The sequence below is a fragment of the Schistocerca cancellata genome, chromosome 5 (genome assembly GCF_023864275.1).
Source record: "Schistocerca cancellata isolate TAMUIC-IGC-003103 chromosome 5, iqSchCanc2.1, whole genome shotgun sequence".
Taxonomy (NCBI): domain Eukaryota; kingdom Metazoa; phylum Arthropoda; class Insecta; order Orthoptera; family Acrididae; genus Schistocerca; species Schistocerca cancellata.
The window spans coordinates 23,826,615-23,898,703 of NC_064630.1; the positions used below are offsets into that span (position 1 = coordinate 23,826,615).

Below are 72,089 nucleotides of genomic sequence, written 5' to 3' on the forward strand. Positions count from 1 at the left end.
CAGTGATACCTCCAATTTGACAGCTGCCACCTGTTCCATATGAAGAAGTCCCTTCCATACAGCCTAGTCACTCCTGGATATTGCATCTGTTGTGACAAGCAGTCCTCAAAATATAGCAAGTGTCTCACTGAGGCCTTCACAGACCAAAATTACCCTCCCAACCTTGTGTAGAAAAAGTCTCCTATGCCATATCTCTCCAGTCACCAACCAACTCCCAGAGTTACATCGTCCAGCCAGAAAGGAGCATTCTCCTTGTGACTCAGCATCTCCCAGGACTGGAGCAACTGAATCACATTCTCCGTCAGGGTTTCAACTAGTTCTTGTCATGCCCTGAAATGAGGAATATCCTACCCAGTAGCCTTCCCACCCCTCCAACAGTGGTATTCCATTGCCCACCAAAATTACACAATGTCCGTATCCATTCCTAGTGCACTGCGGCTGCCAACCCCTTGCCCTCTGGCTCAATATCCCTGTAATTGATCTAGATGCAAGACTTGTTCCATACATCCTCCCACCACCACCTACTGCAGCCCGGTCATAAGCATCACATGTCCCATCACAGGCAGGGCTACGTGTGTAATCATTCATATGATCTACAAGCTAAACTGCAACCACTGTGCTGTATTCTGCACGAGAATGATGACCAACGAGCTTTCTCTCCACATGAATGTCCACCAACAAACTGAAGCCAAGAGACAGTTGGATCACCCAGTTGCTGAAAACATTGTCCAACAAACTTTCTTCACTTCAATAACAGCTTCATGGCCTGTGCCATATGGATCCTTACTGCCATCAGCTTTTCTAAACTGTGCAGGTGGGAACTCTTCCTGCAATATATCCCATGTTCCCATAACTACATGTACATCTACCATTTACATCTACCATCTACACAGATACTCCGCAAGCCACCATATGGTCCATGGCGGGGGTACCTTGTGCCACTACTTGTCATTTCCCTTCCTGTTCCACTCACAAATAGAGTGAGGGAAAAACAATTGTCTGTACACAGGAGGGCATAGTTTCATGGTGATATGTACTAATAAAAATTTCTCAGGCTTCCAGCTGTGTCAAGTGGTTTAAAATCCACGAGCTTTTGGCTGAGTACTCCTCGGTCATTGTCAAGTGGTGACTGTCTTCTGGTTGCTGCTGCCATCCTTATATAGCCGCGCTTCCTTCTGTGATGCCACTGGTACCCGCTCTGGCACCATATATGGTAATGTTTGCATTGTGCAGCCCCCGTGCCCACTTCAACCTTCCGATGGCCGGGTCCCACACTGTGCTTAGCTGCAGGCTGCCACCTTTATTGAGCCTGTTGTCACAAATTTTTATTTCGATCACTTCTTTTATTATGATATCCCAAAAACTGTTAGTCCATGTGATAATAGGTGTCTCTTTGAATGCAATATGATGACGATTTTCTAATGCATGCTCTGCTACTGCTGATTTCTCTGGGTACCGTAGACAAAAACATCTCTCGTGTTCTACACAGCACTGTTCAACGGTACCCACAGTCTGTCCAATATAGAACTGTCCACACCTACATGGTATTTTATATACTCCTGGAATTTTGACGCCTGTGTTGTCTTTCACAGGCCTCAAGAGCTGTCAAATTTTTGCTACAGCCCTGAAGACCGAATCAATTTTATGCCTCTTTAGGAGCAGGCTTATCTTTCCTGTTATTGAGCCACAGAATGGCAAAAACACAATCTTCTTTGAGGTGTCCTCCTTGTTGTCTTCCTGCTTACGTATTTTCGGAAAGATAGCTTGTAAAATCTGGCAGTTGTTGTAGCTATTTTCCTTGAATACTTTCCATAAGTGGCTCAGTTCCTTCAGCAAGTTTTCAGAATCTGAGATGGTTTCGGCTCAATGCACTAAGGTCCTCAGAACAGAAAGTTTCTGAGACGGATGGTGATAGCTGTTATTGTGCAGATACCAGTCTTTGTGGGTGGGTTTCCGGTAAACGCTGTGGCTCCGAGGCCCATTTGTTTTGCGGCGGACAAGGACATCAAGGAACGGCAGGGCACCATCTGTCTCTATCTCCACTGTGAACTTGATGTTGTCATGGATGTTGCTGATGTCGTCCAAGAATTCTCCCAGCTTTCCACGTCCATGTTTTCAAAGTACCCCATGAACAGATTGGCTGCAGAAGGAGCTAATGAGCTTCCCATCACAACGCTGTCCATACGGTTGAAATATTCTCCATCATACAAGAAATACTGATGGCAGAGTATGCTTGAATAAATTCACAACACTGTAGCTGCAAGGTCTATGATATTTCCATTGCATGTGGGCTGCCAAGCTAGCTGCTCAAGACAGTTTACAGAAAACATGTTCAAAAGTATTTTGTATGACTGTCTGTCTGTAACACCCCCCCCCCCCCCCCCCGCCGCCCCGCGGCTTGTGTCTGCTTGTGTCTGTGTATATGCAGATGGATATGTGTGTGTGTGCGAGTGTATACCCGTCCTTTTTCCCCCCAAAGGTAAGTCTTTCCGCTCCCGGGACTGGAATGACTCCTTGCCCTCTCCCTTAAAACCCACATCCTTTCGTCTTTCCCTCTCCTTCGATCTTTCCTGATGAGGCAACAGTTTGTTGCAAAAGCTTGAATTTTGTGTGTATGTTTGTGTTTGTTTGTGTGTCTATCGACCTGCCAGCGCTTTTGTTTGGTAAGTCTCATCATCTTTCTTCTTAAATTGACTACTCAATGAGTTACTAATGCATGGTTACTTCCTCTCTTTGTGCTAATTGTAGGAGTATTAATTTTTGGGACCTGTGCAAGTGAAGCAGAGACAAGTCCTTTCTGCAGAGTATGCCGAACATTCTTTATCCTCTGGTGTCTTGGTGAAGAACCCATCAGGATGGGGATCCTGGTGTGCAGAGTTCTGTCTGCAGGGCTCTTCTCTCTTCAATCCTAGCAAACCAGTTCATAAATTTCCTTTCTTGTTTCTCTCACAAGAGCACCTGTTCTGTCATCCCTTTTTCTACATCATAAGTTTCTAAAACTGAAATGCTTCTCTTCTGCAGCCCAGTTGTAATTACAACCTGCTAATGTATGACAGTGGGGCAAAGTAGCACATGTATGATGATGAGATATGAATGCTGTTAAGTGAGGCAAACAATATATACATTTGTTTAATTTTTTGACAAATGGCTGATGTTAAAATGCATGTTAAGCATATCACAAGAAGGAAGTGAAGATGCAGGAAAGGAAACCTTGACTACAGAGAATATCTTGATGTGCTTGCATGTTTAGGTAGCATCACAAAGAGGTACTTCAATTGTTTAACAGCTGATGTGCAGAAATAATAGAAAAAGGCTTGCATTATCTCTGATGAGAGTGCACCAATGAGTAAACAACTTAAGTAAATTAAATAAAAATGCTTTAGGTCTTAACATATTACACCAAGAGGAATAAAATCAAAGGGCTGGTGAGCTGTTATGAAGACGTGTTTTACCTTATAAATACTGGAAAGATTAAGAGCAAACTTAGAATTATTTTCACTAGACCTCGAGATGCTATCTTTTAGTATACAGGGTGATAGGAAGAACAGATTTCAGTTGTTATTACAGGCAAACCATAAAATATAGAACCACATTGTGCATCTCACTGGATAGCAGAAAGTTCAAAGTTTTATCACAGCTGTGCTGTTGTCTGTTTGTAGCAACATGGCAACTACACCACAAGAGAAATCATTCTGTGTGTTGGGATTCGCACACAGTAATCCATTGTTCAAGTGCAACATGCAACCTGTCATTGATTCTGCAAGAAGCCACTTCTGCACAAGCTGATTTATGGCTAGCATAAAATATTCTTTGAAGTTGGTTGCAAGTGCACAGGGAAGAGCGCTGGTTGGCCATACAAGTCTGATGTAAATGGTGAGAGTATCCATGATACATTCAAACAGAAGCCCTTGGAAGTCCACAAAATAGGCAGGTCAGGAACTCCAGCCTCCTCAAACAATAGGGTGAAGTGTTCTGAAATGATGCCTGCATATAAAGCTTAGAGGTTTCAGTTACTGCAGCAGTTGTGTCCTGCCGACCATAATGGGAGATAGCAATATTGCATTTTAATTCTTCAGGATATGGCAGAGGACACTTTCTGGGTCACAAAATCCTGGCATTGTCATCAAATGTGAAAGAGACTTGCCAAAACTGATTGTGTTTTGTGCCATTTGTGTTCACAAACTTTATGGACCTCTCTTTTTTATGGAGGAAACTGTGATAGGAATGTCACAGGTGGACATGCTGTAAATTGGATGTTTCCTTGACTTCACCACAAAGATTCCAATGGTTTCATTTTTATGCATGCTGGTGCCCCACCTCACTTTCGTGTCGAGATTTGGCATTTGTTTAATAACACCATCCCACAATGTTGGATTGGAAGAGATGGACAACAAGATCTTGTTCGCTATTTTTGGCCTCTGGGGTCACCAGACGTCATACCTTGCAATTTTTTTCTGTGGCGGTTCATAAAAGACAGAATCTTCATTCCATTTATGGCAGCTACTCTTCAAGAGCAGAGAATTTGAATTGTTGAAGCTATTAATTCAATAAATAGGGACCTGCTGATTGATGTGTGGAATAAATGCCTGCCATTTAATTGTTTTTTGAGTAGTGCATGGTGCTCATGTTGAATGTATTATACAGTGTCCATGTGAACGTAAAACTTTGAACCTTCCTCTGTCCAGTAACATGCAGTGTGTTTCTATCTTTCATACTTTTTAATAAAGAGATGAAATCTGTTCTGTCTTTCTGAATCATCCTGTACATAGTGAGCATTTGCCCAAAGAAACGGAAAAAATGTACATGTAAATTAGGCAAACATCCATAGCACATTTTTGCATTTTTTTGTGTGAGCAGACTGTGACTGGTTTAGTAATAAAGATAACCCTTGTAACCTGGTAACAATGAATAGATCCCAGCAGGCAATCATTGGTACTTATTGGAAGGTGGAGACTTCTTGGAGAAACGTGCAGGGCAGTAAAATGAATGTAGGAGGAATAACATGAGAGAAGGCTCATTATCAGATAACATAATAGAGTATATGTAAGTTATGGTATTAGAAAAAATATAGGTAAAAAGAACAAAAGAAGGAGTCAGGAAATGTGTTTGAAGTAACCAAGTAGAGTTGGTATTCTACAGAGAAACTTTGTCATTGAGATGCACAGAAATAAGTATCAGAGGCTGGGCATACTGTTAAATATTTAATATGGGGCATACCAGATGGTTTGTAGGTATTGGAGAGGAGAAGGGCAGAAAAACCCAGGGAAGGGACAGTCTAATCTTTGGTCAGGTGAATCCATAGACGGTGACCTGAACCATTTTTGTATAGAGGCAATAACAAAGAGACACTAACACTGGAAAGGTGAAAAGATATTTACACTGTATCTGCCCATAAGAAAAGTTGTAAGCACAGCTCTTGCAGAAGTAGGAAGTTCTGCAGTGACTGTTAGTCACACTTTTGAAGTGTTCTCCAAATCATTTAAAGGCTAATACACTTATCCGGGCACTGATGATTCTTTGAATTTATGTTTACACATGTATCTGACTTACCACAGATCTGAGATATGAATCTGTGGAGTGTGGTGTAGGTTAAAATGTCAGCATTTGACTCCTTATGGTAAAGGTGAACTTAAAAACATTTTCTATCTCAATTAATTTGAGAAACTTATGAGGCTGTAATCTAGAAATGGAAAGAAAAGTAAATGCAATTACATTTGAGCAACAGTACTGTAATGTAATAATGATATAGACCTATCAAACAGGGTAAATATCCCTTATGTTTTTATTTATGCAAATGAAATAATGTATGTATAAAGTAGCTGGATGGTGATACAAGGGAAAGCCAATACAAATAAAGCAGTAAAATGTGTAATGGGAAAGTCATTTACTAGATTATAGCATGGAATGAACAACTGTATGGTTGAACAGACGTAGAGCCTACACTGTTATTTTGACAAGCTATGTTAAGTGTGAGACACTCTCTTTTATCTAAGCAAGCTGAATTACATAATAGATATTTTTCTTAAATGAAAATGAAATAGAGGGAGCTAAGCTCTCATAAATTCTAGAAAAAGAAATAATGTGTCACGATATATGTCACACTAAAAAATTGATAAATGTGATGGTGATTTTTGTAATGCATGATAAGTGTAAAGTTTATGCTCGAAACTAAATATTCATTAATTAAATGGACTGGACGAAAAAAAAAAAAATGCTCATACATTGCTTGAAGAATTAAAAATGGGTTTGGTCTTAAGTGACCTTACAGACAGATGACGATGATGATGATAGTAATAACAATAATAACTGAATAAAAGTTAAAATTATTTTGTTTGTCTGACATTTTTCAATGTTATGTGATGTTTGTAATTAGTCAAATAAGATGGGTTTCTAAACATCTATTGTGGCCATGGAGGAATGTGTGGTGTCACATGTCAATTCTGTGATATAATGTGTTCCACTTCAAACCACTCAGGCCAAGAAAAGATGTTTGTGGAGACTAGAAGATACAGGTAGTTGTTAAGTGTGGAACATCCCATTGTGTGGTGTAAAAGACATCAGCTCCGAACACTGACAAGGTGTAATGGCAAGTGGCTATCTCCACCTGCTGTGGCACAGCCCACACCATTATGGTGTCATCACCACCAGTGTGCACAGTGCCTTGTTGACAACTTGGATCCATGGCTTCATGGGGTCTGCACCACACTCGAACCCTACCATCAGCTGGGACACTTGTGACCAGGTCACAGTTTTCCTGTCTTCCAGCGTCCAACTGAAATTTTTATGAGCCCAGGAAAGGTGCTGCAGGCAAGGCTATGCAGTTAGCAAAGGCAGTTGTGTCAGTCATCTGCTGCCACAGTCCATTAATGCCAAATTTCACCACACTGTCGTAACGGACATGTTCATCATACATCCCACTTTCATTTCTGTGCTTATTTTATGCAGTGTTCCTTGTCTGTTAGTACTGGCAACTCTACACAAACGCCGCTGCTTTCAATCATTAAGTGAAAACTGTTGGCCACTGCATTGTTCATGGTGAGAGGTAATCCCTGAAATGTGTATCAGCACTGTTGAAACTGTGGATCACGAAATATTGAATTCCCTAATGATTTCCAAAATGGGATGTCCCATGCTTCTGGCTCCAACTATCATCTGTATTCAAGGGCTGTTAATTCATGTCATGGAGCCATACTCATGTTTGAAAGCTTTCCACATGACTCACCTGAGTACAAATGTCAGCTCTGGCATGCACTGCCTTCTGTATGCAATACTATCACCATCTGTGTATGTGCATATCACTATTCCATGACTTTTGTCACTGTAATTAGGGTTATCAAAATGGTTTTCACAGACAGAGATAGACGCTTTCAGACAGAGATATATCCACTACTAACAATATATTTGTAATTAGAAAAGTGAATGAGCAAGTATGGGAGTGTAAACAAAAAAAAAAGGCTTACTTATTCATCAATTTTATGAGAGCTTGTGACTTCATTCAGAGGCAAAGCCTTTGGAATGTAATGAAAAAATTTATATTTCCCATTAAACCTATAAGTCTTTGTAAAATAGCATGAATGATAATATAAGGAGGCTTTTTCTTAATGGAATAAAATATGGTAATTTTAGAAATAAACCTGGACTAAGACAAGGTCCCTTCTTTAATTAATGTAGCCGTCAAGAGAGTTGAGAGTAAACTCAAACTGATACCTGCTGGGATTCTCCTGAGAAATAAAGTTAAGATGTTAGTGTATGGAAATGATATAGTACTCCCAGGAAAAAATGAAACTGAGGTTAGACAGGTATTTGTGGAGCTCACAGAAAAAGCATAAAAACTTGTTGTTGTTGTGGTCTTCAGTCCTGAGACTGGTTTGATGCAGCTCTCCATGCTACTCTGTCCTGTGCAAGCTTCTTCATCTCCCAGTACCTACTGCAACCTACATCCTTCTGAATCTGCTTAGTGTATTCATCTCTTGGTCTCCTTCTATGATTTTTACCCTCCACGCTGCCCTCCAATACTACATTGGTGATCCCTTGATGCCTCAGAACATGCCCTACCAACCGATCCTTTCTTCTAGTCAAGTTGTGCCACAAACTTCTCTTCTCCCCAATCCTATTCAATACTTCCTCATTAGCTATGTGATCTACCCATCTAATCTTCAGCATTCTTCTGTAACACCACATTTCGAAAGCTTCTATTCTTTTCTTGTCCAAACTATTTATCGTCCATGTTTCACTTCCATACATGACTACACTCCATACAAATACTTTCAGAAATGACATCCTGACACTTAAATCTATACTCGATGTTAACAAATTTCTCTTCTTCTGAAACGCTTTCCTTGCCATTGCCAGTCTACATTTTATATCTTCTCTACTTTGACCATCATCAGTTATTTTGCTCCCCAAATAGCAAAACTCCTTTACTACTTTAAGTGTCTCATTTCCTAATCTAATTCCCTCAACATCGCCAGACATAATTCGACTACATTCCATTATCCTCGTTTTGCTTTTGTTGGTGTTCAACTTATATCCTCCTTTCAAGACACTATCCATTCCGTTCAACTGCTCTTCCAAGTCCTTTGCTGTCTCTGACAGAATTACAATGTCATCGGCGAACCTCAAAGTTTTTATTTCTTCTCCATGGATTTTAATACCTACTCCGAATTTTTCTTTTGTTTCCTTTACTGCTTGCTCAATATACAGATTGAATAACATTGGGGAGAGGCTACAACCCTGTCTTACTCATTTCCCAACCACTGCTTCCCTTTCATGCCCCTCGACTCTTATAACTGCCATCTGGTTTCTGTACAAATTGTAAACAGCCTTTCGCTCCTTGTATTTTACCCCTGCCACCTTCAGAATTTGAAAGAGAGTATTCCAGTCAACATTGTCAAAAACTTTCTCCAAGTCTACAAATGCTAGAAAGGTAGGTTTGCCCTTCCTTAATCTAGCTTCTAAGATGAATCGTAGGGTCAGTATTGCCTTACGTGTTCCAACATTTCTACGGAATCCAAACTGATCTTCCCCGAGGTCGGCTTCTACTAGTTTTTCCATCATCTGTAAAGAATTTGCGTTAGTATTTTGCAGCTGTGACTTATTAAACTGATAGTTCGGTAATTTTCACATCTGCCAACACCTGCTTTCTTTGGGATTGGAATTATTACATTCTTCTTGAAGTCTGAGGGTATTTCGTCTGTTTCATACATCTTGCTCACCAGATGGTAGAGTTTTGTCAGGACTGGCTCTCCCAAGGCCGTCAGTAGTTCCAATGGAATGTTGTCTACTCCGGGGGCCTTGTTTCAACTCAGATCTTTCAGTGCTCTGTCAAACTCTTCACGCAGTATCGTATCTCCCATTTCATATTCATCTACATCCTCTTCCATTTCCATAATATTGTCCTCAAGTACATCGCCCTTGTATAGACCTTCTATATACTCCTTCCACCTTTCTGCTTTCCCATCTTTGCTTAGAACTGGGTTTCCATCTGAGCTCTTGATGTTCATGCAAGTGGTTCTCTTGTCTCCAAACGTCTCTTTAATTTTCCTGTAGGCAGTATCTATCTTACCCCTAGTGAGATAAGCCTCTACATCCTTACATTTGTCCTCTAGCCATCCCTGCTTAGCCATTTTGCACTTCCTGTCAATATCATTTTTGAGATGTTTGTATTCCATTTTGCCTGCTTCATTTACTGCATTTTTATATTTTCTCCTTTCATCAATTAAATTCAGTATATCTTCTGTTACCCAAGGATTTCTACTAGCCCTCGTCTTTTTACCTACTTGATCCTCTGCAACCTTCACTATTTCATCCCTCAAAGCTATCCATTCTTCTTCTACTGTATTTCTTTCCCCCATTCCTGTCAATTGTTCCCTTATGCTCTCCCTCAAACTCTGTACAACCGCTGGTTCTTTCAGTTTATCCAGGTCCCATCTCTTTAGATTCCCACGTTTTTGCAGTTTCTTCAGTTTTAATCTACAGGTCATAACCTATAGATTGTGGTCAGAGTCCACATCTGCCCCTGGAAATGTCTTACAATTTAAAACCTGGTTCCTAAATCTCTGTCTTACCATTATATAATCTATCTGAAATCTGTCAGTATCTCCAGGCTTCTTCCATGTATACAGCCTTCTTTTATGATTCTTGAACCAAGTGTTAGCTATGATTAAGTTGTGCTCTGTGCAAAATTCTACCAGGCGGCTTCCTCGTTCATTTCTTAGCCCCAATCCATATTCACCTACTACATTTCCTTCTCTCCCTTTTCCTACTACCGAATTCCAGTCACCCATGACTATTAAATTTTCATCACCCTTCACTATCTGAATAATTTCTTTTATTTCATCATACATTTCTTCAATTTCTTCATCATCTGCAGAGCTAGTTGGCATATAATAAACTTGTACTACTGTAGTAGGCGTGGGCTTCGTATCTATCTTGGCCACAATAATGCGTTCACTATGCTGTTTGTAGTAGCTTACCCGCATTCCTATTTTCCTATTCATTATTAAACCTACTCCTGCATTACCCCTATTTGATTTTGTGTTTATAACCCTGTAGTCACCTGACCAGAAGTCTTGTTCCTCCTGCCACCGAACGTCACTAATTCCCACCATATCTAACTTTAACCTATCCATTTCCATTTTTAAATTTTCTAACCTACCTGCCCGATTAAGGGATCTGACATTCCATGCTCCGATCCGTAGAATGCCAGTTGTCTTTCTCCTGCTAACGACATCCTCTTGAGTAGTCCCCGCCTGGAGATCCGAATGGAGGACTATTTTACCTCCGAAATATTTTACCCGAGAGGACGCCATCATCATTTAACCATACAGTAAAGCTGCATGCCCTCGGGAAAAATTATGGCCGTAGTTTCCCCTTGCTTTCAGCCATTCGCAGTACCAGCACAGCAAGGCCGTTTTGGTTAGTGTTACAAGGCCAGATCAGTCAGTCATCCAGACTGTTGCCCCTGCAACTACCGAAAAGGCTGCTGCCCCTCTTCAGGAACCACACGTTTGTCTGGCCTCTCAACAGATACCCCTCCGTTGTGGTTGCACCTGCAGTACGGCTATCTGTATCGCTGAGGCACGCAAGCCTCCCTACCAACGGCAAGGTCTATGGTTCATGGGCGGGAGGCATACAAACTTGGCCTAAAATTAAACAATCTGAAAACAAAATACATGATAGTTCAAAGGTGTAGGAATGAACAAAAGACCAATCACATTTATTAAGAGGCAGACATAAATTCAGATGTACTGAACTGTTCTGGTTTCTGGGTGCACTGACAGACAAACAAAATCAGAGACAAGTAGACTTGAAATTGAGACTGAAAAGCACTAACAGAGGCTATCACTTCATATAAAAACTTGCACAGGATCTGATGTACTGAGAATAAAAACTAAACTGAAGCTGTATAATACTATCATCAATCCTAACCTATGTAGTGTAAATGTGGAGTTTAACTAAACATAATAATATAAGTTACAAGTTGTAATGGTCGCCTAGTCGTAGATATTGCTAATTGCTATAATTGCACTATTTCACTCCCATTTACGGAGCTTGTTAGCACTTGATGTTAGGTTGGCGCCATTAAAATGCATTGTGTTGTGGTAATCACTGGTACTTGCTGGATCGTTGCTGTGTCTCGATGCTGATGCTGGCTCTAAATCTGGTTGTCTAGGGTTAAAAACATGAGGTCCCGTGTTTTTTATGTGCTTTTTATGATAAAGAATGAGCGAAACCAACAAATATGTAAACATCAATTATTTATTACTCTGGTGGCCATCTTAATTCCACAGTCCACCAAAGACCATGACACAACACAAAGTAGTACTTCCTTTACATGTTCTCTGCATTGTTTATCCACCTCAAACAATAACACACAAACACACTTTACCAAAGTGACATTCCGACTGCCTCCTGACCCTTCTTGCTGCTTGTATTTATAACATTGTCAAAGAACTACTAAAAAGAGATATAGTTTATAAGTCACATGTACATCTGTTATCGTAATTTGTGCAGAAAAGTTATTAATTTGCATCGAGTGACATAATTTAACATGTAATTAAAATGACAGACAGATTTGTTGACTTGACAGAATAATTCTTTGTTACAAAAAGGCCGTTTTTTAGAAGTTTGTCAATTGACTTCTCTAATTTGCATAAATAAGTAAATAACATGAATTATTAAGAATGACATTGGTTTTCGTCTAAAATAGGATTGATTACATGAATACTGAGTAAAAATACTCCTAGTGAACAAATAGGTTTCACTGGGTGATTTTTATTTAAGAAGATCCAAAATACCTAAGTTGGCCACTATTTTTCGTACTTCATATTAATTATTTAAGATGGTCTTAGTGTTTTTACATGATGACATTTGCTGTATCAGTGATCAAGTGATATTAACTTTTGTGTGGGTCAGTTATTCAGTATAATTTAATGGGTTGACTGTTTATGGAGACATGTTATGCAGTCACTGTTAACATACACAATAACTTTTCTATAATCATAAATACTCATTAAATTGGTTGAATTTGGAGGGTATCGCATACTTCGGTACAGTAAAGCCTTTAATATGTTCTGTTACAAAGTTTCTGAAACAAAGTTTGTAGGAAAATATGTGGTCCATACTGTGATAATGAATCACAAAACTGGAAGAAAAGAGACAACATAGAAATCCAAATGCTATCACAAAATGCAAAAATAATGAGCATAATAAGTTGCTGAAGACTTCAGTGGTCTGGCCATCTGATCAGAGTGAAAGAGTAGTCAAGTAGTCAGTTGTTAAAAAGACCGAGGGGGGACCTAGTACTACATAGCTAAATGAAATTAAAACAACATGCAACAGGATTGGTGTAAATAATTGGTAAGAAGCATTACATGACAGAAGCAGTTGAAGGGAACATGTGAGAGTGGCATGGGATCTTTGAGTCCCTTAGAAGATCAGAAGAAGTAGATTGGAAGTCCAGGCCCTTAACTGCTTTAGTACCTCATGCTGTGTTACCACATTCTTGTACCAGCAACTTAATTGCATGGTGTCACTTCCTTTATGCAAATTATGTGGAAACCTGAATGTATTATGATATAGTATAATTGATGGAAGATTCATTTTGGTGTGTTCTGTTAGGTAGGAGATTCTATTTTTCTTGCACAATATTTTGACAATTTATCTAGTGTTTATCAACATCTATGAGCTGTGTTTCAGCATGCCACATGAGGGTACAGAATGTGGCTGAATTAAATTTGGGCATTTTTCCATAAACATTAAGAGATGTGGAATTTTCTGTACTCTCTTCATCTGTAAAAGAGCAAGTGTGTGTAAAATTAATTTTATTATAATTTTATGAGAATTATATAGTACATAAATATGTTATATGTAGATAATATCTTGTATATATTCAGATATTTGTTTTGTATTTGATTATTTTGTTTGCGGTACTTCCTGGATGGCGTGTGGCAGATGGATTTCATCAGCAGACACCCCAATGTCACAGCAGGTATTGCATGGATGTACCAATGCTGTACCATGTGCCAAAAAGGATCTCAGAGTACTCTGTGTCATGGACAGCAAAGATAACAATGTCAATCAATATGTAACATTTGAAATTATGGAAAAGGCTTGGTTTCAGTTTGAGTATAGTCTCTGTTTGAGACATGTTTGCACTTATATCTATAATAAACATTTATAGTCAGTTAAATCTGCTGAGAGCCATTTCATAGAAAAGAATAATGGAAGATAACTACAGTTTGAAGTAGAATATTATACACAGAATTGGTGGTAGCTTTTAGCCACTATCTGAAATCAAGACAACCAACACGTAATAAGGATTACCTAGGTTAGGTATATTGTAGTAGTTTATAACAAGTTTGTTCTTCCCAACGTAAAACAACATCCTTATAATCAGTGCACGTTTCTGCTCGGCTGCAGGAGTGCATTGATTTTGATGATACTATTTTGTAAACACATCAGCATTTCAAATATTGTCATTATATTGATCATTTAATAAGACTATTAGTATCTTTGTAGTATTCACGACCTTATTGGGTTGAGCTTCGCTGTATCTTTAATGCTTGTATTATTTCAAAAGTAGAATATTTTAGTAACAGGTTCGAGGTTTTTGATAGTAATGAGACTTTAAACTTAAAATTATTAATACAGTTATACCTCAAAAACCATAAGATTATCCTTTAATCACTTTGTATATAGCATAGTAGGATAAGTAATTCTGAAGTCATGGTAAAAAGGGAGGTAATAGACAGATATGGTAGGCTGTAAACATGTAGAGGACTGAGCTATTTCAAAATGCTAGTAATGTATGTTCATTTGCAGGACTCAGATAATGATCGAGAATTGAGTTTAAGACAAAGATTTCTGAAGGATAAATTGAGGGTATGTAACAATTATATCAGTTTTATGCTTTCAGTGTTAAAATAACAGTTGAAGTGTAGATGCAGATTAGGTCCATATACTAACAATTAAATTGTAAATGTTAATTATTTCTTAAATATTTTTATTCTAGCTTAACACTCTTGAATCAGAAAACAAAGACCTTCAAAATGAATTTGAAAAAGAAAGAAAGAATTATTTAGAAATTATAGGAACTTTATGTCGACAGATGAAACTTTTCAAACAAATAACTGAGAAAATAGTACCAAATCTACGCAAGGACTGTAGCTACAGGTAACAACATTCCATCACCAATTTTATGTATAAAATGACACAAAACAAGGAGAAAATACTAAGCAACATAACGCATGTTGTAATTGTGTACATGCATCTTGCTGGGGTTCATGTATTGTAATTTATGGAGCCCACTTGAAATGAGTTACTTGAATTGCAAAAAATACCAGTACTCATTTGTACAGTTTACCAGGAATTTATGTACAATTCAATATTACACTTGTTTTCATATATGTCTTGCTTATAGTCAAATTTTAATTTGATAGAAATATCTATTTTAGAGTCTTGCAGAAAAATGAGACACTAGTTTTCATTTTTTACACAATAACAATAACTGCAAGTATGGGGATCTATACTCATCAGCAGAAAATTTTGAAACATTGTCACTTTAAAGTTATTTTACTAGAAATTGATTTCTGTTTGTTAATTTGTTGTTCACTTGAGAATGCACAAGGTATTGGCCAGTAGGATGATAAATAATTCCAAAACTAAGGCCAAATAGGGGTATTGGTGAGTGTTATAGCTGCTTCTTTTTGTCTTCAAAATTTTTAAATTTTGTTGGATGCAACATTTTGTTTTTTAAGTTTTGAAGCTGTTTTCTAATACATTTGCCTTGCTGACTGGCCTGCACCACAGCTATCATCTTGTGCTTTTAATTCTTTCATACGATTCTCAAATCTTTCTTAAATTATTCACTTATTTCAAAGCTATCTAAATTTCAATTCTCCTTCATACATATTATTTATAAAACATGCTTGAAAACCTTCACCATTAAGCACTTTTATTTGCAGTTATTTACAGAGAAAAAGAGTTTTCATTATTTTTGCCTCCTTGAAAATAAATAAAAATTTTAAAAAGTTATAGTAACTGTCATTAAGCCTGTTCCTTTCCTTAAGAAAGCAATACAGACATGCTATTTCAAATCATAATGATCCAACTGCTATTAAGAATATAATACTAATAAATTATTCAGTTATTGTAATTTTAATTTTAGGTTAAGTTTGCAATAAAATAAATAAATCTTCAGTATTATAAGCAAGCAGTCACATAAAAAATTGTCATTCACTTAAATGGAAAGCCCTATCTCTCCAGAAAATTGTCAATTAAATTAATAACAATAACTTGTAAAATCTCAGTTTCCTATATTAAAAATGAACAGGGTATTAATTGCCATGAAATAAATATTAGAGCATTGGAAGCTTTAAGTCATATTTGTGAAGTAATAAAATATTTTTTGTACAGTTCTTTTGAAATTGAACAAAAAATAAATTGTTAATAACAGGGAAAACTGCACTAGCTGTAATTTCTAAATTCATAGCTGGCTCAGCTAAAAATCAGTACAGACAACTTATTACATTTCACAATTTGGGCAGTGGTTTTTAATATGAGATTTGCAAAAATGTTTTTCACAGAATGAGATTTTCACTTTGCGGTGGAGTGTGCACTGAAACTTCTTGGCACTTTAAAACTGTGTACCAGTCTGAGATTCAAATGCAATACCTTTACTTGTCAGTAGAGCTCTTGCCCATGAAAGGCAAAGGTCCCAACTTGGACTCTTGGTCCAGCAAACAGTTTTAATCTACCAGAAAGTTCCATGTTTTTACAGCTTTATGTCACAATTTGATGGTCAGAAATTGCATTTGGCACATTTGGAGTTTTCATTTCCGCAACTGGAACTTGGTGTTGAAGAATTTCCTGTTTCTATTCTTCTAACAATAGATGTTGAATGTTCATTTAGTGGCAGTTGTTTCCTAGCTTTAATATAAGAAGTTAATCAAGAAACCCTTGACTAATTAATATGGGTTCTTCTAGTATTTGATGTGTGATAAATGTCAGTGAGATTTATAGTTTAGTTCAAATGGCTCTGAGCACTATGGGACTCAACTGCTGAGGTCGTAAGTCCCTTAGAACTTAGAACTACTTAAACCTAACTAACCTAAGGACATCACACACATCCATGCCTGAGGCAGGATTCAAACCTGCGACCGTAGCAGTCGCGTGGTTCCAGACTGTAGCGCTTAGAACCGCTTGGCCATTCCGGCCAGCTGTATAGTTTAGATTTCACATTAAGCTGAATATGTTGCATAAGCTGTGATGATAAGTATAGTGAATAGGCTCAGAGTGGAGAGCAGTATCAAAAAAAAAGCACATCACAGTAGTTAAACTTATAGTTCAAGAATTACTTTGTTTTATTTCTTAAATAGCAAGCCATTGTGATCATGAATTTCTGCATTACGACAGGTATATTTCGTATCTTCTACAGTTAATACTATTGTTTCAAACATACACATTGAATAGATAGTCAGAATTTTAAATTCTATAAACAATTCCTTACATGATGTTCGAGCATCTTTTTTGCCTAATATTCTCAAAGCTCTTTTCTGGAGTTTAAATACTCGGTCTACATGAGTTTTGGAAGCACCACCCCACAGTGCCAGACCAAATGCTAGAAATGGATGTATTAAACCAAAATACATCATCCTCATTGTTTGGGTATTGACATATGGAGCTATTCTTCTTAAAACATACGGGCTAGATGATAGCCTTGCACATACGTTGTCAATTTTTTGTGTCCATAGTAGTTTGCTATTTATGCATATACCTAGGAATTTACACTCACTGCAGATTTGCCCTACGATATTGCTATCTTGAGAATCAATACAAGTTTGCAAATCACCAACATTGAAGGGGATTATATTTGTTTTTTGTAAGTTGACTTTTAGACTGTCATTTTCAAACTTTTCCTTTGCAATATCTATAAACTTTTTTACCTCTATGCCGCGATTAAGAATATCATTTCCCCAACAAAGGCCTGAAGTATCATCTGCATACATTGTAATCAAGGTATCATTTTTTACTATCTTTGGGAAGTCATTGACGTAACATATAAAGAGGAAGGGACCAATTATTGATCCCTATCTATGGATACCATCAACTTTTACTGTATATAAACATGGATGATGAAAACATCTACTGGATTGTCAACAATGTCTTGCATTTTGCATTTCCTCTGCTTGCGAATCTGAACACAACTGAAGTGGCAAGACTTTGGTCAACAGTAAAGTAGCTTGATAATTCTTGCTTTCATTTGTTTTTAATAGTAATCATCATGTGTTGTAATTGTTACTGACTTGAGAAATAATAAATAATATGTCTGTATATCAGTGAAAACCATACTGAAATCCCTACAGTGGTTCCTGAGATTAGCCCAAACATACAGACAGGAACCTTCCCAACCACTGCTTCCCTTTCATACCCCTCGACTCTTATAACTGCCACCTGCTTTTTGTACAAATTGTAAATAGCCTTTCGCTCCCTGTATTTTACCCCTGCCACCTTCAGAATTTGAAAGAGAGTATTCCAATCAACACTGTCAAAAGCTTTCTCTAAGTCTACAAATGCTGGAAACATAGGTTTGCCTTTCCTTAATCTTTCTTCTAAGATAAGTCGTAGGGTCAGTATTGCCTCACATGTTCCAACATTTCTACGGAATCCAAACTGATCTTCCCCGAGGTCGGCTTCTATCAGTTTTTCCTTTCGTCTGTAGAGAATTCGCGTTAATATTTTGCAGCTGTGACTTATTAAACTGATAGTTCGGTAATTTTTACATCTGTCAACACCTGCTTTCTTTGGGATTGGAATTATTATATTCTTCTTGAAGTCTGAGGGTATTTCGCCTCTCTCATACATCTTGCTCAGCAGATGGTAGAGTTTTGTCAGGACTGGCTCTCCCAAGGCTGTCAGTAGTTCTAATGGAATGTTGTCTACTCCGGGGGCCTTGTTTCAACTCAGGTCTTTCAGTGCTCTGTCAAACTCTTCACACAGTATCATATCTCCAATCTCATCATCATCTACATCCTCTTCCGTTTACATAATATTGTCCTCAAGAACATTGCCCTTGTATATACCCACTATATATATTCCTTCCACCTTTCTGCTTTCCCTTCTTTGCTTAGAACTGGGTTTCCATCTGAGCTCTTGATATTCATACAAGTGGTTCTCCTTTCTCCAAAGGTCTCTTTAATTTTCCTGTAGGCAGTATCTATTTTACCACTAGTGAGATAAGCCTCTACATCCTTACATTTGTCCTCTAGCCATACCTGCTTAGCCATTTTGCACTTCCTGTCGATACCATTTTTGAGATGTTTGTATTCCTTTTTGCCTGCTTCATTTACTGCATTTTTATATTTTCTCCTTTCATCAATTAAATTCAATATTTCTTCTGTCACCCAAGGGTTTCTACTAGCCCTCATCTTTTTACCTATTTGATCCTCTGCTGCCTTCAGTATTTCATCCCTGAAAGCTACCCATCCTTCTGCTACAGTATTTCTTTCCCCCATTCCTGTCAATTGTTCCCTACACCTACCTAAAGTACAATGGTGATCAGACATAGGTGCTCCAGGCTGCTCTTTGTTAACAAGATGCCTCTGCACACCACAGAAAAACAACACTGACACAGCATTTCCATGGGTAAATGGTTCCTGACTATTCATCCATGACAGGCAATTGCACACATATTACCTCATTAAACTGGGCCTTATTTGAGCATTCTGCAGCCTGCTCTCATGCCTGCCACTCTGTCACAATTGCTGCTGCAACTGACACTGTAATGCAGTTGCTGGAAACACACACATTATGCTCGACCTTAGCACAGGTATGCAAATACCTTGGACACTCTTAGTGGCAGGAACAGCTGAACCAGTCCTGGGAGCCAATTTCTTCTGGCAGATTTAAACTAAGCCCCTATTAAACCACATACAATCTGTGCCATGTGGGATGGTACAGTTGGTACAGTCCACCACATTACAATCACACCAGGTCCCACTGTCCATTGCTATCCCCATCATCTAGCTTCCAAAAAACTTAAAGTGACTAAAGCTGTGGTGGATGAACTTTTGTGAGCCATCAGACAATGCCCGCGCATCCCTGATCAAACTAGTTCCTAAAAAGAATGTTACTTGGCACATATGTGGTGACTACCACTACCTATATGGCCATACGATGATTGACAGCTACTTTGTTGAAAACTTGCATGATTTTTCTCACGTCTTGGCCAGGGCAAAAATTTTCAGCGTTGTCAGTTGCTAAACTACAGACCTGCAAATTCTGATGGCAGCCAAATACATACCAAAACAGCAATAATCATTCCATTCAGTCTCTTTTGAGTTCCTACAGATGCCTTATGGACAAAAAAAAGTGGCACAGAAATGGCAAAAATTTATCAATAGCATGCTGTTCAATTTGCCTTTTTGTTATGCCTGTCTAGATGACGACATAATCTTTTTGTAAATCAAAGAAGACCACGACAACCACTTGCATATCACCTTTGATAAGCTGACTTCTCACAGGGCCATAATAAACAATGAGAAATGCCAACTTCAGCACACAATGGTCCACATTTCACTGTGAACTACTAGCCATATATGAAGCAGTTTGTTGCTTTCAAGATGACATTGAGGGGAGACCCCTTATCACATATACAGACCACAGTCCACAGGAAGATGCATCTGCAAGCCATCAGCAGATTCTGTACCCAGGAGATTCTGCCATCTAGATTTAATGGCACAGTTCACTATCAACATGCAATATGTTAAAGGTACCAATAATATTGTGGCAGATTATCTTTTCCGTATCACAGCTACCTCCACTCAGCTGGACTTCGATAGGATCGTAGATGCACAAGCAACAGATGCCGATCTTCACAACTTGTCTAACAAACCATACACCAGACTCCAGTTGGAACAATGCATGCTATCTAGTGCAACCAATCAAGTTTGGTGTGATGTTTCGAATAAACGGGTATGACCAGTCACCCCAGAGCTGTATCACAGGTCAAATAATGACCTTCTCCACAACCTTGCACATATAGGCATGTGCCCCACCATATGCCTCATCATGGAATCATTTGTCTGGACTACCATTAAAATGGATTGTGGCATTTGGGCCAGGACTTGAATTCCACGCCAGCAGGCAAAAACAGGCCACCATGCACAGGCCCCCTTTGGTAAATTCCCGATTCCAAAGGGGCGGCTCCAACATGTCCACATTGACATTGTAGGACCACTTCCTGGATCGCAAGGTTACTGTTACATCCTGTCAATGATAGATCACATGATATGATGGACGGAGGCCATGCCCATTTCTGACATATCAGCAGAGATGGTAACAAAAACTTTCGTCAACAGTTGGATTGCCAGATTAGGTTGCCCAGCCTCCTTAACATTGGTATAGGGTTGGCATTTTGAATCCCAGATTTTCGATGACTTATGCTACCTATGCAGATGCCAACAGTTCCACACAACCACCTACCACCCCAATCCAATGGCTTCATGTAGTGGTGTGATCAGATGATAAAAGTTGCTATCATGTGCCACTCAAGAATTGTGGGTGGTGGTGCTCCCAGCACATAAAGATGATCTGGATGCATCACTCCCTGAAATACTATATGGTAAGCCCCTCACTCTACCTGCTGTATTTGTAGTGCATGAAACGGTCCCCACAGACTAGGATGTACCAGACTTAGTCCTGCATCTGTGCACCATCCCTCTCTCATCACATGACAGAATGAATTTTTATTCATAAAAGCCTGGCCACATGTACTCATATGATGCTACATACAGACACAGTGAAATCTGCCCAACAGCCACCATTTGCAGGACGATACCATGTGTTGAAATGTGATACAAACACAAGTTATTGGAAAACAAACAACAATGTCGGTGATCTGGCTTAAACCATAGGTGACTTTAGCAAACCTGTCACAACAGACACTACACACCCCACTGCCATTAGGCCATTTCCATGTGAATCTCTACAATTTTCTGCCCAATGACATATTTATCACGTTACACAATACCGAGCTTGTGATTACCGCTACCTAAACGGACAGGCACTTGAGTGCAAGCACTATCACGCACAGTTTTGTGCACACCACTCCTGTCGCACCAGAAGTTGACACAGCAGGACTCACTTCCCATTTTTCAGCAGATGGTACACTTACCATCACTGCCCCAGCTTACACTGCCACACGCCCTGCAATGCCTCCTGTGGATCCAACAACGCAAGGAAAACTGCCAACATGCCTCCTTCCTCAAGTACCACTGCCCAATTAAAGATGCCACCAAGACTGTGCCCTTAACTGCTAACACTGTCGGCATTAGTCACTCCACGGATGTTGTGCTTTGGGCGTGACCTGTGCCTCTTGGCGCACCTTGCTGACTATGATGTGTCTTCCGTTGCATCCACCATCACACTGCCACCTACATCACTTCTGACAGACAATGCCCTATCACAGCATCTCCTTACATGCTCTGCATTACGGGTGGGGAGCTTTGTGACAGCATAACATGTCTGACTAGGTAAAAAGAGGATCGGTGCCTTGTGAGGCAGTTGGAGTCAGTATGATCTGTATGCTCATAATGATTACACAAGAAATGTACATTGTGCTTACCCATAAATAGTGAGGAAATTGTATATCTATGCTGTGCCACTATTCTGCTGTCACACTGCTGGTATCCCATTTCCCACAAGCTCCCCACTCTTGAGCAATATACTAGGATGGGTCATACAAGTGTTCTCTATACAATACCCTTTTATTTACAAGCCATACAATAGTTTTCACAAAATTATATTATGATAAATATCTTTTGAACTTTTGAAGTTCCATTGTTGTACATTTATTCCTTCTCAATTAAGAAATGACTATTTTATTTTAATGAGCCTGTTCACTGTCATTATGTTTCTTTAATGTAAACTGCACCACAGAATTTAGCAAAAAATTAAAAACATAAATTATTGAAAACAAGATACATACATTTAATTTTTAGTGATCTGGAACGAGTGAAGGGCCAAGCAGTATGGAACGAAGAGGCTGAATGCTGGATTCTTCCAGAATTTGTTTATGAACAAATGAAACTTCCTTGCATTGGTAAAGTGTTTCATTTCCAATAAATTATTTTTCTTTGATATGTTACTAGATATTATTATTTTTGTGACTCAAATCAATGTTTAGAAATGCATTACATATTTTTGTTGTATTTTTTAGATCGTAAGCCTGATTTTATGACTTCACAAGAACTGAAGAAACCTTTATCACCTGATTACTGTGAAAGTCTGAGACAGAGCTCATTTTCTTCTCGTCTTAGTTCACCAAGAAGTAGTAATGATGAAGAAGATAGTATACTGCTAAAGGTATCTGTCGCTTTTAATCACGTGAACTGTTAGATGTGAAAAGATTTTGTATTCAAACTCAATCAATAGAATTATTTTAAGTGGGCGAGTAGATTCTACATGGGAAGACACTTTAAGAGTATTAATATCACAGTTGTATGTGCCTTCATACTAGTGTCTGAAACTGGTTATCTATAAAAGAGCACCCCACTGCAGAGATCCATCATTTTACCTCTGCATTAGACAGCAGTCATGGAAATGTATCTGAGAGAGAGATTTGCAAGTGATCTCCTACTCTCTCAGCTGTCTCACCTTTATCTTTGTTTCCGCTTGTACTCAGTACATGTGGGTCCTCGCATTTGGGGTTCTGAGTGATCTGCCTTTCCGTTTTAAACTTCTCCAACCTATCCCTCTTTCCTCCTCAAAGAAGGAATTAATAGCTCTGAAAGCTAGTACAGCTTCTTGTACTTTTATATGTGTTTATCGCCTGTACCTCGTGAAGGCAAGTCAAACAGCCTGTGAGTTGGGTCAACATGGTGTCGAATCAGTTGCTTCTGTCAGGTGCTGGGTCGAACATAAGTTTAGTTTTTGTTGATCCTATCGACAGGTGGGGCTTCATATGGCATGGCTTTCTTCTCAGTAGGAATGGGAAAGGGAAATTTTTTGTATTGAGCTCAGTCTTTAAGGTGTGATGCTGAAACTCATGGGCATAACCCTGTAGTCACTGGTGTAAGGGCAGGACCAGATACAGTAAACTCAGATATTAGCATTAAAAGAAAAGGACAGATTGCTATTCATCATACAGTGGGGAAGTTGCATTGCAGACAGGTACAACAAAAAGACTGCTAAACAAGTGAGCTGTTGGCCAAATGGCCTTCTTCTGAATTAGACAAAACACACACACACACACACACACACACACACACACACACACACACCAACGGACTCTGGCTGCCAAGGGGTAAGTGACAATTATTTTGAAATTTTTCCCCAAGTGTGACATGTAAATGTTGGCTAATATAGTACCTACTGCCAAACCTGCTGCCATACTTTCTCCCCAAACATGAAACAGTTGTATTTCAACACTTAAGTGAGCAACTTCATCAAAACTTCATCAAAATTACAAAAAGTGTGTAAGTTATCGTCAGTCAAGTCTTAAACATCATGCATACATGCTCTCAAGAATCTAAAGTAGCTTCTTCCAGAACACTAGCTGCTCGCAACAGTTTTATAATTTCCTTCTGATTCCTGACCATATAATCCTGAGAGTAATAATAATATATAGCACTAGTAATAGTAATGCTGATTGAGGATGCTGTTAAGGTATCTTGGCCTGGGCTACCTATAGATTTAATAATCAGTCTGAAAGATTAGTTAGTTAGTGTTTAACATCCCGTCGACAACGAGGTCATTAGAGACGGAGCGCAAGCTCGGGTGAGGGAAGGATGGGGAAGGAAATCGGCCGTGCCCTTTCAAAGGAACCATCCCGGCATTTGCCTGAAGCGATTTAGGGAAATCACGGAAAACCTAAATCAGGATGGCCGGAGACGGGATTGAACCGTCGTCCTCTCGAATGCGAGTCCAGCGTGCTAACCACTGCGCCACCTCGCTCGGTAGTCTGAAAGAGGCGCATTGCTTATTGGTCTCCAGCGTCACTCTAAGTGGAGGGGTTCTTGGGTTTATGGGTAATACTCTATGTTTTAAGCCCTGATTCAGTACTAAATTCATACCTTTAACTGCAGTCTTGACTTCCGTTCAAAATTTATTGGTTGAATCAAACATAGCTCACACAATATTATTCCTCATATTCAGCCTGAGATAGAACAAAGGTTTTCCCTTTATCTGTGTATTGTAAGTGCTCCATTATCTGTGAACTTTTTATTAATACCCTTAATGATTTTATGATGACTACCCAATGTTGTACTTGCCCCATTCTGACATGGAACACTACGGCTACATTGTGATTTATAGCCACCTTGTTTTTCTGAACCAGTAGAGCTTTAGCAAAGTCTAATGCCACTGTGGTATTAGCAATAATATGCTTTTCTTTTTTCTTTGTAAATTGCTCATTGCTGTTGAAAGAGAGCCCTTTATTTAAAACTGCTACCTCCAACTCAGTATACAGTTTTGCAACCCAGGGTAGAAACTACGTACAGATTTAAGAGGAGTCTCACCTTGCGCCTTATCTTTAGTAGCCAACCCTACCATGAGATCCTGAATCTTGCTTTCCTGCCTGCTGAGTCATCAAACCTATAATGTGTGACATGGTCCCATCATAAATATTAGCCTTAAGTACTGCTGCTAGTTGCAAATGTGGTAAGTAGAGTTGACCATTAACATAATGTTTTTTCTTGTATAATTCTTTGATTTCATGATGCAAACACAAAACTTCAAACTCTTAGCATAAAATGGCTGCTGTTTCATGGGATAATGTTTATGTACTTGCAGATGACCTTAAATTGCAAATATTTCTTACTAAATTTTCCATAGGGCAGCAAGTAGGCATGACATAGATTCAGATAAGTAAAATAGGTCGCAACATGCTAGCTAGGTATCAAACAGCATAAATTATTATTTATGGGAAACATGTTCATGGTAAACAAATCCACCAGTTACAAATAGTTTTATTGAGTGAAGTCTTAAATGACACAAGTCACCACACAGTACCATGGTTTCAGGGTCTTAGCCCCATCATCAGGTGCATCAGAAATGTAATGTAAAAGAACAGTTGTAACCTACTCCATTAAACAATTAAGAAATTTATAATATTCATTTTTGTGTGCAATTACACTGAACAGTGCAGGTGGATGATCTCTTGGAAGGAGGGAATCTTTGGCAAATGAGCAGGCATGCATCTTCACATGACTATAAATCACATTGCATTGGGGAAGTATATTGCAACATGTACACTTGCACCGATGACCATCCATTAGTAGTAAACCATGTTGGTAGACGTGGTACAACAACCACCTTACCAACCTTGTGCCCAGCATGGGAGCATGCTCCAGAGCATGCATTGCCACCTGTGATAGTTACATGGTTAACTGATGATGGCGTCCTCTTGGGTAAAATATTCCGGAGGTAAAATAGTCCCCCATTCGGATCTCCGGGCGGGGACTACTCAAGAGGAAGTCGTTATCAGGAGAAAGAAAACTGGCGTTCTACGGATTGGAGCGTGGAATGTCAGATCCCTAAATCGAGCAGGTAAGTTAGAAAATTTAAAAAGGGAAATGGGTAGGTTAAAGTTAGATAGAGTGGGAATTAGTGAAGTTCGGTGGCAGGAGGAACAAGACTTTTGGTCAGGTGAATACAGGGTTATAAATACAAAATCAAATAGGGGTATTGCAGGAGTAGGTTTAATAATGAATAAAAAATAGGAGTGCGGGTAAGCTACTACAAACAGCATAGTGGACGCATTATTGTGGCCAAGATGGACACGAAGCCCACGTCTACTACAGTAGTACAAGTTTATTATATGCCAACTAGCTCTGCAGATGATGAAGAAATTGATGAAATGTATCATGAGATAAAAGAAATTATTCAGGTAGTGAAGGGGGACGAAAATTTAATAGTCATGAGTGACTGGAATTCAAGAGTAGGAAAATGGAGAGAAGGAAACATAGTAGGTGAATATGGATTGGGGGAAAGAAATGAAAGAGCAAGCCATCTGGTAGAATTTTGCACAGACCATAACTTAATCATAGCTAACACTTGGTTCAAGAATCATAAAAGAAGGTTGTATACATGGAAGAGTCCTGGAGATATTAAAAGGTATCAGATAGATTATATAACAGTCAGACAGAGATTTAGGAACCAGGTATTAAATTGTAAGACATTTCCAGGGCCAGATGTGGATTCTGACCACAATCTATTGATTATGAACTGTAGATTAAAACTGAAGAAACTGCAAAAAGGTGGGAATTTAAGGAGATGGGACCTGGATAAACTGACTAAACCAGAGGTTGTATAGAGTTTCAGGGAGAGCATAAGGGAACAATTGACAGCAATGGGGGAAAGAAGTACAGTAGAAGAAGAATGGGTAGCTCTGAGGGATGAAGTAGTGAAGGCAGCAGAGGATCAAGTAGGTAAAAAGACGAGGGCTAGTAGAACCCCTTGGGTAACAGAAGAAATAGTGAATTTAATTGATGAAAGGAGAAAATATAAGAATGCAGTAAATGAAGCAGGCAAAAAGGAATACAAACGTCTCAAAACTGAGATCGACAGGAAGTGCAAAATGGCTAAGCAGGGATGGCTAGAGGACAAATGTAAGGATGTAGAGGCTTATCTCACTAGGGGTCAGATAGATACTGCCTACAGGAAAATTAAAGAGGCCTTTGGAGAAAAGAGAACCACTTGTATGACTATCAAGAGCTCAGATGGAAACCCAGTTCTAAGCAAAGATGGGAAAGCAGAAAGGTGGAAGGAAGTGTATAGAGGGTCTCTACAAGGGCGATGTACTTGAGGACAATATTATGGAAATGGAAGAGGATGTAGATGAAGATGAAATGGGAGATACGATACTGCGTGAAGAGTTCGACAGAGCACTGAAAGACGTAAGTCGAAACAAGGCCCCGGGAGTAGACAACATTCCATTAGAACTACTGACGGCCTTGGGAGAGCCAGTCCTGACAAAACTCTACCATCTGCTGAGCAAGATGTATGAGACAGGCGAAATACCCTCAGACTTCAAGAAGAATATAACAATTCCAATCCCAAAGAAAGCAGGTGTTGACAGATGTGAAAATTACCAAACTATCAGTTTAATAAGTCACAGCTGCGAAATACTAACACGAATTCTTTACAGATGAATGGAAAAACTGGTAGAAGCCGACCTCGGAGAAGATCAGTTTGGATTCTGTAGAAATATTGGAACACGTGAGGCAATACTGACCCTACGACTTATCTTCGAAGAAAGATTAAGGAAAGGCAAACCTACGTTTCTAGCATTTGTAGACTTAGAGAAAGCTTTTGACAATGTTGACTGGAATACTCTCTTTCAAATTCTGAAGGTGGTAAGGGTAAAACACAGGGAGTGAAAGGCTATTTACAATTTGTACAGAAACCAGATGGCAGTTATAAGAGTCGAGGGGCATGAAAGGGAAGCAGTGGTTGGGAAGGGAGTGAGACAGGGTTGTAGCCTCTCCCCAATGTTATTCAATCTGTATATTGAGCAATCAGTAAAGGAAACAAAAGAAAAATTCAGAGTAGGTATTAAAATCCATGGAGAAGAAATAAAAACATTGAGATTCGCTGATGACATTGTAAATCTGTCAGAGACAGCAAAGGACTTGGAAGAGCAGTTGAACGGAATGGACAGTGTCTTGAAAGGATGATATAAAGTGAACATCAACAAAAGCAAAACGTGAATAATGGAATGTAGTCGAATTAAGTCGGGCAATGCTGAGGGAATTAGATTAGGAAATGAGACACTGAAAGTAGTAAAGGAGTTTTGTTATTTGGGGAGCAAAATATCTGATGATGGTCGAAGTAGAGAGGATATAAAATGTAAACTGGCAATGGCAAGGAAAGCGTTTCTGAAGAATAGAAATTTGTTAACATCGAGTATAGATGTAAGTGTCAGGAAGTCGTTTCTGAAAGTATTCGTATGGAATGTAGCCATGTATGGAAGTGAAACATGGACGATAAATAGTTTGGACAAGAAGAGAATAGAAGCTTTCGAAATGTGGTGCTACAGAAGAATGCTGAAGATTAGATGGGTAGATCACATAACTAATGAGGAGGTATTGAATAGAATTGGGGAGAAGAGGAATTTGTGGTACAATTTGACGAGAAGAAAGGACCGGTTGGTAGGACATGTTCTGAGGCATCAAGGGATCACAAATTTAGCACTGGAGGGCAGCATGGAGGGTAAAAATAGTAGAGGGAGACCAGGAGATGAATACACTAAGCGGATTCAGAAGGATGTAGGTTGCAGTAGGTACTGGGAGATGAAGAAACTTGCACAGGATAGGGTAGCATGGAGAGCTGCATCAAACCAGTCTCAGGACTGAAGACCACAACAACAACAACAACAACAACAACTTTAATCCTTACATTTTGCAAAACAGTTTAGTTTCCAAAATCACAGTATGTTCAGTGCTAGTCTCTATATGGGCAAACAAACTACAGAATCTTCAGTCCATTTTCTGAAAGCTTACAAGTGGTCTCCAGATGAAAATCTGTTCTCAGTAATCACTCATTTCACACTGTATAGAAAGTCGACATTGAGGTAATATCTATGTGTTAGGAGTCTGTGTACCATTCTTAACTTGCTAATATCTCTGTAAATGTCCACAAAGAGAAGTTATGTGGGCAACATCTATGTGAATATTTGGGAAAGCATGGCTGGGCAGGATCTTGCTAAAATGTGTCCCGAGCTTGCACTCATTTAGTAACTGAGGGACACCATGTAGAGAAGTCTAATGCTGCCACTCATACGCCTAGTGTATCCATATGATTCTATAAAGAGATTAGTTTCAACTAGTTACTTGTGGTGCAGCTCATGATTTCTCATCTCAACCAATGCGTAAATGTTCGAAAGCAGATTGACAATGTAAATATTTACCACATTGAGTTGTGATTTCAAAGATGTAATACAGAACTGTTTACATAAACTGCAGCCACAGTTGTCTTGTGGTTGTTGTATAGAAAATTGACTGTGACTGTGAATACCCTATCAATACCAAACTGATGGATGATAGAACGCAGGGGCCTGTTTGTGCAGCTCATTTAATCTGAAAACTGGAACTGGTCATCATTGATTTAATAGATACAAAATGTGGAACAATCAAAGTGATATAAAGTTGAGTAGTGAAAATTATTGTAACAAATGCCGAGAAATAACTTTTATAGTCATTTTACGCACAACTTCTCTCGAGACTCAGAAGGCAGTATGAAAGGTTTTGCAGACAGGTACCCTTGTAAGGTGCCAAATAGAAAGTTTTTTAATTCATTCTTACACTGCACTACATTGTCTATGTAACATTTAATGTGCTCTTGTATGTTGATAAATACATGTCTAGCAGTGTATCTGACTCCTTTGTTTACTAGTGTCAACACTTGATGTCTTTGTAGAAGTGTTTTTCAAAAATGTTCAAATGTGTGTGAATTCCTAAGGGACCAAACTGCTTAGGTCATCAGTCCCTAGACTTACACACTACTTAATCTAACTTACGCTAAGAATAACACACACACCCATACCCGAGGGAGGACTCAAACCTCTGGTGGGAGGGGCCGCACAATCCATGACATGGCGCCTCAAACCGCTCAGTCACTCTAAGCGGCAAGTTGTTTTTGAGCCTGGTGTTATATTCATGGTATTCACATTATTTTATGAAAAGAGTACTGTTGGCAATGTCAAAAAACATTAATAAATATATGCACTGAGAAGTAATTGTCAAAATACACAGCTTCTTTAAAGGTCTCTGTATGGCTATAGGAATGTTCCTTACTTTATTCAATTGAGTAACATGTGAAGTTACGAACATGACAGGTCAGGTCCACACATGGCTGGGGTAACAAAAATTGTGACGTTCGCCTGCTTTATTTCTTTGTTGGTAGTCCTTGGTGTCGATGTACTGCATTGTTATACTGGATGAAAAATGGGTGGGGGGTGGGGGGGTGGGGGGGGGGTGGAAGTCCACTGACTACTGCCACTGTTCACAACCCCCCCCCCCCCCCACCCCAATATTACACAGTTATATGGCCAGTTTACTATTGGTTAACTTTTGATAAGCCTCATTAATAGTTTGCAGGCAAACATCAGCATACTGCTGCAATAGTTTGCTGTTGAACATCTGTGAGCAGTAAATACCTAACCACACAGTTCTCTATTTCTCAAACAAACTGAACAGACACTGTCATTGTTTTAACACTTGGTCTATTGGTGTTACACTAATTCCACTGTTCAGTTGACACATTACTCTAACTGATACAGACTTCACGTCTGAAAATCAGCCATGGACTGACTGATCTTGGGCCTTTATATAGCCTCACAATAATAAGCACTGAAACTACACATTGTTCGATGTATAAGTTACAGAAATTACAATTAAAACATAACTCATTCAATTAACTGAATATTTAGAAAAATTCCTCCTTTTAAACAGTTACTTCTACCACAAACACTAGGCCAAATTATTTATTTTTGTTAACTTGTTTTCGAATAGAGCCAAATAAATACTTACAGAATCTTAGTAGTTCTTCTTCCAAATGTTTATAATTATTATTGAATTCATATTTGTGTGTAAGTCAACAATAGCATTTAAGTCACGAAACAATTACTGATTTCACCCCATAACAAAAGATATTAACTAGGAATAGTCAAAATAAACTAGGAAATTGATTACATATACAAAACTAAGCACAAAATTAGATCTTAGATTTCTTAAGACTGAGGGCCAGCCTTTCTCTTCTATGGAAATGTAGCTTATACTCACATATGTCAATGGTAATTAGGCAAAATGAAAATAAAATGAATTTAAGGAGGCAGATGACAAAACAAGAGAGGAAGTAAAGAGATCCCAGCTTGCTTCATCACAAAATGGCCTCAGGTTCAAAATGTAAATCAGTCACTCACTCAAGATGCGAATGCACTAGCCAGGCATGGCAATTAGAAACAGTGGAGTAGGAGAAATAGTTGCCTTGTCCCAGTGTTCACCACACTATATCCACACTTACAATATCCATACTAAGGCACACAAAGTGAGATTTATAGTCTGCACAAGAGTGTGACATAAAAACACAATATCCCTGGTGATTGCATTTCAGGTGCAAAGACATCATAGTGCAGGCACCTTGCAGCATAGCAAAAGCACCAGCATCATGTGCATTGCCACGTGGCCAGTTTCTCATGGCACAGGTATGGAGCAGCAACCAAAATTGATGCTACAAGGGATGGACCATGACTGGTCAGTGGAAGCCGTGCTAGGGGCAGCTATTGTTCCACATTGGTAGTCAGCAACCACAGTGGTGAAGTGTCCTGACTCATGGCAAGATCAACAGCTGTGAATTGAAGTGCTGCATGAGGGGTGACACTGCCTTAGCAGATGGCCGTAGTGGGTTGTGAGTGTATGGAACTGGTGAGACAGCTGTGCCACAGGATGTTTTTGAACTAATACCACATATAATTGTTACAACATAACTCTACATTCTGTAACTTGAATTTCCCTAGAAAATGATTCCATAACTCAATGGTGAATATGCAGAATAAACTAGTTTCTTCTTTTGTTAAATCATCTATAGCAGTAACCACACATATTGCAAATGTAGCTGAACCAAAGCTCTTCTCTAATTCTACGCAGTGGGTTTTTCACTTGAAGCTGTGATCTATCTGTAGTCTCAAACATTTAACAATTTGTACTTCATTTATTTATTTTATTTATTTATTTGATTAGCCATCCGTAGACATTTTGCAATGTATGGATGTTGTCAGTTTGGATACAGTGATTTTTGCAGATACATTGACACTTTTATATGCATTTACAGAGTATACAAATACAATGACATTTATCACTTAAATTACATCCAAACAATTAAATATTCACTTATTGTTTAGAAACAGTGTTCCTGAAAATATAGTTTAAGGGTTTTTCTGTAACAGTGCATGTTGTTAATTTCTTTGATGTCCTGTGCAGCTTGTTATACATTTACAGAATATACAATACAATGTCATTATGTCACTTAAATTACATTCAAACATTTAAATATTCACTTACTGTGTAAAAACAGTGTTCCTGAAAATACAGTTTAAGAGTTTTTCTGAAACAGTACATGCTGTTAATTTCTTTGATTTCCTGTGGCAGCTTGTTATACAATTTTACACCCTGATACAAGTAACTTTTTTGGGTCTTATGCTTATTTCTCCTATCTAGATGAAGGCAGTGGCTTGTTCTTGTGCTATAGCTGTGTAAAATGCTGTTTGTACTATAATTCACTATATTTTTCTTTATATATACTATAGTGTGGAACATAAATAAACAGGGAACAGTTAGAATACCAAGTATTTTGAATAGTTCTCTGCAGTGAGCCCACTTACTGCTTTTAGTTATAATTCTCACTGCTCTCTTCTGCACTTTAAAAACTGTTTGTAAGTTGAGTACATTATTTCCCCAGAAAATTATCCCATAGCTTATGACTGAATGTACATAGCTAAAATATACAGTTCTTAGACATTCATTGCTGCATACTGAGGAGAGAACTCTAAGTGCGTAACACGTTGTAGATATCTTCTTTGTGAGTTTTTTAACATGTTCACTCCACCTAAGCTGGCTGTCAATATGCAACCCTAGGAATTTTGTGGTGGGCACTTCGTCTACAGAGGTGTTATGTAGCTTTAACTTTAGGGGACTGTTTTTTCTGTTTATTCTAAAGCGTATGCTATTTGTTTTCTTAATATTTAAGGTCACTTTATTCTCTGTAGACCATTTGTAGACATCTTTCAGTGATTCATTACAATTTTCCAACATTTGTGCTGATGTCTCACTGGTGATTATAATATTGCTGTCATCGGCAAACAATATCTTCTCTCCATGTCGGATATATTGTGGAAAGTCATTTATATAAATCAAGAACAACACCGGACCCAGCACACTTCCCTGAGGGACCCCAATATTAATATGTTGTGGATCTGATAGGTGTTTTTCTATGAACTTTGATCTACTGGAGACATGCGAGATCTCTACCCACTGTACTCTATTTTTTAGGTATGAATGGAACCATTTGTTGATTACCCCTCTTACTCCTAGTGCTTCTAACTTAAGTAATAGATTCTGGTGGTCAACTGTATCAAAGGCCTTTGACAGGTCAAGGAATATGCCAGATACATAGTTGCCTTCATCCAGTGCTTCTAAAACCACTTTTGTGAAATGTGCTATTGCCATTTCTGTATCTCTGCCGAGTCTGAAACCAAATTGGTCATTTGAAAGAAGGTTGTATTAGTTTAGATAGCTCATAAGTCTGTTCTTCATTATGGACTCTATTATTTTGGAAAATGATGACAGTAGGGCAATTGGCCTGTAGTTCTCAATGTTTTCTACATCATCTTTTTTGTGTAGAGGTAAAATTTTTGCATGTTTCAGATAATCAGGGAAACAACCGGCTTTGAAAGATTCATTTATGATATTGGTTAGGGGGGCTTTGATACTATTTATGCATTTTTTCAGCACAGACATTGGAATTTCATCTAAACCTGCTGAATTTTTGCTCTTTAATTTCCTTACCACATTACATACTTCTTCCTCAGTAGTGGGTAGCAATACCATTGAATTTGATGTATATTCCCGTGTTCGTGGATTATGAGATTTTGAAAAATTTTCCTGTAACTTTGTAGCTATACTACTAAAGTAAGAATTAACAAAGTTTGCTAGTTCTTTTGGGGTACTTGTTAGGTTTTCTTTGTTCCTGATTTGGGTGTTTATTTGCCTTTGTGTTGCAGTTCCTGTCTCTTGTTTCACTATAGTCCATGTAGCTTTACTTTTATTTTTAGCTAGATTTATTAGTCTATCATTGGCCTTTTTTTTTTTGCAACATTGAGCACCTTCCTATAGATTTTTTTGTAGTTTCTGTAGTAATGAAGAAAATCTGGATCACTGTTGTTGTTTTTTATAGAGTTTAGGTATTTAAAAGTTTGGGCAGATTTTCTAATTCCTGTGGTAATCCACTTATTTTTGGTGGATGTTCCAGTAGAACTTAGTGCTTTGGGGAAGGCTTCTTCGAATATTATCTTAAACTCCGACATGAATTTGGAGAATTTCTGATTCACATTATTTTCTGAATATACTTCTTCCCATCTTTCATGTCTTAATTGTAAGCAAAATTTTTGTATTGCTGCGTCTGAGTAGACTCTTTTAAACATGTGGAGGTTTACTGGTTTTTCTACAGAAGCTTTTACTTTTATGATTTGGCATAAATGATCTGACAGTCCAAGATTTTTGACAGTTATGACACAGTTTTCCCCACCTATATCTGTAGCTACATGGTCAATGGTAGATGTTGAGTGTTTGGTTATTCTTGTTGCACAATTAACTAAAGAGGACATGCCAAAACTATTCAGAATATTCAGAAAAGTGTTACTGGTTTCATCTGCCTTAGCTGTGTTAATGTTTAAGTCACCACACAAGATTATATTACTTTTCAGGGATGACACTTGTTCTAGGCTTTGCATAAGTTTTGAAAAGAATGTTTCTAAATCACCACTGGGAGAACGGTATACACATAGTACAATTAGTTTTTTGGGCATATCTACAGCTGGTATCTCTACTGCTGACACTTCAAAATGCTTGTCTACACTTTGTAGGATAATATCATTCCTAACTTTAAATGAAATACCACTCTTAACAAAAATACATGATCCTCCACCTTTCATTGAGTTTCTGCAATAAGAACAAGCTAGTACATATGAGGGCAAATTTATGTATTGAATTTCATTGACTTTGCACCAGTGCTCTGTGATGCAGATAACTGGACTGTCTAAGGATTGTAACTCAACTTCTAGCTGTTGCACTTTGCTTTTTACACTCTGAATGTTTTGGTGAAGCACTGTTAGAGATTTAATGTTACTTATCTTGGAGGTTTCTTTTTCATCATGCTTGTGACTAAAAAATCTTGCAGATGGGAGGGAGGCACTCTCTTCCGTCTGCTTGTTGCTCCATGTGAGGTTGTGTACTTTTCTGCCACTGCTGACGTTGGAACTGCTGCTGCTCCTGTTGTCTGTACTGCTTCTGTTGATTGTGCTGCTGCTGACGGTGCTGTGGCTGCTGTTTCTGGTACTGCTGCTTTTAGTGACACTGGTGGCAGTTGTGCTGGTGTTTCTGCATCTATTTTTGTTGATGTTACTCTTACTTCTACTAGTGTTGAGTTTTCATCGTTTTTGCTATTGGGATAGCCTGGGATGGCGGCTAATTCTGCTGTCACCTCCTTTGAATGTGTGTTTTGGTCATCATTGCTTTCTGCATGAAAGTCCAGTGGCATAACAGTTTCAGTTAAAAAGTCGTCTTGCATGTTGAGTTTGTCTAAAGTTTCACTGATTTTTTCACTGAGCAGTCTTTTGCCTCTTCTGTTTAGGTGCATTCCATGATTTGTGTAGCTGCACCTCTGAAGAAAATTCACACTGAGAAAATAGGCATTTGAGTAGGCTTTACAGATTTTCTGGAATTGCCTGTTTGCTTTTTTAATTTCTAAATTTACGCAAGAATTAGGTATGAGATCATGCCTATGAGGTATTCCTGTTACTATCACTGTGTCCTTTTCGGTAGCATGAAGAATTTTCTTTAGGTTGCGGACTGCAGTTGCCAGTTCATTCCTATACACATCGTTTGCGCCCGCAATCAGTACAATGCGCCGATTTTTGTTTTGTAATCTGTCTTGCTCAATGTTTTTAGCTACTTCCTGTATAGGAGCCCCTGGTTTAACATATCCACACGCTATCACATTGTGTTCAGCACGCAATATTTCTGCAAGATTGCGTCCATGGCTATCAGAGTAAACTGTTACTTTTGTACGTTTATAACACTTTTTCGTCTTCGTTCTTCCGATAATGCATTTATCAATTTTGAATTTGTTCACTTCACACGTTTCTTCCGCTAGGCCTACTGTGTTTACATCAGTCTGTACAGTTGTGTAACAGTCTTGTGTTTCATTGCACTCAGAAATTGTGTTTATGCACTTTTCTTGTGAATGTTTGTTTAGTTCACACGTTTCGCGGCCTATCGTGTTTGTGCCTGGATACAAGGCATCAAAACGATTCTGCATGTTCATTCATGTATTTCATTGCTTGAAAAACTTACTTTTATAGTTTGTGGAGTTCTGTGTGAAGTACTGAACAGTACATACCGAGTCATGAAAAAATTCAATAATAATCCACCTGCCTTGAACCATCTGATGTTTTAGAATTTTTCACTGTCTGTCTTTCCTGCAAGGAGATTTATATTGTTGTTTTACTCCTATATTTGTATATCATCTGTACAAAATATAAAATTTGGGTCTTAATGAAACTGCAAGTGGACAACCATGTGTGTTTACCTGAAATAACAGAGACCCAGAATCAAACCTTGTGGTACATTATGTCTGATTGCTTCACATTCTCAGTGCCTAATGTTATGGAGTTGATGTGGAACCAATACACACTGCTTTCTGTCATTCAGAGAAAACAGAAACCATGAACCTGCTGTGCCTACTATTCCATAATCTTTTTACTTTTGCATTAGAGTATCATGGTTCACACAGTAGAAACCCTTAGCTGACTAACAAAATATTTCTAATGATAGTAATATCTCACTTACTGAGTCGAGATTATCATCTCCCAAGGTAAATATAGCCTTTTCAGTGGACAGTTATCTTTGAAATAACAGCTACATTTCTACTGTGCTTTCCTGTACTAAGAGTGTATGAAGCCAATTGTACATCATCTCCATGACAGTTTTTGAAATTACTGGCAGTAATGAGGTGTGGTAAATCTTTGTTAACATTTTCACTCCTTTTTGCAAAGTGGCTTGAGAACTCTACATTTAAAACTTTCTGGGAAAGCACCAATGCAAAAAGATTCATTACAAAAGGTGCTCAACATATTATTAAGTTCAGTTGAAAAACATTTTATTATTTTAGTAATGATTTCATCATAACTACTTTGACATTTATCTTTTGCAAATCTGATAAAATTGAAAACTTGGAAATGATGAATGAAACTGAATTTTGTCAGACTTTATAGTCTGGTGTGCCACGGCTGTGCAAATACTTCTTGATAAATGAAGAACCAGAACAACTGTTAAATGATCCTTTATTGAAACAACTGGTTTCACAACTTGCAATTACATCCCCAGGTATAAATAATCAATTCATAGAAAATCAAGGCTGAGAATCAGAATGTTCGGTTGTCCATGTAACATCAGTCTGGATTTTGTATGATCTGATTATGTATACCTGAGTATGCAGCTATAAGGTGCAAAAGCAGTTGTTTCAGTACTGGATCATGTAACAGCTGCTGTGCTTCTTCATTTATCAATATTGTTTTCAAAAACTTTGCTTAGCAACTGTAGGCTAAATTGTTAAGGAAGTGTTCGAGCTTAAATTATCTGCCCCTGACAGGGAAAAAGAGTTCCTGGAATTTTAAGGCTATCTTTGATCAGTTCATTGTCTACATTTAAAGAAATGTGTCCATTTTCTTGATTTATTTATTTTGTCTTATTTTACTATGTTCAAAAAATGGCTCTGAGCACTATGGGACTTATCTTCTGAGGTCATCAGACCCCTAGAACTCAGAACTACTTAAACCTAATAACTAACCTAAGAACATCACACACAGCCATGCCCGAGGCAGGATTTGAACCTGCGACCGTAGCGGTCGCGCAGTTCCAGACTGTAGCACCTAGAACTGCTCGGCCACACCGGCGGCTAGCTTACTGTGTTCCAAATAGTTATTATCTTGCTGCTGGAGAGACTTATTTTTTCATTGACGGTGCATACATTTTGATACTCTTGCTGACTTTGATTAGAATTTTATAGTACAGTTTGTAATATGACTCAACCTTGTCATCCCCTGTCTCTTTTGTTGTCAAGGTGTCAAGTAGAGTCTTCTCTTAGTTTTGCATAATATTCTGATCCTGCTTGTTATCCAGGGTTAAGGTGCATTAAACATACTTCCACCCATTGTTTGCCTACGAAAATGGCTTTCAAAGTAGTCTAAGAGTATCCTATAGAATAAATTACATTCTTTATTTATAATGTGTTGTGTAAATCTTTCCACACTGTATTTCAGAAATTTTTCTGGAATTCCTCTATACCTTTCTCATTTATTATGCTTATACTTTTTCCAGTTATTTTTATTTATGTCATGCTCTCTGGTACTGAACATCAGTAGTTGACTGTTGAGGCCTGAGAGGCCATTAATGTGGGAGTCACACTGTGACTTTTCAATCTCATCCCATCTACGAATGTGTTGTCAATGTAGCAGTGTTGCTGGTTCTCATTATCCTTGTCACAAATTGTACGAGGAGAGTTAAATTGTATGAAATGACCAGTAATTCGAGTATTACTCTAGAATAGGTACGTTCTAAAAATTTAAATTAAATACTCCACTCAACAATATCTCATTCTGCTTGGAAGTCAAGAAACTTAATAATGCATCATTTTGTTTTGGAAATAATTCAAAATTACTATGGTGTATATTCTAACTATTATTTCTGACTTTTGCTGAAAATCTACTTGTGCATGTCAATCTTACAAATGATGATTACTGAAAAATTTATGTATAACAATGTTTTAATATTTATATCTCTTCCCAATGTAAGCAACAGAATTTCCTTTTTCTGTACCTGACCTGCAGTACCTGGATGCTAAGTTACATCCCTCCATTTTCAGCATTCCTACATCTGTTGTCAAAATGCTGTTGAGAAACAGATATTATGAAGGGTGTTCAACGGAAAGGTATGAAACAATGCTGTGGGTATAACTGAAGCCTTTATTCAAAAGTAATCACCAGAGGCCTCAGTTTAACTATCCCATTGTGTCATGTGCCAAAGGATTTCCTGTTCCGAGAATTACATTGGCTGTAACAGGAGCCAGTCCTCCACTGTATCCTCCAGTTCATCATCCAAGCTGAAGCCCTTCCCTTTGAGTCATTTTTTTCATAGGCTAAACACACATAAATCACAGGGTGAATCCCGGCTGAAGGGTAGATGCACAAGCTGCTTGCACTTGAACCTGGTCATTACACTTTGTGTGAGCTTGCAGATATGTGGATGTGTATTATCTTGGAGCAGAATTTCTAAATCCATGGACATCACACTTGTTTCTTCTTGATGGACTCTGCATGGGCTACAGAGTGTCTTTTCTGGTGCTCGTGGAATTCAATGAGTTCAGATCTCAGATGTTGAAAAAGATGGTGGGCATCAAATTGCCTACTGAGAGCACAACTTTCAATTTTTTAGGGAGAGGTGTGGATGCATGCTTCCATTATATGCTGTCCTGCTTTGTCTCTGGCTCAAAGTGCTGGCACCAGCTCTCGTCACCAAGGATGGTCTGATCCTCGGAAGTTGGATCTTCATGATATCAGAAAAAAGTGTTCGATGCTAGGCCCATACACATTTCCTTTTGCAGTTTGCTGAGATTCTTTGGAATCCACATCTTCCAGTAACCCAACCTGTTGTGCACAAATGGCCACACTGTTCCCACACTGCCTTCCGCCAACACTGCCAACATCTGCAATGTGACACACCGATCACATCTATCAACTCGCTCATCTTGTCAGTGAGTTTGGCAGCCAGAGACAGTGGTCGTGTGTGTGAGAGTTGTCACTGAACGAATGTGTGTGTATTTTGTCTAATTCAGAAGGAGGCCTTTCTAGTGATAGCTTACTTGTTTAGCAGTCTTTTTGTTGTGCCTGCCTGTGTCTCAGTGTCTCCACTATATGGTGAGCAGTACTCTATCTTTTTTCATAATATTTTTATTATTATTGTTATTATTCCATCCTGGATTTTCCATTGTTTCATTCAGCATTAAAAGAAGTAATACAATTGAATATTTTGTGCCTAAAATATGTGATGGTAAATAGGATACTGCATGTTATGTCCAAATATTAGAGAGTTAATAATAAAATCAAGAATGTCTGACTTCTTTAAATGAATTGTAGCCTGCAAATGATGTAGACGTATAGGGAGCATTCAAATGGAAAGGCAAAAAACATCATAACAACCAAACTAATTTAAATTTGCATATGCCACTTTGAGATAACTTAGTGAAACATCTAGGGATGCGAATGTAATGTCCGGTGTGGTGATGCACATGGGTGAGCTCGAGACATGGGAGAGAAACAGGCAGTTGTGTGTTCTGCCCATTTAACATAGCAGTGTGTATGAGATCATGGTGTTTGCACTGCAAAATTTGAAGACTGTGGAGCAACAAGGTGTTATCAGATTTCTGAATGTGGAATGTGTTAAACCAGGCAATATTCATTGCCGGATCATGTCTGTATATGGATGAGACTGTGTGTCTGACAAGCCAATGAGGAAGTGGAGTGCATCTTCATGAAGGGTGGGAATATCTGAGTGACAACCCAAGACCAGGCCAGGCAAACATGGTAATCACAGCTGAACTTATTGAAAAGGCGACTGACCTGGTGAGAAGTGATTGGTGTGTGACAATGCAAATGCTGGCAGTGATGGTGCAGGCCAGAGTTGGAACAGTCTGGACAACTGTGCACAACAGAAAGGTGTGCACACAGTGGGTTCTGTACAAGCTCAGTGAATCACAACAGGAACTATGCATGGGATAGCTTTGCAACACCTGTTCTGATATCATGAAGATCTTGCTTTCCTATATCAGATCATCACTGGTGATGAGAACTCGTGCCATCACAGCGACTCAAAGACGAAGTGGGACAGTGTGCAATGGAAGCATGTATCCTTATCTCCTTCAAAAACATTGAAAGCTGTGCCCTCAGTAGGAAAGGTGATGCACAACATCTTTTTCAGTGTCCAAGATCCGATGCTCATTGAGCTCCTCGAGCATGAAAAGCCATTACAACTGACATGTACTGTGTGACACCCCTTAGCCTATGCAAGCCAATTAAGAGCAAATGACCTGAGGTGCTCATGGAGGGTCATTCTGCTCCATGATAGTGCGTGTCCACACATCTCCAAGCTCACAAAAAGTGTAATGGCCAAGTTCAAGTGAGAGCAGCTTAGGATTCTGCCCTATGGTCTGTACATGTCATCCAGTGATTTCCATATGATTGGTCCACTAAAAATTCATAGCAAAGGAAAGGGCTTCAGCTTGGATGATTAACTGAAGAACATAATGGAAGACTGGCTCTTGTCACAGCCACAGGAATTCTGAGAAAACGGAATCCAGCTTGTGAAACTATAGGATAGTTGTACTGAGGCCTCTGGTGATTATTTTTCAGCTATATCCACAGTTTTGCTGTAACCTTTTCTTTTCAACAGCCCTCGTAATATGTTTTGCACAACAGCATTTGACAAGCAGATATGAGGATGCGGAAAATGGAGGGATGTAACTCAGCATCCAGTTGCTGCCAGCCTGGTATGGGTAAAGGAAGGAACTGCTGCTTACTTTGGGGAGAGAGATAAATATTAAAACATTGATACACATAAATTCTGCAGTGATCAGCTTTATGAAGGCTGTCATGCACAAATAGATTTTCAAAGAAAGTCACTAATAATGGTCACAATATTAACTAAAGTAATTTTGAATTATTTATGAAACAAAAGCTGCATTATTAAGTTTCTTGACTGCCAAGCAGAATGAGATCATGTTGAGTATAGATTTTAATTTTAATTTTTAGAGCATACCTGTCCTAGAGCAATACTCAAATCACTGGCCATTTCATATAATTTAACTCTACTTGTACAATTTGTGACAAGGATAATGAGAACCACCAACACTAATACATTGACAACACTTTCATAGATGGAATGAGATTGAAAAGTCATAGTGTGACACCTACATTAATGGCCTCTCTGGCCTCAACAGTCAGTTACTGATGTTCAGTATCAAAGAGCATGGCATAAATAAAAAAAGCTGGAAAAAGTATATGCGTAATAAATGAGATAGGTATAGAGGAATTCTAGAAGAATTTGTGAAATGCAGTGTGGAACAATTTGCACAACACATTATAAATAAAGTTATAATGTGCACTATAGCTTAGTCTTAAACTACTTTGAAAGCTGTTTTCATAAGACAATAATTGGTGGAAGTGTATTAAATGCACCTAAACCCTGGATAACAAGAGGGATCAGAATACTATGCAAAACTAAGAGAAGACTCTACTTGGCATCAAGAGGGACAGGGGATGACAAGGTTAAATCATATTACAAACTGTACTGTAAAATTCTAATGAAAGTCAGCAAGAGTATTAAAATGTATGCATTTTCAATGAAAAAATAAACCACTCCAGTGACAAGACAATAATTATTTTCAACATAGTAAAATGAGACAAAATAGATAAATCAAGAAAATGAACACATTTCTTTAAAGGTAAATAATGAACTGATCAAAGATAGCCTTAAAATTACAGAAAATTACAGGAACCCTCTTTGCCTGTCAGAGGCATATAATTTAAGTTTGAACACTTACTTAGCAGCTGGCCTGTAGTTGTTAAGAAAAGTTTTTGAAAACAATCCTGATAAATGAAGTAGCACAACAGCTGTTAAATGATCCATTATTGAAGCAACTGCTTTAGCAGCTTATAGCTGCATACTAAGGTAAAAAAAAGAGGAGAAACAAAACTGAACATTCTGATTCTCAGTCTTGCTTCTCTATGAATTGATTATTTACACCTGAGGATGCAACTATAAGCTGTGAAACCAGTTGTTTCAATAAAGGATCATTTAACAGCTGTTCTGGTTCTTCATTTTCAAGAAGTATTTCCACAGTCATGGCTCACCAGACTATAAAGTGTCTTGCCTTTAAAACAAGTTTGACAAGTTTCATTCATCATTTCCAAGTTTTGATCAACTACATCACAATGCATATGTTCATTAATGTCCTTTGACATTACCAACATTACTCTTTTCATAAAATATTGTGAATAGCATGATTATAGCACTGGGCTCAAAAACAATTTTTACGGCAATGTCACGATCTGACATTGTACATAAAGGAGTCAGATACATTGGGAGACACCTATTCAGCAACCTACAAGAGAACATTAAATTTTATATAGACAATGTAGTGGAGTAAAAGAGTGAAGTAAAGAACTTTCTATTTTGCAACTTACTAGAGTACCTCCCTGAAAACCTTTCATATTGTCCACCAAGTCTTGAGAGAAGTTGCGCATAGAGTGACTACAAAAATTATGTCTCAGAATTTGTTACAGTAATTTTCACCACACATTTTTATATCACTTTAATTGTTCCACATTTTTGTATCATACATACATACATATAGGTTAGAGCACAATACCCACGACAACATTTACAATTCTATCTCCCCCTTTTATACATATATATCAAGGTAACCTCACCTACCACAGCCCCTATTCATTCCTGGTTCTTAATCTTCTTCTACGCTGTATTTATCTTACGCATCTGTACATCCTCACTCACTACTCTAACTCTGAATGTCCTTCAGTTAGATGGTGCAGCAGTCATATCCAGATGTTGGTCCATCATGTCTATACATCTGAAGGCATGTCCTCCTTGATACCCATCCCCCATCAAAAGTAATGGAGCTAGTGTCCAGCTCCACTTAAAAATGGAAAGAGCTCCTTGAGGCTCTCTAGCCTATTTGTTGTCTACAGGTTGTTATTTTCTATAATTTATATTGTTGCTGCATTCGAATGTAAAATTATGTTAGCTCTAAGAGATTTTGCTTATGATGCATGTCTTTTGATCATACCTATATTATAGGGACCTTTTTCTTTTCCACTTGATGCGTTTACTAAGAAAACAGCTGTTAGATGTGGAATCCTTATAACTTTTTGTGGACCTTCATAACTATGGAAAAACTTACTCATTTCATTGTGAACTGTGATGAAAGACTTCCATTAGTACCAAGTCATTGAGTTTAAGATTAAGTCTAAGTAACATGTACTTTCATTTGTAAAACCAATAATTATGTAAGCACACTTGGCATAATGTGGCCTAAACATTAGGAAAAATTCCTCTTCTATAATAAAGGCTTGTTAAATATTAAATCCTAGTCTAATAATTACAGGAATTAATATGCATTATGCAGTGACCCAAATTCCCCTTACCACTATTCTTTTCCTCCAGCGATAAACAAATAACTGTAAAGATAATTTCATTGTCTCAGGTAAGTATATAAGAGTAAGTAAAGGAAATCGTAAAATCTTGACCATTATTGAACTAAATAAATATGCATCTAATTCAGATACTGGTTTTTGAGAGGCCCATTGCATCAGACATGCCTTTGGAGTCCTCAGTATTAAACAACAAAACCCCCACCAGGAACTGGGCACCAGACACATATAAAATTGAGTCTGACTCTTTCATCAAACAGTACACTTGTTGCTACTCAGTACCAAGCATCTACATAAAGTAGCATGTTAAAATTATGCAGCATATGCGACTAATAAACCTTACATCTTCTACAGGTAATAGACTTTATAACAGTTTTATCCACCTACAAACTTTGCCAAAGTGATCCCATTTCAGAAGTCCAACACAAACTCCAAGCCCTGCCTAAAGCCATAGGCCCTTCCCAGAACATCTCCCTTAATCCGTTTCTCTCCCCATTCCTATGACACTTTGCACACCCACCTTCTGCATGCTCCCCAAAATCCACAAACCCAACAATCCTGGTTGTATTGATGATTACCAGTTGCTGTGTGAGTGCCATAGGATACCCACATTGAATCTTTGACAATGTCTTTAGTGCAGTGTAGCGTGAATGCAATAAGGCGCCCAGCCTTGTGTTGAACTGGAGCCCCCTTCATGGTATTTACATTACGACAGATGCCACAGGTGACGGTGCCTAAGCGAAGGTGAGGCAGGAGGGGACAGTAGGTGGTGTGAGCTGTGAGTTGCTGGTAGCCGATGAGACCTAGCGTTGATGGGAGCTGGATCATTGGAAGGCAGGTGTGGGTCCGCCAGCAGTGCGAGTGATGTGTGAGCTGATATCAGGAGATACCAAGTGAGGTGCACTGCGACGGTGGGTGGTGGGTGTGGTGGCGCACTGGTAGCAAGGATGATGTTGCCATTACTATGCATGTCACGTGGAAGCAAGTGTGGGTGCTGGGCATTGTGTAGTAGCATCAACGTAGCTGCGGACAGAGGCAGCAGTGTGTCAATCTGGGTTGCAAACGTCAGTCCATGATCACGCTCAGAAGCCTGGGCATCAGTAGAGAGGTGACAGAAGTCTGTCAAAACACGTGACAGTTCATGGGACATCGCCGTGATGCACGAGAGCAGCTCCAAGTTTTGTGCGCAGAGGGCTGCTGCCTGAGAGCACTCATGCGAGAGCTCAGGAACAGGCAATGGGTGTGCCATGTGGCTGTCGTCACAGGACATCAAAGCACTTGAAGAATGGTGAAGTGCAGCCGCTTGAAGGTCAGGTGAGAGGTCACAGTAGTGGCGGAACTCCAATTCTATGATGGGTTCATCAATTTCTGAAACATAAAAAGTCCATGGAGAAAGCATATTGTGGGAAGTACAGAGTGATAAGCTGATGGAGCTGTGAATAGCAATGCGAGACCTGTCAGCGAGACATAATGAAGGAGGAGAGAGATCAATAGGCATTCCAGTGGCAGGGATGATGTTGACATCCGCTCCCTTGTCCACAAGGAAGCGGAGGCTGGATGCAATGTCATGCACATAGAGGTAGTGATCACGTTCCTGAGGCAGACACTGTGTGACCTGGGCTGGTAGGTGCCGTGTGGCATTCAGGCAGGACGTGACACCTAAATGTGCCCGCCCTTGGCTTTTGGGTGACTGCATGGAGGCCTGCAGTTGCAAGCAGCAGTGCCAAACACTGTGGGAAACCAACAGTGCAAGTAAGTAGGGGGGAGGGGTGGGGGGAGGAGGAGGGAGGGGGCAGAGGTGGTGTCAACGGATGGGCCAGATCATTGCTGAGTGCTCGAGGGCCAGGTCATTGCTGAGTCCTCGAGGGCTGGTCGGCCGCGTTTTTGTTGAAGTTGCTGCGTGTCGGGTTGTTGACACTGGCAGTGTAGGCTGGAGGCCACCAGCTGGCAGCAGCGCAGCAATGGAAGACTGGCACAGGCAGGCACAGCTGTGGGGGTGTGAGGGAGGGGGTAAAGGGGAGGGTGCTGCCCCCACCACTGCAGTCAGGGACAGTACTCGAAGCATGCACTGGGGACTGGTGAATGATAGTGAATGCTTGGTCAGTGAAATGGAGGCATGACTCCAGAAAGTAATTGCAGCTGTAGCTTGTAGAAGTATGACAAGCCAAAGGATCAAGAGAGCGACATCAGGTATAACTTCACTGTCGATTTGGGAGCGAAGGCGCTGCCAGAGCTGGGATGATGTGTGCTCACATAGTAGTTCATCATGAATAGTGTGGTGTATGGACTCTATAGGAGGACAAAAGAAATTTTTAGCAAGTGCATATTTGCAGCCATTATGTGGCGAAAGCAGTAGATCACTGACGAGGTCGATGTGCTCGTGCAGATGACTGATTATGCAAATGAACCTTGTGCTACCTGAGGTACCATTGAAATTGAGGATACTATCCATTAGGGCAAACTATGTCTTAGTATTGGCTTTTTGCACTGCCGGGAGCTTGGGAAACCTCAGAGGAGTAGTATTACAAGTGGGAAATGAAGCAGCAGATGTGCACTGAGGCAGGGGAGCTGTACTATTCTGTAGTGTGAAATCACAATTGAGCAGTGCAAGGTTCATTATCAGACCAGTGACTGAAGCAGTGGAACCCTGGCCTGGCTTGTAGTTGGATGTATGTAGATGTCTGCTAATGTCTGGCACAGATGTAGTCAAAACAGGTGCACCGGTGACAGGGGGTTCGGAAGGGTGGCGCAGACAGAACAGGCTCAGGCAGAACTGGAGTGTCATAGTCCATAACAGCAGCATCAGGTGTGTGGGTAGCAGCTGTGAGCTGAGCAGGCGCAGATGAGGTAGTGGCACTGTAGTCAGAGGCAGCAGGCACAAACAATGCAGGTACAAACAAGTAAAGGACACCATGGTCCATAGCAGCAGGAGTTGGGGGGAACAAGGCAAATGTGAAGAATGCTGTGGCACTGTGGGCTGGTGTGTCAAAGGCATCCATTGTGGCAGAAGTAACCAGTGGCCCATCAAAGCAGGCGGGGGGGGGGGGGGGGGGGGGGGTGTCGTCGATGCAAATTGTGAGAACACTACAGAAGGAGGAGCTGAGTGGAATAAGGATGCATGCTGTATGGGTCATGTAACTCCAACCTTGTCTGTGGGCTGGTGACGTGGTGTGGAACAGTGTGACTGAGGGTGCACCAGTGGTGTCGGAAACCTGTGAAATGAAGGCACATAGTTTGAAATGTGGTGCTACAGAAGAAAGCTGAAGATTAGATGGGTAGACCACATAACTAATGAGGAGGTATTGAATAGAATTGGGGAGAAGAGAAATTTGTGGCACAATTTGACTAGAAGAAGGGATCGGATGGTAGGGCATATTCTGAGGCAACAAGGGATCACCAATTTAGTATTGGAGGGCTGTGTGGAGGGTAAAAATGGTAGAGGGAGACTAAGAGATGAATACAATAAACAGATTCAGAAGGATGTAGGTTGCAGTAGGTACTGGGAGATGAAGAAGCTTGCACAGGATATAGTAGCATGGAGAGCTGCATCAAACCAGTCTCTGGACTGAAGACCACAACAACAACAACAACAACAACAACAACAGTTCCACCTTGGCCACAAGTCATTACCTAGGTATAATAGCAGATTCATGTCAAACTTCACTGTAGGCTTGGAGAAGTCTGAGTGAGAAGGAATAATAGTGTCCATATTGGTGGTGAACAGTAAGAACCGAAGCACATGAAACAAAGGTGATAAACACTCACAGTTTTTTGATGTTACTAACAATTTTCAGGGTCACCACTCTGGTTATTGATGCAGTTAAAGTAACATACGTCACTAATAACACTCATTTCAATGGAAATACATTCATTAAACATTGAATAACCAGACACAATACAGCAGAAAATGTGAGTGTTACAGCACGTGAGAAAGCCAACATCGGATAATCAAAGGAAAGTCATTCACAGATAAAACACACTTTTCACTTATCGATAGTCCCCATGAGGTATACAGCAGTTAACATTTTTGACCAAATACCCAGTGATGTAAGGAATTTAGTGAACAGTAAAATTAACTTCAAAAACTAACTGAAATCATATCTACATGACAACTTCTATTCAGTAGAAAATTTTCTGATTGTGTAGTGGTACGATTGCGCACATTTTCACAATTAAGTGAGAGAGAAAGAGATATTAAAAATAGTCTAATATACACTCCTAGAAATTGAAATAAGAACACCGTGAATTCATTGTCCCAGGAAGGGGAAACTTTATTGACACATTCCTGGGGTCAGATACATCACATGATCACACTGACAGAACCACAGGAACATAGACACAGGCAACAGAGCATGCACAATGTCGGCACTAGTACAGTGTATATCCACCTTTCGCGGCAATGCAGGCTGCTATTCTCCCATGGAGACGATCGTAGAGATGCTGGATGTAGTCCTGTGGAATGGCTTGCCATGCCATTTCCACCTGGCGCCTCAGTTGGACCAGCATTCGTGCTGGACGTGCAGACCGCGTGAGACGACGCTTCATCCAGTCCCAAACATGCTCAATGGGGGACAGATCCGGAGATCTTGCTGGCCAGGGTAGTTGACTTACACCTTCTAGAGCACGTTGGGTGGCACGGGATACATGCGGACATGCATTGTCCTGTTGGAACAGCAAGTTCCCTTGCCGGTCTAGGAATGGCAGAACAATGGGTTTGATGACGGTTTGGATGTACCGTGCACTATTCAGTGTCCCCTCGACGATCACCAGTGGTGTACGGGCAGTGTAGGAGATCGCTCCCCACACTATGACGCCGGGTGTTGGCCCTGTGTGCCTCGGTCGTATGCAGTCCTGATTGTGGCGCTCACCTGCACGGCGCCAAACACGCATACGACCATCATTGGCACTAAGGCAGAAGCGACTCTCATCGCTGAAGACGACACGTCTCCATTCGTCCCTCCATTCACGCCTGTCGCGACACCACTGGAGGTGGGCTGCACGATGTTGGGGCGTGAGCGGAAGACGGCCTAACGGTGCGCGGGACCGTAGCCCAGCTTCATGGAGACGGTTGCGAATGGTCCTCGCCGATACCCCAGGAGCAACAGTGTCCCTAATTTGCTGGGAAGTGGCGGTGCGGTCCCCTACGGCACTGCGTGGGTTCCTACGGTCTTGGCGTGCATCCGTGCGTCGCTGCGGTCCGGTCCCAGGTCGACGGGCACGTGCACCTTCCGCCGACCACTGGCGACAACATCGATGTACTGTGGAGACCTCACGACCCACGTGTTGAGCAATTTGGCGGTACGTCCACCCGGCCTCCCGCATGCCCACTATACGCCCTCGTTCAAAGTCCGTCAACTGCACATACGGTTCACGTCCACGCTGTCGCGGCATGCTACCAGTGTTAAAGACTGCGATGGAGCTCCGTATGCCACGGCAAACTGGCTGACACTGACGGCGGCGGTGCACAAATGCTGCGCAGCTAGCGCCATTCGACGGCCAACACCGCGGTTCCTGGTGTGTCCGCTGTGCCGTGCGTGTGATCATTGCTTGTACAGCCCTCTCGCAGTGTCCGGAGCAAGTATGGTGGGTCTGACACACCGGTGTCAATGTGTTCTTTTTTCCATTTCCAGGAGTGTAAACCATTGTAAGCATGTAAAAAATAATAATAATAGTGTTAAGGAATCGTGTAAATGGTCTGCATTCTATGTCATAAGCTATAACTTATAGAAACTTTAATACAGGGTGTACATTAAGTCCAGGAACACTTGCAATTATTTATTGCACAAGAACTAAACATTTTACAGGCATAATACATATTGCATTTTGAAGAGAAACTCTGAAAGTGTTATTTTTTTTTTTTCCCAATTCTTGCCATACCCGCCCCAGCATGGCATCGTTGACTGTGGCAGTCACTTCCCATATTATCTCCTGGAGCTCTGCTACATCACATGGTAGAGGCGGTACATACACCAGATCTTTAATGTGTACCGACAGAAAAAAGTTACACGGAGTGAGATCTGGTGATCGGGGAAGCCATTTGAACTCCAACACACAGAAAGTTCACTCCGCACCTGAACTCACCATGTTTATGACTAGCGCTGACTATCTGCGAATTACCAAACTAGAATGTGGCAGTATACATGAAAAAAAACTTTCGGGGTTTCTCTTCAAAATGACATATGTATAATATCTGTACAATGTTTGGTTCTTGTGCAATAAATAACTGAAAGTGTTCCCGGACTTTATGTACACCCTGTATACAATCTTGCTTCTACAAGTAGTTCTGCACAGAATACAGTACCAGTTGGTGTAGTAAAACTGTAACATTTAATTTGTATGTAAGTATTATTCATTTTGTTAAAAACTGGACATTTCAGTAACTTATCCAAAGTGATACAGCGACCTACCAAATATTTAGATCCTCTTATTTTAATTTGCAGAAACTGCGAAGAAGTGAAGAGGAAAACATCGCTGGGAATTATTTTAAATCTAGTCGAACACTGGAGCTTCTAAATAAGCTGAAGCAAAGAGGATGGTCATATCCCAACAAAGGAAGCTCCAACTACTGACTTTCTCAGCTGGTGCTCAATTTACACAAAGAAAAAAGAAAGAAATATATACTTTAGAAATTATTTTAAGAAAATATTCGAAAGTCTAGTAACACTTTCATTTTTTCTCTCTCCTTTCTCCCCCCTCCCCCCATCTCTCTCTCTCTCTCTCTCTCTCTCTCTCTCTCTCTATCTCTCTATTTCTCTCTCTCTCTCTCTCTCACACACACACACATGCACACACACACTAGCTGTGCTGATATAATAAGCATCTCCTAATATATATAACCAAAATATAAAAATGATTAGACACTGAGTTGGATTTTGGAAACTTTTCAAAATAAATGCAGAATATATTCTATGCAATGTTCTGATATTTTGGCCTACAACAGCAGCGTCTCTTGATTTCAAAAATAAAACAGTTCTGGTAGGACATTAGTATACCTTTCCACTACTATGTTGTGTACATAATCGCTGCCCTACATTGATATGTCCTATGCTATGCCATGATAGTTTGATGTTCAGTGGCAGAGGTCCTTAATATCTAAAATATGCCAATTCTGTGAGAGTGAATATTTCTTATAATGGTCTGCACAGTCTCTATGTTGACATCCTAGCTTGCAAGACATTGTATTGATATTTCTTAAAATTCTGTTGCAAACCATGCTCTGCAGTTTAACAGAATATTAAAGCTAGGCGGTCTGTGGCTAATTTCCATAATGGGACATTAAATTCTGGCCTTTCTTCTTGAGAGAAGGCTATTTTAGAATTGTTGATCATTAATTTTGTGTGAATAAATAAGAAATGTGGGAAGACATTAGTAGTTAACAATGATGAAAACGAAATGATCAGAACTTTCATGAGCACCCAACAGTAGACACTCAGATATGGGATGCAGAATAAGGAGGATCAAAAGCACAAGTTCAGAGGTGTTGTAGGCTGTAAGCAAGATAAATTTAGTACCATGGGTGACAGTGACGCATAGAAAGTCTCTTACGAAAGCAAACACAGCAGCACAGCAGGTTCAATGGAAAGCTAAATTATCAATGCCAAATACAAGATAAACAACATTGAAAAAGCTTTTGAATAGCAATGTAAGAATTGTTCAATGAATTTAAAAACAAATTACATACCAATGTGGAATGTAACAATATTATGAAAAGGAAAGTTGCTACACATCACATATAGCAGAGATGCTGAGTCGCAGACAGGCACAACAAAAAGATTGTGACAAATAAAGCTTTTGGCCAGTAAGGCCTTTGTCAAAAATAGATCTCTCTCTCTCTCTCTCTCTCTCTCTCTCTCTGTCAAAAATAGATCTCTCTCTCTCTCTCTCTCTCTCTCTCTCTCACACACACACACACACACACACACACACACACACACACAGGAGGCCGTAACATCTCAGAGACAATGGTGAGATGGGAAGTGGCGCGCCGCCCGTTCACAGTACACCGCCGACGCGGACAGGCTATGCCTAGTGGACTGGCGGTTAACAAATAAGACCCTGGAGCAGCAATAATCATGGAACATATGAAAATGATGAGAGCACAACAAAGTTCAACATTAGCGTGGCCCAAGCCCCGACCAAACCTTACATGTAACAACCTGAATTTTACAAAGAATTATTAATGATTAACCAGTTAATCTTACAATAAAACATAACAATTTAATGTAATAATCACACACAAGCTTCAGTCACATTAACTTAAGTGGCTTACAAGGTAACAGTCAAGTCTCGAGGGCTAGCACTCTCAAACAACTACAATTGTAATCATATCTGACACAATAAATATTAATTTTCTCGAAAGGGTAAATCTCACCAGAGTTATGGAACACAATCACGCAAAAGCTCTAAGATTCACTGGGCCCTAGTGTTTGTTTACCACAGCTCTAGGCAACTTTATAGTCGTGACATTAATCGGGGAAGCAATAACTTCCAATACAAATCAGACAAAATTTTGACCTCAGTGGTCACTAACGCACATGGCAGCCAAGAACAATGACAATTACAAGTTTGTTTGTGTGGCTATCCTCCACAGCAAGTATATCAATACTTGTTTTGTAAAACATTGTAGAGCCCACTCATGATGCCCTAGAAAAGGAAAGAGCGAAATGCCTATGGGATAAATACAGTAACTACTAGCAGGAAAAGGCAATTTTATTCACAAATCAAGTATGACAATTAATTTCAATATTATGAAAATCAAAGTTGCCACTCACCATATAGCGGAGATGCTGAGTCACAGATAGGCACAACAAAAAGAATGTCACAAATAAAGCTTTTGGCCCATAAGGCCTTGGTCAAAAATAGACAAAACACACACACACACACACACACACACACACACACACAGGCAAATACAACTCTCACACACGAATGCAGTCTCAGGCAACTGTAGCCGTGTTTCACGAAGGCCTTATGGGCTGAAGCTTCCTTTTTGACAGTATTTATGTTGTGCCTATCTGCAACTCAGCATCTCCACTGTATAGTGAGTGGCAACTTTCTTTTTCATAATATTGTTACATTCCATCCTGGATTTTCCATTGTTTGAAAATTAATTTCAGATGCAGATAGCAAACAAGCAGATATTGAACAAGTTGTAATTAAATGAAATTTTAAAACACAAATGTGACACTCAAATAAAGGTAAATTCAACTCTTGAAACAGAGTGATGGAGAAACACAGGCAATTCAGAGTACCGAGAGCAACTTCAACATCCGAGTACATGCGGCAATCAAGTAATGAGTACCTTACCTGCAAGGACAGAACAGACAGTATTAGAAAATGAGCAACACTCCAACACCTGTATCAGCAACTATGCCTCCTTAATGCAGGGTAAACTGGTTGCATTGACTTTAACTATGACTGGCCGCTAAGACAATCGTGCGCCCATAACCTCTGTGCACAGTGCACTGCATGTCACATGTGCCACTATCCCTCTCTCGCCCTGACTATGACTAATTGCCAATGTGGTCAACAAGCTAACCAAGGAACTACAACCAAAGATTGTACTAAGGGGTGAGCAAGGTGCCACCTGGCAATTAAATGGAGGTGGATCACGCCAGTAGGCAAGGATGCAAAAAAATGGAATGAGCCAATGCAGCTCAGCTAGTGGTGGAAGGATGGATCCGGAAGTTCGGATTGGGGAACAACCACTGTTATTATCAGCTTTATGTTGTGCAAATGGGTGAGCAAGTTCATTCTTTGCAACAGTTTGGTAGTGGCCATTCATCTTGGTAGACAACTGTTTGACAGTCATACCGACATAAATAGCTGTGTAGCACTTGCTGTAGAGTTGGCATGTGATATGGCTGCTTTCACAGGTGGCCTGGTCTCTGATGGGGTAGGAAGACTGGAGTAGGAAGTCTGGGTGAGTGGCAAAGGGTTGGGAGTGGAAGGGGCATAGGGATGGACTAGGATATTGTCAAGGTTGGGTTGGTGATGGAACACCACTTTAGGAGGTGTGGGAAGGATCTTGGGTAGGATGTCCATCACTGAAGGGCATGATAAGAGATAATCAAAGCCACGACAAAGACTATGGTTTAATTGTTTCAGTCCAGGGTAATATTGGGTGATGAGGGGGGCGCTCCTTTTCAACAGATTCTTGGGGGTGGTGGGAGGATTAGGGGCATGTGAGAATATGACACTAGAAATCTGTTTGTGTACAAGGTTTGGGAGGGGATTGCAGCTGTCTGGAAGGCCTTCATGAGACCTTCAGCAGCATACTGGGCAAGGGAGTTATTGTCATTGCAGATACATCTTCCATAGGTGGGTACAATATACTAGGTGGGGGGGGGGGGGGGGGGAGGGGATTTGGTGTGGAAGGGTTGGCAACTGTTGAAATGCAGGTAGTGTTCATGATTAGAAGGTTTCATATGGAGAGAGGTTTCAATGGAGTTGTCAGAGAGGTGGAGATCAAAGTCCAGGAAGGTGGTGCATTAGGTTGAGGAGAACCAGGTGAAGAGGGTGGAAGAAGTTTGAGGTTGTGAAGGAATGGAGGTGAGGTGTCTTGGCCCTGAGTTCAGATAATGAAGATACCATCAATGTATCTGAACATGACTAGGGGTTGGAAATTTTGGGAGGCTAGGAAGGTTTCCGCTAGATGGTCCATAAACAGATTGGTCTAGAAGGGAGCCCTACAGGTGCCCATGGTTATGCTATGGATTTTTTTGTATACTTTCCCTTCAAAAGAGAGTTCTGAGTGGGAATGTAACTGTTGAAGTGTTGGTGATTTGGAGTCTGAAGGATGTTGAGAGAGGTAGCGTTCAATAGCAGCAAGGCCATGGGCAAGAGGGATGTCGGTGTATAGAGAGGTGGCATCAACAGTGATGAATAGCGCTCCCGGAGGTAAAGAGATAGGGATGGTGGAGAATCAGCGAAGGAAGTGGTTAGCATCTCTGATCTGAGAGGCTAGGTTCTGGGCAACTAGTTGGAGGTGGGGGTCAACAAGATTGGAAATTCTTTCACTAGGATCACAATGACAAGCTACAATGGGATGTCCACAGTTGGGGTGGGATTGTGGATTATGGGTGTGTGGGGGTTGTTTGGGTGAGGAGGAAGAGGGACTCAGGGAAGAGTTTCTAGGATGGGCTTAAGGATTTCAGTGCGAATTGAACATTGTTTTGGACTTCTGGGACGAGATCACTATGGCATAGTTTGCAGGTGGAGGAGTCAGAGAGTTGGCAGCGACCTTCTGTCATGTAGTCACTGTGACTCAAGTAGTACACCAATACATATATTGTACGTAAGTGCAACAGATTTTGACAAAGAAAAAAAATTTAAGGTATGAGAACACTTTTGTTGATATACCGAGAACTGTGTATCGGAAACTGATGAACGCTTACTCATTTTGTTTAATTGAGACTATGTATGCTGCTCATTTAGGCAAACAGCAGTGTGACTTGATACAAGGACCACGGTTAGTACTACTAGGAGCATTACTCAATATGTCCATTTGCTCTGATAGCTAGGCTTCTATTTCCCCACAACCATTGCAGCAGACTACTATCATCTATACCACCAACCTACATGTAGTAATGTTCGCTAATGCTTGCAATATTAATTCATGACTCTACAATGCACCAAACACTAGTTGTCACAAAATATGTCTTTTTATTCAGGCCACAAATTGTGTTGGCCTACAGAACTTTATTTTTTTTAGTATCTTGTCAGGTTCAATGCTATCATGATTCAACAATAACAACATTAAAATTATTGACATGAGGTATGTTATCATCACATTTTCCATCAGATGTCCACTCCTCTCCAAAAAACTGGCTGTGTTCTAGGTCATAAAATTTACTGTTGCAACAGCTCTTGGTTGCCAGCTGTAAGCTGGCTGCTTTCACTGTCTTACCAATTTTGGCTTCTAAATGGCATGACACATAGGCTAAACATGCTGTGAAATAAAATATTAATTATTCCGTCCAGTACTCCATATTAAACTGAGCTCTAAACACAATGTTTTGACCAACAATGCTGACACGCGACTCTCAACTTCATGGGAAAAGTCAAGTCTAACAGATGCAGGAACAAAATGAAAAATAAAAGTTTCTCACTAATTTCACCTTCGAGAGATATTAGAATAGGCAGTAAGCTACCTGGCGTTGTCTTACGGATCTGTGCTACGAAGAGATTTCCAGTAAGATGACTTTCCGGCTACAAAGAATTTGGAACAGCATAATTTCAGACAATAGAATTAATAGCCTCAATTACTTTACACTTAATTGACCCTACCGCTCTTGAAACTCGTTATTGGAACACACATACTTAATTACTATTTTTTTCTCACTCATCGTCTGAATACACTTATGTTCGTGTATCAGAATGTTAGAGGACTAAAAAACAAAGTTAATGAATATCTAGTATCTTTACATGATCTACAATGTCAAAAGGGAGGTCATGTAACGTGTGTCCGAACATCATGTAAATACAGGAATCCAAATGTTAAACAGAGATGGCTGTAAGTTAACATGCCATTTCTGTAATGAAAATATGGAGAAAGGAAGAGTTGTTTTAGTGCCTGACAGTAATTTGGATTCGCTGCCAGCCTGAGTATCAATATGGAGGATAGGTCAGAGATATGTGGACTACATACTCCAGCCACAGCCTGCTCCTATGTAGGTGCCACTGCAGCTGCAAATATGTCACATGGTGTCATCCACTGATGCAAGAGTACCTGTAAATTCCATGGCCCCACACTTGCCTGTTGGTCTCGCTAGTTCACTGAAGCAGTAGATAACACACCATTGATCAGTAGTGTGTCTGAGATCGCCTGTATTATGGTTTTAATTCAGCTGCTCCCTTGACTCCTCGTGTATGTTTACAATGACTTTCACAATGCTTTGGACTTTGCTTCTGGCTAGCTATTCCCTTCAACTCTGCTGATGTCAACCACAGGAATTGCCTATTTGTTCCATGAATCTCTGCATTACAACCAGTGTGAGTGATCGTAAACTGTGTTCTGCCTACACAGACTACAATAGAAAAGTGGCAACAATGACTCTCTCACTATGAAACTATTCTAGCAAAGCACAGATACTGAGTTTCTAGACTTGTGGCAGCAGCAGCATCATTTACAGCACTGGGAATTCCAACAGCAACACCAGAAATTGCTGTTACAACTACTAAAGCAACAACAGTCTGCAGCTGCAGCTTTATCTCCTCCCCTTCCGCCGTTCACTTGCTTTTATGAGGCGAAGGAGAGTCAGGAGGCCTATTTATGTTGTTTTACTCTTCACTGCAAAGCAGGCCAAATAACTGACCCTATCCTATTACTGTCTTTTGGTAATAAATTCTATGAGTTGGTGCAGCAGCTCCACCCATTCTCAGATACCTGTGGTTGGAGCTTTTATAATGCTTGTGGTTTGCTGGTCAAATATTACAGTCATCAACCTCATGTAGTTGCAACTAGCCTAAAATTTCATACACGTGTTAAGCAACACAAGCAATCGTATGCAGCATGGGCTGCTGACTTGAAAGGCTTAGGAAATGCGTAATTTTTCCTGTAAGCTGTGTGGTGCATCATATGTGGAATAATTATCATATGTGGAATCAGATTATTATATATCTCACTCCCATCAGAGATGGGAAGGATTTAGAGTCATCTGGTCCACCACAGAGCAGTGTGCAGAGATTTGCCGAAGCTCATGAAGTAACAGGATGAGCACTGGCTTTATTTCAAGATACTTCTGGTGTGTTCTTTCTTAGAGGTAGTAGTAGTCATCAACTGATTTACTAACCACCCATTCATCCAGCCATACTGGATTCAGTAGTTGGTGCAGTAATTAGCGATACACCACACTATATTGGTAAACATGCAAAAACGGAAGTATTGTGTTCGTTGTTGGTATGTCCCAAAGTGAGATGAGACTGAAACAACAGTTTTCTCCCTGTTGTTGTCAAAGATTTCCAGAAAAGTTTGTGCCATCAAATATGTCCAGATTGTGCCCCATGGCATCAATGATATCACTACCTTTTCTGTGACATAACCTGTTTTGCCTGCCACAAACCGGCACATGTAGCAAGTGTGTGTCTTGACTAGTGTGCAACAACAGCAGTGCATTCATAGCAGCAACAGACAGGATGCAACAGGTCATGTTGCGACTGGAAATTAGTGGAGCAACATTAGATTTCCAGTTGGACGCAGGTGCGTCATCTCTCAGATTAATGTGGATACGTATCGAAGCATCAGCTCCCCACAGCTGCGGTACGCTAGGCACAGAGTGGTGACATACAATAGCGAGTTGCTCCCATTGCTTGGTCAGATTGTAGTCCAAGCTATTGATAACCTTATGTGTACAATATAAGCAACTCTTTGAATCTACATTATGTTGTGCAACAGGTTTCTGAGCCCATATACCTTTAAAGTAAACAGTGCAATGCATACGTTTTGTTGAGCACATCCAGTGTCTTTTGCATGCATGATCAAGTCAAAGTGGAACTAGATAGTTTGAAAAGTATAAGAGTAATATCCCCAGTATCATCTAGCAAGTAGGCAACACCCATGGTTGCAGTTTGAAGCCAAATTGGTCACTTATAGTTTGTGGTGATTTTAAGTCTTAACATTAATGATCAATCAATCTGTATTCAATTCCTAGCCTCGAGGAATTATTGTTAAAATTGACTGAGGCTCATTATTTTTCAGAGACAAATCTCACTAATGCCTACTTTCAGTTTTTTTGGCCTGAGCTCCCAGTTGGTGCACATCAACAGCGCAGAAAGATACATATATAGCTTCTTTTCTGTGTTTACTTTGTAGATTCTTTCTTACATTGAGTGGGAGTTTCATATAGGAGGTGTAATTTCGAGTTTTAGTTACTGTAATCATAAATTCAGGCAGATTGTAGCGCAGTCGTTAGGCTTTTGTACGTTAGTTCATACATTCTTTGCATGTTTCCCTTGCGTTATCTAGGCACGGACTCGTGTTTCAGTAACTGTTGTTCAACATCGATTAGAATGGACAGGGACTGTGATTGCTGTGTTCGGATGAGGGCTGAGTTGGCATCCCTTCGCTCACAGCTGCAGGCGGCGCTGACTTCAGTCGCACAGCTTGAGGCTGTTGCCACTGGGCACCACTGTGGGGAGCCGGACTTGGGTATCACGGGGATGCCAACCTCGCCCGTCTGTCCCCAGATCGGTCTGCCACTGTGGTTGCCCACAGTGGGGCTGAGCCCTCGCCTGTGGTTGATTGGGAGGTCATTCCAAGGCGTGGCAGGCAGCAAACAACGTCCCCGGAGGCTGATCAGAAAGCCTCCCCGGTGCGTCTGACAAACAGGTTTCAGGTACTGTCTCTGGCTGAGCCAGATGCAGCTACCTACTCTGTTTCAGAGGATGATTCTCAGCCTTCAAGGTCCGGGCAATCGCAGAGGGTGGGCTTATTGGTAGTTGGGAGTTCCAATGTTAGGCGCGTAATGGGGCCCCTTAGGGATATGGCGGCTAAGGAGGGGAAGAAATCCAGTGTGCACTCTGTGTGCATTCCGGGTGGAGTCATTCCTGATGTGGAAAGGGTCCTTCCGGATGCCATGAAGAGCACAGGGTGCAGCCAGCTGCAGGTGGTGGCACATGACGGCACTAATGACGTGTGTTGCTTTGGATCTGAGGAAATTCTCTCTGGATTCCAGGGGCTATCTGATTTGGTGAAGGCTGCCGGTCTTGCTTACGAGACGAAGGCAGAGCTTACCATCTGCAGCATTGTTGACAGAACCGACTGCAGACCTTTGGTGCAGAGCCGGGTGGAGGGTCTGAATCAGAGGCTCAGACGGTTTTGCGACTGTGTTGGCTGCAGATTCCTTGACTTGCGGCATAGGGTGGTGGGGTTTCAGGTTCCGCTGAATAGGTCAGGCGTTCACTACACTCAGCTGGCGGCTACACGGGTAGCGGAGGCTGTGTGGCGTGGACTGGGCTGTTTTTTAGGTTAGAAGGCCTCGGGAAAGTACGGGGTGGGCTGCAATCTCAAAGGGTGCATGGCAAATACAGGACGTGCTCGGATGAAGGAACAGTCGGAATTGTAGTTGTAAATTGTTGTAGTTGTGCTGGGAAAGTCCCTGAGCTTCAAACGCTAATAGAAAGCATAGAAGCTGAAATTGTTATAAGTACAGAAAGCTGACTAAAGCCTGAAATAAATTCTGCAGAAATTTTTACGAAGTGTCAGGCGGTGTTCAGTAAAGATAGATTGGGCGGAATTGGTGGTGGAGTGTTTGTGTCTGTCAGTAGCGGTTTATCTGGTAGTGAAGTCGAAGTAGATACTCCGTGCGAATTGGTATGGGTGGAGGTTATACTTAACAGCCGAACTAAGTTAATAATTGGCTCCTTCTACCAACCCCCAGACTTCGATGATATAGTTGCTGAGCAGTTCAGAGAAAATTTGAGTCTCGTAACAAATAAATACCCCACTCATATGGTTATAGTTTGTGAGGACTTCAACCTTCCCTCGATATATTGGCAAAAATACTTGTTCAAAACCGGTGGTAGGCAGAAAACATCATCTGAGATTGTCCTAAATGCTTTCTCCGAAAATTATTTCGAGCAGTTAGTCCACGAACCCACGCGAATTGTAAATGGTTGACTTGACCTCTTAGCCACATACAATCCAGAGCTAATAGAGAGCATCATGACTGATACAGGGGTTAGTGATCACGATGTCATTGTAGCTAGGTTCAATACCGTTTCTTCCAAATCCACCAGAAACAAAGGCAAAATAATTTTATTTAAAAAAGCGGATAAAGTGTCACTAGAAGCCTTCCTAAGAGACAATCTCCATTCCTTCCGAACTGACTATGCAAATGTAGACGAGATGTGGCTCAAATTCAAAGATATAGTAGCAACAGCAATTGAGAGATTCATACCTCATAAATTGGTAAGAGATGGAGCTGATCCCCCATGGTACACAAAATAGGTCCGAACGCTGTTGCAGAGGCAACAGAAAAAGCATGTGAAGTTCAGAAGAACGCAAAATCCCGAAGATTGGCTAAAATTTACAAACGCACGAAATTTGGCAAGGACTTCAATGAGAGAGCCTTTAATAGGTTCCACAACGAAACATTGTCTCGAAATTTGGTAGAAAATCCAAAGAAATTCTGGTTGTATGTAAAATACACAAGCGGCAAGACGCAGTCAATACCTTCACTGCGCAGTGCCGCTAAAGCGGAGTCATTGAACGCAGTTTTCCGAAATTCCTTCACCAGGGAAGGCGAATGGAATATTCCAGAATTTGAAACATGAACAGATGCTAGCATGAGTTTCTTAGAAGTAGATACCTTAGGGGTTGCGAAGCAACCCAAATCGTTTGATACAGGCAAGTCTTCAGGTCCAGATTGTATACCGACTAGGTTCCTTTCAGATTACGCTGATACAATAGCTCCCTACTTAGCAATCATATACAACCGCTCGCTCACCAATAGATCTGTACCTACAGATTGGAAAATTGCGCAGGTCGCACCAGTGTTTAAGAAGGGTAGTAGGAGTAATCCATCGAACTACAGACCTATATCATTGACGTCGGTTTGCAGTAGGGTTTTGGAGCATATACTGTATTCAAACATTATGAATCACCTCGAAGGGAACGATCTATTGATATGTAATCAGCATGGTTTCAGAAAAAATTGTTCTTGTGCAACACAGCTAGCTCTTTATTCGCATGAAGTAATGGCCGCTATCAACAGGGGATCTCCAGTTGATTACGTATTTCTAGATTTACGGAAAGCTTTTGACACCGTTCCTCACAAGCGACTTCTAATCAAGCTGCGGGCCTATGGGGTATCATCTCAGTTCGTAGTAATAGACGGCAAATCATCGAGGAAAACTGAAGTGATATCCCCAGGGAAGTGTCTTGGGACCTCTGCTGTTCCTGATCTATATAAATGACCTGGGTGACAATCCGAGCAGTTCTCTTAGGTTGTTCGCAGATGATGCTGTAATTTACTGTCTAGTAAGGTCATCCAAAGACCAGTATCAGTTGCAAAGCAATTTAGAAAAGATTGCTGTATGGTGTGGCAGGTGGCAGTTGATGCTAAATAACGAAAGGTGTGAGGTGATCCACATGAGTTCCAAAATAAATCTGTTGGAATTCGATTACTCGATAAATAGTAAAATTCTCAAGGCTGTCAATTCAACTAAGTACCTAGGTGTTAAAATTACGAACAACTTCAGTTGGAAGGACCACATAGATAATATTGTGGGGAAGGCGAGCCAAAGGTTGCGTTTTATTGGCAGGACACTTAGAAGATGCAACAGGTCCACTAAAGAGACAGCTTACACTACACTCGTTCATCCTCTGTTAGAATATTGCTGCGCGGTGTGGGATCCTTACCAGGTGGGATTGACGGAGGACATCGAAAGGGTGCAGAAAAGGGCAGCTCGTTTTGTATTATCACGTAATAGGAGAGAGAGAGAGTGGCAGATATGATACGCGAGTTGGGATGGGAGTCATTAAAGCAAAGACGTTTTTCGTCGCGGCGAGATCTATTTACGAAATTTCAGTCACCAACTTTCTCTTCCGAATGCGCAAAAAATATTTTGTTGAGCCCAACCTACATAGGTAGGAATGATCATCAAAATAAAATAAGAGAAATCAGAGCTCAAACAGAAAGGTGTTCGTTTTTCCCGTGCGCTGTTCGGGAGTGGAATGGTAGAGAGATAGTATGATTGTGGCTGGATGAACCATCTGCCAAGCACTTAAATTGTGAATTGCAGAGTAATCATGTAGATGTAGATGACTAACACACCATTCAGCATGTATCATTATAACAGGTTGCCATTTGGGTTCACAAGCACTCCAGTGATATTTCAGGGATACCCTTAGCAACTCATCCAAAGCATTCATAACTATGTTACTTATTTAGATGACTTTCTAATTACCAGGATCATGCAGGAGCAGTACCTGCATAATCTACAGGTGTTGTTTGAGCAGCTCCAGGCCCATGTTCTGCATTGTCATCTTGATAAATGTTATTTCTTTGAGCCAAGTGCAAAGTACCAGGGACATATATACGTAAAGAAGGGATTACATACACGTGGAATCATGTGGATGCAATCGCTAACTTACTGTCTCCTAACAGCCTCCAAGAACTACAATCATACCTAAAAACCAACTCCACCTGAACAGCCATGAAGGCCCCATGATACTGACCAGCCACCATGTCATCCTCAGCCAACAGGCGTTACTGGATGCGGATGTGGAGGGGGTGTGCAGTCAGCATACTGCTCTCCTGGCCGTATGTCAGTTTATGAGACTGGGGCCACTATTTCTCAGTCAAGTAGTTCCTTAGTGTGCCTCACAGTGGCTGCATGTCCCTGCTTGGCAACAGCACTCGACAGACTGGATGGTCACCCATCCGAGTGCTAGTCCAGCCCGACAGCATTTAACTGCGGTGATCTGGCAGGAACCGATGTTACGACTGCAGCAAGGCTGTTGGCACAGTCATGCCTGGGCAAAATAAATTATTAAGTGAGATTTATTCCCAATGTGGCCCCAGTGTCCCAACCACTTTGTCAATTGCATAAGAAATTTGTTAAATTTTTGGGGTCAGAAAGATGCCAGAAAGCTCTCTTGCAATTTCAAAATTGCATTAGGAGAGCCCTTGTTCAGCAGTACTCTGTCTGAGCAAACGCTTAACACTTGTGACATGTGTCAGATTGTGGCATTAGTGTTGTGCTGTCCCACAAATACACTGATGGTCCAGAGAGGCCCACCATGTTTAAAACATTAAATGCATAACACAGGATTTTTTTTGCAAATCGAGACAGAAACACTGGCTATCATATACATCCTCAAGAAGTTTCACTTGCATCTCAATAGTACAAAGTGTCACCTGATCATCAACTACAAACCTCTTCTTCCCTATTTAATTATAATTTGAAACTTCTGATAGCTGGTGCAGCGGCCGCAATGGTGGCCATTGTTCCTGAGTGACTATATAAATATGAGATTCATTAGAAGCTCACCAAGCAGCACTCAAATGCAGACACACTTTCCCTCTTGGCATGTGGTGCAAATCCCGAGTATGACAGATTTAAAGCGCTGTGTTTTGCTTTAGACACAAATAAGTGATATGCCCTCAACTAATTCTCAATTACAGTGCACAAAGTAGCGGCAGAAACAGGCCGTGATTGACTACGCTTCTTGATGTTGCCTGCTGTACAGCGGGGTTGGCCAGAGCACTTGCCTAAGGGCAATGAGGTGGAATGGCGCACCTATTTTTCATTTAGGCACTTGCTTAATGTCAGTGATGGTGTCATATTGTTAGCTATAGATGATTCTGACTGCCACGTAGTAGCTCCTCCCAAGCTTTGCCCTCACACACTAAAGCTCTCCATACTGCACTGTGGGGAACGTGCAGAATGAACGCAATAGCATGGCGACAAGTGTACTGTCCTGATATTGATGACATAATAGAACACACCGTCCGGAACTGCCAAACCTGTACTTACAATAAAATAGCCCCGCGTCACCCTGAAGTAACCACAAAATTAAGGTTCGAGTTATTATTCCAAGTTTATAGCACATCAATAAAATTATACACGTATCAATCAAATTTACCTTCTCTTCCCAGGAATATTGTAGATGTTTCCTCTAATATGATGTTGGGTGTTTGTTGTGCCAACTCCCGTTTTTAATCTTTTAAAGCAAATTAAGCTCTGTCCTTCACTGCTACTGCACCCCATGAAATACTTCCAAACTAGGGGTGGTATCATTCTACAGTCCAACTGATGTCCAAGGAAGACAGCAAGAAACTACAGTTTAGACCAGGTGGGGGCAAGTCTTACAGTCTGCACATCATCTAATAGGCCCTACCACATTGCAACAGATACGTTACTGTCTCTGCTATGCTGTACTCATTCTTATGTCATTTTTTTGTTGCTAGTTTCTAACTGTACGTGTTGATTGCTTTTCCTATTTTCTATTATAATCTAGCATTTCAAAGCAACAAATATTTTACGAATAAACATTACTCGTTTTAAAAAAATCTTTTCTGTAGAAACCAAAAATTTTAGCACTTTATGCCAAATTGATATGGTGTTTTTCTTTTTACCCAGTTATTATTAAATAATGAAAAAAACCTGTTATAACCGAGACAAAAAAAAACCCAAAAAATAGTGGTTACTCAGAACTATAATGTCAGTATCAGTTTTAGCAGGTTGGTTTTTCCCATCTCTAGCTCTCGCCACAAGCAGACATAACACCTCCCTCCCAACCCTGCCCTCCCCTTTCCACTTGGTTACAGGTGACGACTTGCCAAGATCTATGCAGCCATGCCAGGGGCAAATCTGTCCAATAGCCTGCCTGCTACAGCTACAACCTTTACCCCCAAGTTAGGCATCGACAGGAGGCCAACAATGACCAGCTACAGGAGATGATGGGTGTGGAACCATTTCCACCCCCTAAGCAACTTCCAGCTCCTACCAAGACCAGCACCCCCATCACTATACAATCAGTGGAGGTGGCACTTTTCCAGACTAAGATGACCTTGCAGTCCAAACCATTGTCCCCATCTGCAACACATCAGGCACACATTCCCCTGTAGGCAGTACCAAGCTGCACCCCAGATCGTCCAGAAATCCCACTAACTGTGCTGGCATCCAACTCAGCTGATCATATTGGGGAACTATCGTGGGAGCCCTTGGCACGGATTCCGAGATCTGTCTCTCTCCTTCCTTGACAAAGTCGGCACAGACGGGTCCATTTCTAGCTCAGTATCTGGCAGCCCGAGTATCAATATTGAGGATAGGTCAGAGAATACTGTAGTACAGGGTGGCAGCAAGTCAAGGAGTATTTAGGAATTTGGTTTAAAAATTTTATTACAGAGGCCCCAATCAAATCTTTGCAAGTTTTCTCCCAGAGCAACTTCGGCTGTGCCTGCATGGCACGAGTTGCCTGCCTTTCAGAACTGAGGCAGTTATGTCCAGTGAAAGCTCCTGACAAGAGATGCCTTGAGCCCTCTGCTGAAATCGCTAGTGAATTCACATCGTTTTTAGCCAATTGCATGCATGGGATACAAGTCACATGTATGGACACTGGAGGATTCTGCAGTGCAGAACTCAGTTGCTTCTCTCTCTCCTGACCCAGAACTCGAGCAGAAAAAATGTCTTTCTTGGGAGGCAGAGCCTCCAGCTCTGCGTTCCATGACTGACCACCAACATAACTTAACACGAATTGCCTCCCCTTCTGTCGCCCTTTTATTTAATTGTTTTCCTCCTGGACTGGCCTAAACTTGATAACTTCTTCACTAGGCATGCCCCCTGTATACTGTACACTGAAATATAGTCTCTTTGTTTTACCTAATTTTCTGTTCTTTCATTTAATGGCCTTGGATGCCCACTCACAAGTCCTGACTGTTCGACCTCCTGTACATCATAGCCATAAGCTGTATGCAACAACCTCTTTCCTCTCCCTGCACATGTACATTGGTGTCAGAAGTGGGATTTGTTCCCACCGTTCGGTCCATAAGGCAGTCATTTACTTTTGGTTTGTGTTTGATGTTGTGTGGTCGGTCCCTATTCACTGCTGTTATTCTGCTGCGAGCCGAGCCGAGCCGAGCCTGTGTGCTCCAGCACGTTGACTACAGTGTCACGCCAGACACTGCATCCACACACATCAGAACCCACGCCACACCACGTTTGCCACAGGTCAAGTCCCCTGCTGCCATCTCCGTTAGGGTCCTGGCCTCAACAATGGGGAGTGTGCTTTTGCCGCCGTGCAACCAGCTGGCCTGCCATCCATGCCATTGCTATGCGGGTACCTCATGCATATGACCCACAGCCACCGCTGCACTTTCGCTGCTGCATTCTGCGCGCCACAACACGATGACTGTAATGTAAGTGTTGACCCATACTGAGGCATTGCAGCCATTTGTTCAGAGAAGAATGTAGAGATTGAATAGAGACTCTCAGAGTAGCAAATTATAGTATAAATCAGATCAGTAAATTATAGTATAAATTTTACATATTATACAGTTATTGCCCTTTGTTTGGACATGTCTTTATTTACAATAACGATTTGAACTTCAAATTTTTGTGAGTATAGTTATTGGGAGGTATGTTGAATGTGGAATTTTTCTTAGATGAGCACTTCAGATGTATGTTGGTTGGATACCTTAATGCCTGTGTACTTTACACACATACCTTTATAGAACCCGTGTACTACAGTGTATTTCATATCCTTGTTTTAAATTCTATTGTTGATGAAGTATTTCAAGCTTAACTGTTGTGGTGAGAAGTTTCAAGAAGTATACGTTTGACAGTTTTCGATTAATCCAGGGATTTGCAGCTGCAAAATGTATTTGGCAACCACAAAGTCTCTCAGCCATTCACATTTTCTTCTATTTCATTTTTGTGTTATGATCCTTCCTATTTCCTTTCATCTTTCCTACAAGCATCATTTCTGTACCCTCTGATGAAAGTAGGCTCCTACTCCATGCTCAATAGGTGTAAGCACTTTAAGGGGCCTATAACCCTGTGCCTCCATATTGTGTCTGCAAGGTTTCTGAAATCGGCGCAGTAAATCCTTGTACCTTGATGGAAGTGTGTTTCTATTGCAAGATCTGGCACACATGCAAAATCAGCATCTAGATCTTGTAAGAAAAGTTCAAACCAATGGATTCTGATGATGTCCATAGTTTACTACTGGTACTAGGCGACTTGAGGACCCAGATTACCTGATCAGCACTTGTGTTGCCAAAACCACTAGGATGCTGTGTGGCATGGCGAATAACGGAGTGAATATTTGCTCCCTTCTCTTTCTTGTCTCTCTGTTTTATCTTTCCCGACGTTTAATTTTGCTGTCAATGCCTTCTGTTTTTTGTTAAGTGGTAGTGGGCTTAGATGGTTAACTAAATGGAAGAATCTACGATGTATTAAGTGATGCACCGTAACAAGAGTTATAATGACGAAAGAGAATTGATTTTTTGTACCCCTGTAAGTTGATAACAGAGGATACGATGACTTCCGCTGTTATCCCCCCCCTCCCTCGAGTGCAGCAAAGTTTTGTTGATGTGAAGATAGGTATCTGGTTTTTTTACTGATGTTATTTGTGAGAATGTACCTTCCCCTTCCTATCTGGCCAACTGAATTGTGATATAATTGATCGTGATTGCGTACACCTAATGAAATTTTACAGTGAGTAAGGCTGTCTTTGCCGAAGGAAAATAACAGTGGTTAGTAGGAGGAAAGCGTACAACTGACTCTTCTGAAGGATGAATTTATTCTAAACCTAATCTAAATACTGATAATAATTTCAAAATAGCTGGAATTTAGTGCTCTCACTCACGAACCACACAGGGGGGAAAAGGATACCATATAATACTTAATAAAAAAAAAATTACTGATTAGCAAAAAAGGGATAATTAAATGGTCACCAGACCACTAGTGCAATTACTATTCAGAATCCTAAGAAGGATAATGGCAAAGAAAATTAAGCAAATAAACACTGGCATGGCAACAGAATAGAAGGTTGTCACACTTTTCCACGACACAACAGTTCACCAGGAAATAAATGAATCAGAAAGCATTGAGTTTGCAGTTACTTAATCTGAAATACTTTGAAAGTAAAGTTACATGAAGTTGCTGGTTAAATAAATGACTGACTGTAACAGAAACTTTGTTACATAAAAAATGACTTTCAGTGACCTCAGCATAATGGAATGTAGTTTCATGTATGGGCCAAAATTTTTGTGTCGTAATTCATGGAATGGTCTGTGGAAATACAATGTTTGGCGATTGCGGACTTGGTGGGTTGGAGAAGGCGAGTATGCCGTTGGTGTTCCACAATGCGTTCCTGCACAGTTCGTGTTGTTTGCCCTATATATGATTTGCCGCATTCACACGGAATTTTGTAAAGACCTGGTTTATGCAAGCCCAGGTCATCTTTAACAGATCCCACCAGTGATGAAATTTTGGAAGGAGGGCGAAAGATGACTCTCACTTGATACTTTCTCAATATTCTGCCTATCTGTGAAGAAATATTCCCAATAAATGGTAGATAAACAGTCGACCTGAAGGCCTCTTCCCCTTCCTTGTTCCGCCGTTTGTAGGTCTGCATCAGTCTGTTCACTTGCCTATGTGAAAAGGCATTCTTCATAAATACTTTTTGCAGGTGTTCCAGTTCCGCTTGAAGACTGTCGGCGTCAGAGATAGTATGGGCACGGTGGATCAAGGTTTTGAGAATGCCCATTGTTTGTGCTGGATGGTGGCAACTAGTAGCTTGTACATACAGGTCTGTATGAGTGGGCTTTCTGTACACCGAGTGACCAAGTGTGCCATCACTCTTCCGTCGCACCAAGACGTCTAAAAATGGCAGACAACCATCTTTCTCTATCTCCATGGTAAACTTTATGTTTTCATGTATGGAGTTCATGTGACGTAAAAATTCTTGGAGACGGTCCAGACCATGAGGCCACACTATAAAAGTGTCGTCAACGTACTGCCAAAATACTGTCGGTTTGAAAGTGGCAGAGTCGAGTGCTCTCTCCTCAAAATCCTCCATAAAAAGATTGGCCACCAGGGGAGACAAAGGACTCCCCATGGCGACACCGTCAGATTGTTCGTAAAATTCATTGTTAAATACAAAATATGTAGAGGAGAGAGTGTGCTCAAACAACGCTGTAATGTCTGAACCGAACATATTGCCAATGAGGTGTAGTGAGTCCACCAGAGGCACCTTTGTGAACAGTGAAACCACATCAAGACTGACCAATAAGTTATTACTTTGCAGTTGTTGTGACTGAAGTCGACTGATAAAATCACCAGAATTCTTTATGTGATGTGCACACTTGCCTATCATTGGTTTGAGCAAAGATGCCAAGAATTTTGCTAGGTTATAGGTGGCTGCTCCAATGTTACTCACAATTGGATGTAATGGCACATTTTCCTTGTGGATCTTAGGCAGTCCATATAGCCTAGGTGGAACTGAACTGTTTGGTTTCAGTCTCTTGATGACCTCCTTCGGTAGAGAACTATTTGATAAAAGTTCTGCTGTTTTTCACACCACTCGGCTCGTGGGATCCTTATCGATTTTGCGATACGTTGAATCACATAATAAAACATTGATCTTATTAATATAGTCATCCCTTGGTTTGAGGACAGTAGCGTTTCCTTTGTCAGATTTTAAGATTACTGTATTCACATCTGCTTGTAAGTTACGGAGGGCTATCCTTCCATGGGCGAGATGTTATTCTTCATTGGTGCATCCCTGGTCAATACACGGCAAGACTCTCGATGAACTTCCTCCGCTTCATCTGTATCAAGACGGCGTACAGCTTCTTCGATGGCAAAATTCAGTCCTTTTGCTAGCACAGACACAGTCGCGTCATCTGAATTTTGCTCCCACGCCTGTTTCACCGCCACTAGTGGATTTCATCAGTGCCATCTGTGCTGCCTTGCATTTGGTTTTGTTATACAAAAGTTAAGATCTGTTCATGTACAAATTTTGTGCCACTGTGTGCTGATTGTTATTCGTGTTTAAACTACTATCATATAGCACTGCATTACTCAGTTTTTCCATGCACTTAGTGTCATATTGTTGGAAAATATCACCAGTTGTGCTTTAAAATACATATGCTTCATTCGAGCTCACTTCAGCTGCATCACTGCATTTCCCCTCTTCTCCAGCGTTACTGATTTACACCCCTTCACAATTCAGCCCTCCCCCACCACACCCCTTGTGCCCGAGCCCAGCACCTGGTATACCCATGCCATGCAGTACTGATCCCCCCTACCTCTCACTGAGCTGCCATTAAGGTTTGTCGACGTCACACACACATATCAGCCTTCCCCGCTGTGTAAGCCACATGCTCTTCTCCCATCCATTGGAAATCTGTTTACAAACAATGTGCACGCTTCTGTCATGCTGAACCACATTCTTACTGTGAACCTTCTCGTCCTTTATGAACTGATTATAAAGTCACTGCATTCTTTCCCTTCTTTTATTTTTTGTTTTATGAACAGGACGAGAATATTTTTAATTGTTTTGTTGTTGCGGACACTTATATTTAACTTGCCCTGTCTAGAGTTTTGCCTGTGTGTTTCTCCATGCCTGTAGCTTCATGGTTTACAAGCTTATTTTATGCCATATGAAGGTCTCTAATAATTTCAAAAATATAAATCCATAAGAATAGCTGACAAGACACATATTTTTCTTGAATTTTGTCATCCTAGAGGAAAAATACCGTTGTTAACAGATCCTCATTTTCAACTGATAATACAGCAAGTGGTGTTTGTAGTCTTTTCCTTCAGTTTTTCTAGTTTTAATTTTAGTCATAGAGATTAGTTTGTCAATAACTATTGCAACAAATTTGTAAAACATTGTGGTTGAGTGACACTACTGGGAAAATATTAAATCTGTGTGTTATCCTGAGCCCTAGATCTTTTGCAAATATACAGTGCATTGAGGTGAGATCTTAAACTCCTGATGTATTTTAACAGTTTACCTCCTTAGATAATAGGAATTAGTAATTTTTCATGTGTCTCCCGCAAAAGGGACTTGGGA

The 72,089-nt window shown here is 40.4% G+C and overlaps 1 non-coding gene across 1 annotated transcript; it reads right to left on the minus strand.

The window, feature by feature from the left end:
* Positions 1-24,383: 24,383 nt before the first annotated feature.
* On the minus strand, positions 24,384-24,456 carry Trnaa-cgc (transfer RNA alanine (anticodon CGC)). Its single transcript has one exon. It is a non-coding gene; the product is annotated as a tRNA-Ala (tRNA).
* Positions 24,457-72,089: the final 47,633 nt, after the last annotated feature.